General features: G+C 38.9%; 1 protein-coding gene across 1 annotated transcript; it reads right to left on the bottom strand.

Annotated features, from left to right (window-relative positions):
* Window positions 1-30,003: 30,003 nt before the first annotated feature.
* Window positions 30,004-65,545, bottom strand: LOC118800293 (carcinoembryonic antigen-related cell adhesion molecule 5-like). The gene is made up of 11 exons (XM_036560503.1): window positions 65,399-65,545; window positions 65,112-65,199; window positions 55,965-56,234; window positions 55,504-55,773; window positions 48,133-48,444; window positions 47,661-47,849; window positions 43,876-44,151; window positions 37,536-37,541; window positions 36,547-36,648; window positions 31,277-31,428; window positions 30,004-30,045 (listed from the first exon to the last, which is right to left on the bottom strand). The coding sequence occupies exons 1-11, from the start codon at window positions 65,543-65,545 to the stop codon at window positions 30,004-30,006; spliced, it is 1,854 nt and encodes a 617-aa protein (XP_036416396.1).
* Window positions 65,546-72,089: the final 6,544 nt, after the last annotated feature.

The raw sequence follows: 72,089 nt of genomic DNA, 5'->3' as shown, positions 1-72,089 counted from the left end.
ACTCACATCACAGTATGGAAACTGCTTTAGTAAAGGTCCTAAATGACATCAGTCTAAACTCTGCCTTTGACGCACTTCACCGTAGTATTCTTGAAGGTAGACTGGAAAACTGGGTAGGACCCTCCAGAATAGTCCTAAATTGGTTCAAATCGTATCTAGATGGAAGAGACTACCTTGCTGCACTCGACAGCAATACATCAGATCGACTTCTCCTGACTTGTGGAGTCCCACAAGGATCAATTCTTGCACCGCTTCTCTTTAACCTTTACATGCTACCACTTGGCCAAATTGTGCAGGACCATAAAACCGCCTACTCTAGCTATGCAGATGACACCCAGATTTACATCACCTATTCACCTGACGCCTACAGTCCTATAGACTGCTTGTGTAAATGCATCGAATAACATTGACAATTTCCTGCAACTAAACAAAGACAAAACAGAAGTAATACTATTTGGCCTGAATGAAGAAAAAAGGAACTTGATTGCTTATCTAAATTCGAAGGCTTCAAATGCTAAAACACAAGTCAAAAACTGAAATTGACTCAGAACTCAGTTTCAACAGCCTTATCAAATCCATCACTAAATCAGCTTTTTATCATCTAAGAAACATGGAAAATTTAGAGATTTTATGAATGTCGAAGAAAAAATAAAGTGAGATTATTGTAATGGCCTCCTTACTGGCCTCCCCAAAAATCAGTGAGACAGCTGCAGCTCATTCAGAATGCTGCTGCCAGAGCACCAACAAAGACAAAGAGACATGAACACTCACTCCAGTACTCAGAGCATTACACTGGCTCCCGGTCAGTTTCAGAATAAATTTCGAAATACTAAATCATTACATGGACATCATTACATACATCACTGGTAAAACACAGGCCGATAAGAAACCTCACATCAGTGGATTCTGACCACCTGACAGTGTCTAGAACCAGAACCAAACATGGTGAGGCAGAATTCAACCATTACTGAAGCTGTGAGATGTGCTTGGACTGTAAGTGTTTTTTTAAAAATAGACTGAAAACGTATCTGTTCAACTGTGCCTGTCACACAGATTAAGTTTCCGTCAGCACTTTACTGTTATTAATCTGCACTTTGTTGAGTTAGTCCTGCCGAAGGTAAAAAGAGCCCCAACACTAGACATTTTTATATCCAGGCTTAAAACGTGCCTATTTGAGCAGCTTTCATTAGATTTAAAATACTGTGAGCAGTTCTAGACCTTTTCCTCTGTAACAGCACTTTATTATCCTAATTTTATTTTTAATTTTTAAATAAGATTTTAATTATCCCATTTTAGTTTATTTGATTTAATTTAATGCCTCTCTTTCAAATCTATTATTTTATTCATGTTTTAATCATGTTTTTAATTTCTATTCTCCTTTACTTTTTAAATGACTTCATATTTTCTCATTTGTAAAGCACTTTAAATGACAGCAGTGCATGAACGGTGCTATATAAATAAACTCGCCTTGCCTCCACTTAGCTCTTAAGCAGAGTGTGATGGCTGTGTATGGCTAAGCCAATACCTGAAAGAATAATATCTGTACTTTATCAAATAAAAGACCACGAGAATCTTCTTGACTCCTTGCTGGCAACACAGACAATTACCACCGGGTTGAATGGCAGTATCCCCAAAGCGGCTGCTGCGGCAGACCAGGCTGATGATCCTTGGACTCTGCTAGGGGCTAAAAAAAAAACTAGGAAGATACACTGATAGATACACATACAAAAACCAAGTTTGGCGCAAGAAACACAATCATACACACACACACACACACACACACACACACACACACACACACACACACACACATCAGCAAATCCATCAATGTGTGAATCACTTCTAATCTTAACACACATAAAAATAAAATAAACCCCCCAGAAACACAGTAAAAAGGATGAAGCTAAAGTTGGCTTCCTTTTCGCCTGTTCGAGTTTTCCCCTTCCACCTTAAATGATGTAGCAGTCATTTTCTGATGCCTGAAGCTGCACCATTTAAGGTGGAATGGGAAAACTCGAACAGGCGAAACGCTTCGTGTAAGAAGTTGCTGACGTTAATCTATTGTGAACACATGGATTAAGGATTGCTATAACTTACATAGCTAAAAAGTATTAACCATCATTGTAAATAAATCACTGAGACATAAAGTTAAGATCCCCTGAATAGACTTTTAAATGAAATAAGCTTAATATAAAACCAGAGGAAAAACCATCACATCAACAGGTTCTCTGTGCATCACCAACCACAGTCATATCTACACATGAACATCACACAAACATGAGCGTGGATCCTATCCCACTTTTTGAGTGCAATATTCTTGAAACAGTATAATTTTAGATAGTATCTTTCTTAAACTGCCGCTCTGTAATGGTACTGAATGCAGTCCAGCAGCGATGTTGACCGCTCCAAAACGGTGGTGCAGTTGACGTGCCTGGCTGGAACCAACGCAGCATCTAGGTATGTATAATTATGGGCGTACTGCTCCATGCCATGCGTGGATGAGCCATGGTTCACTGCCGGTGGGGGTATGCGTGGTGGTAGGTGGTCCACGCGCCACCTGTTACCACAAAAACTCCAGCTGAGCAATAGGTTCTCCATGCTGGAAGAGCTGGAACACACCACTCTTTCCTCTCCCATAGACTTGATGGACAAGCATGTGCACCCAAGTGAGCTCTCTGGCCATTCACCTTCCCCTGTATCCATCCTGGAACCCCATCGGGCAGCGGACCCGCCACTCCACCTCTCAGCTGGAGGCTGCATCTGGGCCGCCCCACCAAGTCCTTCAGTTGGATTTGGCTGGGCAGCAGAAACGATGCTCCCCTCCACAGGCCTCCACTACAGGACTATCCCACCAAGCACCATCGCTGGTCCTTAACTGACAACCTGAGTGCCACACCCCCGTCTGTGAACAACACTATGCAGCTCTGACACCAGATCCTGCCACTGGACTCTGCGGCACAGTCCACTCGGCACCACCCACCACAGAACGGACAACGGACTTCCACCGACCCGCCACCCCCCACCAACTACTTTGATAGTAGATGGGTCTATTATCAGAAACATTAAACATCACACAGCTGTTGTTTACTCAGTTTCTGGTGCAAAGGTCTTGAACATTACACTGCAGCTTCCCAATCTTTAAAACTGTACGGAAGATAATCATACATGTTGGAAGCAGTGAGAGTTCAAAGCACAGAACTGCTAAAATGGAATTCATTCAAACAGCTTTCAACGTAAGTGCAAAAGAAGTGTCAATGAAGCAGACAAATCTAATGGTTTTATAAATAAAAAAAAAACATAACTTGTGTTGAGTCTTTGACTCCTTTGTATTCCAAGCCAAAACCTACCGTAAACTGCATAAAAGATTTTGAAGTTTTATGACCCAGATACAAAAATCAATATTTAAGATTAATCAATTAATCTTAACAGAGACATGGCTGAAGCACCTCACAAGTGATGCAGAAGTAGCTTTTAAATAACTTCAGTCTATTTAGAACTGACGGATCATCGAGAGGAGGCAGAGTAGCTATTTTTATAAGCTAGACTACTGGTGGCAGTGTTGAAAGAATGTTTTGCGTTTCTAACTTTTAAGGTGTTCCTAGGGAAAAATCTCTCTTTTGTATTAGTAGGGATCTACAGGCCTCCTTCTGCTCCATCTTCTGCAATGGACACAATAGCTGAGCTTCTATTGCACTGTACTGCTTCAGAAATGCTGGTCCTGGGGGATTTTTATCTCAGCTGGTTGTCTAATGCATTCGATCACTTAAAAGAAATATGTGGGAATCTTACCTTCACACAGTTAATCACTGAGTCAATTCGCCCAAACCTAAAGGCCCCCACCAAGTCTACCCTGACTGATTTTGTTTTGTTCGATAGAATGTACAAAATTACTGCCTCAGGAGTTTTTGATCTTGGTTTCAGTGACCATTGCTCGATTGGATGCATTAGAATTAATTTAATAGACTTTACATTAAAAATTCCAGTTGTTGATTTAGCACTAGACCATTTTAGTAAGTCATTCCTAGCAGTGGTAAACAAACATGCCCCCCACAAAAAGCTAAGAATAAGAGATAGATCGATTATGTGGTTTACCAGTGAAATTTCCTGATTGCTCAGAGCAAGAAATAAAGCTTGGACTGTTGCCAGACACACAGGGAAGAGAGGGAACTGGCTTACATTTAGGCAACTGAGAAAAAAAAAACAAAAAAAAAACGTACCTCTGCAATTAGAAATGCCAAATCAAATTACTGTCGATCAATTTGTAGTTTATCAGAAAGAACTTTACCAAGCTTTTAATTTACATTTTTCTGCACCCGGTCATAAATTCAGAAACATTGACAGAAATCTGCCTTTGAATCAGTCTGACTTCACTTCTACTGCTAACCAGAGCCACAGTCTCTTCATCCTCCAGAGTCTCTCTCTATGTATAGTGGCTAAAGCTCTTACTGCTATCGATCCACAAAAAACTATAGGTGAGGCCAGTTAAGACCCCTATTTCCTACATCAGGCACCCCAGGTTATTTTAGAACATATTACATACATTAGTAATCTTTCTATTTTATCTTGTAGAATTCCCAGGATCTGGAAAACAAATCTAAATAACTTTAGACCAATCTCAAAATTGCCATGTTTAGCTAAAATTTAAGAACCTAAAACTTAATTTTAGAACAACTCAAATAATTTATTTATATAAAATCTGTCCTGTAACTTTCAGTCTGGCTTTAGTGAAAAACACAGCACCATCTCTGCAACCACACTGGTTTTAAATGATCTCTATACAGCCTTAGACAGGAAGAATCACTGTGCTGTCATATTGATTGACTTACCAAAAGCTTTTGACACTGTCGACCAGTCTTACTTTGCGATGCTTACAAATGATCAGCTTTAACAACAATGTAATGCAATAGGCCCAAAATGACCTCTCAGACAGATAATAGTACATGGTACTGGATAACCATATATCAGATGTAACTCCCATAACCAAGGGAGTCCCACAAGGCTCAATCCTGGGTCTAGTTTTATTTATCTATATGTAAAATGATCTCACTGCCTCCGCACTCTGCAAAGTGCACTTCTGTACAGATGACACGATTTTACACTGTTCTGCCGAATCTGCTCATGCAGCAATAGAAAAACTCCAATACTAATTTAACTCCTACTTGCTCTACAAGCACAAATTAGTTTTACATGTGAATATTGCTACCCTGACAGGATCCAGCATTGTCACAGAGTATAAGTACCTTGGCATTTGGCTGAGAAGCTTCCGTTTAGATTTCATATTAATAAACTAGTCAGTAAGTGCAGATAGAGACTCGGATTCCTATATCAAAATAAATCTTGTCTGCCTATGTATGCCAGAAAAAGAGTCATGGGGGCAACCTTACTATCAGTACTGGACTACAGTGATGTAGCTTATAGACATGCATCGGCCAGTATCCTCAAACCACTGGACTCAATCTTTCACTCTGCCTTGCAATTCATTACTGGCAAGCCTTACAACACTCACCACTGCAGACTGTATGATAAAGTTGGTTGGTCCTCACTAGCAGCACGACAGGAAACACTGGATTATTTTTATTCATAAAACACTCTCCAGCCATATGCCAGTTTATATACCATCTGTGATCTCTATAAATAACAGTAATTATCAGACTCGCTCTAGTGACTGAATTAGGTGTCAGGAAAATTTGGTTTTGGCTACAGCGAACTAGTGAGCTGGAATTCACTACATGAGTCTCTAAAACTCAGCTCGCTGGTGTCACTTTTGAACTTTTGGTATCTAACCATCTTCAAACAGTCAAAAACTGGTTTAGTAACTTTTTCCTTTCTACATTTTATTTCATTTGATTTTTTTTATTTAATCTCACTATTGTATTGCAACTGTTTTATTTTATGTTAATTATTTCACTGTTCTATTTTAGTAAATAATTTGAATTTTTCTATTTTTTTTGTTTTTCTTATTGCTTATTATCTTTGCTGTTTTTTACTTATATTGTGTTTTCATTATATATTTTATTTCTGTTTTATGCCTGTTTCCTATTTGAGCTGTTATTTTTATAACTTTATAAATCTTCTCGCCTCGCTGATTATCATTTGTTTCAGTTGATAAATTTCATTTAAACTTTTTTTAAATAAAGTCAAAATAAAGGTTGGTTTGATTGCTTGCTTGCATGATTGCTTGATTGATTGATTGATTGATTGCTTGATTGATTGATTGACTGATCAATTCATTGATCGATTGATTGGTTGTGCCCAGAAGCCTATAACTTCATGATCTAGGCCTGCATCAAATATAAACATCATGCTGCAGCTTTTTTTTTAAAACTTGGAATCACTTCACAGGCATGAATATACATCATCTGAAAGATGAAGGACATTCAAATTCTTTACTTAATCAAGCATGCAGTTGGTTTCAGCTTTGCTCCAAATATGTTTTGTTGCCATTTTGTGGGTAGTGTGTTAAATCCTGCAAGCTGTTTTCAGATTAGCTCTGCCCTCTGTTTGCGTCCATGCTCAAAATAAATTAAAAAACAGATTACTGAGTGCCAGATGCAAGAAATCTGAGTGTGTTGTTTACACAACCACTTGAATAATCAGAAAATCACTGAAATCTGATAATGCTCAGATTACTGGTGCGCACATAATGCACTCAATGAAACACCTACACATGCTAACATAACTGTGCAAATATATTGTTATTGCAGCAATATAACAACCATCTGAACAATCTGAACACATGAAACACATTTCATAACCCTTCTAGATGTTGAAATGTTCACTTTGCATTTCACCTGATCTCACTTTATCAAAGTAACACCTCTTCAATTTTCATTGTTTCACATATTGTGTTCTGTGACTGAAAACCTCTTTCATTCGTTCACTGAGTGGCTTTATTTCCTGTCTGCTTGTCACAGACCAGTTCCTGTCCGACACTAAAGGCCACAGACTTTCACAGCACGTTTACACCGGCACAGATCACTATCACCACTAGCACTGTCACTAATGCACAACTGCAGTGCATAAAACATCACAGAACAACTGAAAAAACCTATAAACGTAAATAAACTCAATCAATGCACTGTCAGTCAGCAGTTAAAACACAAACTTTTACATTAAGCACAACAGCAAGTCATCAAAACACAGTTTCTGGTGTAGAATTAGTGCATATTGTACAGCATTACAGAATATTTAAGATGTTACTCATGATAAATCTGGTGGAATGAGGACACACCAGAGGGCAGATGCACTCTGTCTGTAGTTCATTCTTGTAGTTTGTAGTTCACAGCATTGTAGTTAACACTTCATAGCAAAGCAGAGTTTATGCTCACAACCCTCTTCACTCCGTACACTGACATCAGCATGAAAGGAAAGCTTGTTATCTAACTGAACTACATACAGTTACTTAAACACACAGAAGCTGATCACTCAGAACCCTCAGACTGAATATTAACACCTTCATACAGCAGCTCTGACTCTAATAAAGACATAGAGAACATTTACTCACAGAGTATTACAGAGAGAGACCTGAACTCCATACTGTCCCCGTAATGACTGACTGAACAATGCTCTGTGTTCAACATTCATCACTTCCTGAGAGAGAGAGAGAGAGAGAGAGAGAGAGAGAGAGAGAGAGAGACTGACTGACTAATTTACACTGTTCAGGACAAAAAGAGGAGCACCTGTGCACTGCATTGCATTTATATTAATAAATTATTAATTAATGAATTAGTAATTTAAATACATTAAAGCAGTAAATGATCACTACTTAACTACCACAGTACGACCACTGAAAGAAACTGGACCTGCATGTTAGAGTGTCATCGCATGCTGTACAATATATCATAGATCTTCATAATCTGCACTGATCCAGATATTTTACATTAAACAGCAGCTGTGTAATGAAGATCTTCATGTGCAGCACATCTAGAATCCTGAAACTGTCTGTCCATACATGGTGGTGAAGAGTCTTCATGTAGTAAGTTTGAAAGAGGAAGTGCACAGAGAGCTGCTGCAGTTTCTGCACGAGCTCTCAAAATGTTCTTGGTGTTGCTGATGCTGTTAGTGTTTACTGAAGTGTGAAGTGATTAGCATGCAAGCAGCCAGTAAACACGGTTTGCTACTTTGTGTGGAGTTAAAGTGCAAACAGATCATCAGTTTAACTCCTAGAACTGCTAGTGCATGAAGATACTATGAAATGAGACTGACCTATTCTGTCCTTTAGTTACTTCTGTCCTTTCAATGTCACTTCACCACAAGCTGATTGATGCATATGCATGATTTACTGTATGGTGTGTCTTCTTGAGGGCTGTATGTTTAACTGTCTGTTCCCCAGAGCTCTGTTGCTTTCTGTTGAGCGTGGAAGTGATTTTCCACTGGCCACAATAAGGGCTGCTTTCCTTTTTCTGGTTTACTTTATATAGCATCTATTTATAATAAAAAAAAAATTCCAGCTTAGTTCAGCAGTACTCTTTACATGAAGCTTTTTTTCCTTCTTTTTTTTTGGCATTACTAGGTTTCAGTTCCTAATGAGATGAGAGTTTCGCTGGTACGGTTGTACTAGAATAGAAGTCACACCATTAGACCACTAAACCACTACAACACCTATTCTCAGCTCTCAGATGTTGGGTACGTGTAAGGGTTTCGCTGATAATGTGTACAAAAACTCTACTTATGCCCAATCCCATTTCTTATTTTACCCCTACTCCTTGTTTTTGAGTGCCATCTTGCCCCATTGGAACTGAATTATAAGGTGTAGTGTTTGAAATCTTTCCCCTACAAAATAGGACAACCCTTAAAGAACCTGACACATCATCAGTAGTCACTGATGGCTTTTGGAGGAGTTTGGATGGGTTTTTAATGGAGTTTTGGCAGACATTTCCAATATGCCAGTAGTCATCCTTTTACTGTTGTCTGCAGGCCTGTCTAGGAATGCTGGTAGACTGTTTTGTGGTATGGTGGATAGACTGCAAACAAGTTTTGTTGTAGTTAGCCTAGCTACACAACATGCTAGCTAGCATGTACAACATAAGTGACTTTGGATTCTTTTAACCTGTGACGAACCTGTTTGTGATGCACACTTAATTTCTTTGATTTGTGTGTTTATTTCTCATAACACTCAGTTTGGAATGTACCTCTTCACCCTTCTATCCCAACAAGATTTTGGACATCCTACCCCTAGGGGTTAATGTGCAAAACAGAAGGGCAAAATGGTAGGGACAAGGGTGAAATGGAATTGGGCCTTAGAATGTACAGACAGGTGGATTGACCTGGCCATTCTACCCTGGACTAGACCTTTTTGTGGACCCCATGAGTCTAGCCCAGTGTAACTATTAATTCAAATACTTAATAATACAAATGAACTTTTCAACACACACACACAACACAACCATAAAATAAGGCATTTTACATGTTCCATGATTCTCATAGTGTGGACAAGCAAGACATTAAAGGAGAATTTCACTATTGTTCATAATTAAATGATTCAGATGTAAACAAACTTATTCAGAGTGGTTTGACTTGAAATATTTCATTCTATTGAAAGTTACAGAGTCAGTATTTTTCACAGTAGGGGTGATAGGAACCAGACACCTGACACTTTTAAGAAGTTTAACACCTTTAAAAAACTTATCACATGAAATGGTTATAACCAAGTTGCCTGATGTCTGAGATATTGTTTTATGATAGATTTTTTTTTTTTTGGCCTAATTATTTATTTTTTATATTTTTATATGTTCATGGTGCAGGGTGTGGTAAGGCAAAACAGTCCTACGAGAAAGCATTTATCACACTTTTACCACCATCAACATTACAGTGCACAGAAAACAGAAATGATGTGCAACAAAAGGTTGTCGAGCTGCACAAATCAGGAAATGGCTATAAGAAAATAACGAAACACTTGAAAATGCCCATTTCCAGTATTAGGACAATAATAAGAAGTTTAAAGAAACTGGAGACGTTAAGAATCTGCCATGAAGAGGATGTATGTCTATACTGAATCCACGCACAGTGAGGAGGATGGTTCGAGCAGACAAAGAATCTCTAAAGATCACAGATGGGGAATTGCAGACATTAGTTAGGTCACTTCGTCTCCCAAACCAAAATCAAACAATGCCTATATAACCACAAGTTGTTTGGGGGGGTTGCCAGAACGAGGCCTCTGCTGTCAAGGACCAACAACTCAAGCACCTACAGTTTGCCAGACCTGGAACTTTCAGTGTGATCCTATTCTATGATCAGGTGAGACCAAAATAGAGGTTTTTGGCAACAAACACCAGAGTTGAGTTTGGTGTGGAAACAAAGATTGCCATGCAGAAAAGTATCTAATCCCCAGTGTGAAGTACGGTAGTGGATCTGTGATACCGTGAGGCTTCTTCTCCACCCCTTGTTCTGATATATAGTATCACAGACTCCATCAAGTGCTGGCAGAAGTAAGATCAAAACCTGATTGCATCAGCCAGGAAGCTCAAACAGCACCATATTTTGTATATTTCAGCAGGTCACTGATCCAAAGCACGTCTCAACATTAACACAAAAATGGTTCACTGACCACAGTATTAAGGTTTTGCCACGGCCACCCCAGTCCCCCGACCTAAACCCATAGAAAACCTGTGGGATGAGTTGAAAAGGAGAGTCCACAGTGTGGAATCTGAAGGATCAGGAGAGGTTCTGTATGGAGGAATGGTCTTAGATCATTTGTCATGTGTTCTCTAGTCTCATTAAGCATTATAGGAGAAGACTCTGTTCTCTGTGAAAAGGGAGGCTGCCCAAAGTATTAAATGAAGGGGTGCCAACAATTGTGGCACACACAGATTTTAGAAAAATATTTATTTTCTAAAAATATTTATTTTTAATTATTGTACTCAAAAAAATCTGACTTTAATTTTTTAAACGAAAGATCAAAAGGATTAACAATAATGAATATTTTTTAAAGCCTGTTTTGTTCATGTTTACCAGGGCTGCCAATATTTGTGAAGGGCACTGTGTACAAACTCCAAAGACACATTTAGGTTCACCGGTCATTTTGGATAGCAAGGAAAATGGTTATATTTGTGTTGTAGGTATAGTGACCCTACAATCTACCTCCACACATCAAAATACTCTGAATGACTTTGTTTACATCTCATTGATTGAATCACAGAAATTTTTAAAAATCAGTGGAATTTCCCTTTAAGTTGGGCCTGCACTGGCCTGATTTGCCACTTTCTAACAAATATTGACAATCTGAAGTGATTTTCCAGGTCAGAAGAGACTGACGGAGCTGATGATCATGTAATGTGAGAAGAGACTCGAGTCAATCTTTAGCCTTCCAGCTGAGCTCCAGAGTGACCAGAGGCCTTCTGATGTTTTCAGACATGTTTGATTTTTACAACTCAAAACACTCACAAGTTCTGTAGTGTGAGATGGTCCAAGATGTAACTCAACGAGAGATTTAAGTAACAGCCATTGCACTGCAGGCTGTGGAGACAGACGAGCTGCTTGTAAAACACCATCAAATAAAGAGCCTTTATCATGTTTAGAATGTTTGGATCCAGATGTTAAGGTGCTCTCTTTACAATTTCAAATCAGCTTTTTTAGCTTTGTTTGAGTCACATGATAACGCCTGAGATCTGGAATTCTGATTTCCTTTTTGTAGCCAAAACTCATTTTGTGTGTATATATACCCGCCACAAGCTGAATGATGCATAGGTGTGATTTACTGTATGGTGTGACTTTGTGAATTCAGCTGTACTGTTTACATGAAGGTGTCAGTTCCTAATCACTGGTACTGTTGGACTAGAATAGAAGTCAGACCACTAAACCACTAAGAGAAACTATTCTCAGCTCTCAGACCTCAGATGTTGGGTATGTGTGAGGGTATAGCTGATAACGTACAACAACTCTTGTTAGAGAGCATTTACTCACCCTTTGTCTTATTGTCTAGTGCACACCTTCACAACAAAAAGACAAGAAATTCTGTGAAAGAATTCTGTGTACACCCAGCTTTAACTGATGTTCTTAAAACAGACAATTTAATGCTGATTCGAAATATAAGGCAGGTAAGTTTTTTTTGTTGCTTGTTCGTTTTTATTTTATTTAACTCGAGAGTCAACCATGCTTCCTGCACATAGACTCAAGCATTCAGCCTCTATAGGCCAAGCTTTCGGCCTTTTTCCTTTAAAAACTCTTCTTTGCGTTTTGGGATCATGGCTCTGCACTGCTGTGGACTCTCTCTGGTCTCCTTTACCTACTAAAACAACACACCAGTCAAAGCCATTGACTGATTATCCACTGATGCTTGAGCACGCCCCCACTGCCACAGTCTTTAACTTACCGTTGTAATAAGGCACAACATATTGTTGATCGTAGTGTCAAACATTATTATCATTGTGTGTGTCATTTTTCATCCCTCGTTCCTCACATAGACTCCCATTCATTTTGAACAACATGTAGCTATCACTTAGCAACTCCCTATGAATGACTTCACCTCATACACCATGGCAACTGCCTGGCAACATCTTAGCAACCACCTGGAATACCATAGCAACCACCTAGCAACACCTTAGCAACCGCCTTGGATACCATAACAACCACCTAGCAACACCTTAGCAACAGCCTTGGATACCATAACAACCACCTAGCAACACCTTAGCAACTACTAAAAGTCACCAGCACATTGCCATGGCCACTATAATCACAGCGGGTTTTTCATTTTAACCTGTTTAAATTTAAATCTGTTTTAAACTGTCACACAAACATTATGACCATATAAACTAACTACAGACACTATGTTTCCCACAGTGCCCCTTCAACTTTCCTTTGTACACTTACAGCCTCTTTGAAAGTAAACGGTAGGGTAGCTGTAAATCACATCTCAGTCTATAGTCTATATAAAACTAAAAGTACCTCTTTAAGTCAGGCTGTCATTTCAGCTATATACAAGTACACAGTGAAACGTAACCACATTCCTCCAAGACCATGGTGCAATACAGGAACACAAGTGCGAGACAATACAATAAACATAAACATACAATAAACATAAAAATAAGTGCAGACAATACAGCACAATAAATAAATATGAAAGACTTACAATAAATACAAAAAAGAACACAGGCAGTACACGGTACTGAGAGTACATGGAGTTGTGCAAAGGAGGATGTAATATACTATGACATATTATCAGCTTATCAGATAGCCTAGCATATATGAGCACAGCAGTCACTGAGGTAGCAACCAGAGCAGCAATATACAGTATTTGGTTGTTACAGTAACTCTGGCAGCTAACATTGTTAAAGTGAACTATAAAATTGCAAAAAATGCGAAGTCAGATAATTGTTGTGAAAATAAAATGTGCAAAAATGTGAAGTCAGATCTACAGTCATTGTCAAATTAAGTGTTCCAGTGAAACACAGTAACTATATTTTTACAGTGTTTCATAATTTGGAACTGCAAGAAGTGGGATGTGAGTTAGTCCCATATTGTTATGTATGTGTGTAGGGGTCCATGTGGGTGTCCTTCAATTTAGCCTGTGGCTTGAGGAAAGAAACTTGCACAGTCTGGCTGTGAGGGCCCGAATGCTGCAATCTTCTTCCAGATGGCAGAAGAGAGGACAGTTCATGTGAGGGGTGTGTGGGGTCAGTCACAATGCTAGTGACTTTTCAGATGAAGCGTGTGGTATAAATGTCTGTGATGGAGGGAAGAGAGACCCCGACGATCTTTTCAGCAGTCCTCACTATTCGCTGGAAGGTCTTGCTGTCTTATTGTGCTCTTATTGTGTAATCGGTGTGTGTGGGAAATAGTCAACGTAAACTTGATACCTTATTGGGTGAAATTCCCACTGTGATGTAGTCTGGTATTTATCTTTAACTGCTCACATCCGCTGTACTTACAGACACACTAACACTGAAAAGACTTTACACATTCACAGTGGTAAACCATGACCACTACAGCTAGGCCTTCACTCAGAAAACAGTCAGAAAGGAGGAAGAACACATCTCTATGAAAATTAATTTCTACTCGACACCCTATTCTAGTAGCATGTTAGCACTAAGCTAATGGAGGTGCATTAATGTTTTTGACCATTTCAGATTAAAAATGGACATTTGAAGCTTGGAAGAGACACTCCACTTTATTTGAAGTATGTAGTAGAAATATTATCATAAACTGCTACAAGTGTATAGTGACTGTCAAAAAAAAAAAAAAAACTTAAAAATAAAATAAAAAAAAACCAAGAGGGTTGTTTGACCTAAAAAATAAAAATGTCAACATAAAATAAATTGTTTGTTGCCTTTAAGTAAGTGTTTTATGTGAAATGTGGAAGAAATGAACAAACATACATTTTAATACATGAAAAGTGAATTCTGTTTTAATGAACCCCAAAGTGATCGCACTGAAATGTTCCAATTTTGTTCCATCAACAATTGAACTTTATGTTGAGGTGACAAAGTCTGTGTATAGTGAGTGTGCTCTATTTGTTTGAATGGAAATGTGTTGGCATAATTGAATTAAGTTCAAACAGTTGTCAAAAAACATTTATGCACCTCCATTAGCTTAGCATTAGTTATGTCCTCCTGAGCTGAGATGGATTTTTGCTCTTATCTGACAATCTAAAGTGACAAGCAGAGCATTAAGGCCTTATAGCACCTCATCCCCTCCCCCACTCGTTAAAGCCACAAAGCTGAAGACCAGAGGCAAAACCACAATGACCATGTTAACAGCCATTGTAGGAAGTTTCCACTGACACAGAAACAACTAACTGCTTGACCAAGAAGGAAAAACTAAAAGCGTCTGCTATAACGTAGACCAAATAATTTAAATACTTGGTTGTTAGAATTTATTTCTCTATTTCGTATTGAGAGACTGTCTTTTTTAAGCCACAAAAATTGTAGTCTAACCTGCAATGCATTTCAGCAGCAAATACCTTTAGATAGAACAGTGATATTGGAATATATGCGTTAAAAATGGAATAGAGCTGGTTTAGTGGAGTGCATCATAAATGTACCCATGTAACCTCACCTAAAAGTTCCACAAACTGCACCGATTAACACTTGGCTTTTCAAGTCAAAAAAGCAAAGACGCCTTTAAAACACATATGGGAGCTCTTTAAATTCAGATAGCAACAACAATGTTCGGTGCAAAATTTGCAATAAGAGATTGATCTGATAAATCATCTCAAATATGTAGGCGATTCCCAAATTCACGCAATACATCAGCATCTTGTAATTGTAGTGTAAGCACAATTCCTAAAGTCTACACTGCCTCCGACTCTCATGTAACAGCTCCAGATATCAGCTATTTTTATCTCTCTCTTTTGTAAATAAACAGGTTTAAACACTGACAGCTCAAACAGCAGATCAGAGGTTTTTACCCCTGTTGGTATCAGTGTCTCCACCACACACCATTAATACAGTGCAGGAGCTGCTCTGCAAGTACCACCCCATCAAGCTCATCACATTTTAGTAAATGATTAGCTTAAATATAGTTTAGAACAGTAGAAAAAGTGGGAGTGTGTGTTTGACTGGATCTCTTCAAATTTGCAGTAGAGGCCTTAAAATCTTAAGCATAACGCTGAGACATTTTCATTTGCTGTGTGATTCTGGCTGCATTCTGCTGTTTGCCGTTTATGTTCCTCCTTGTGGTCAATGGAACGGAAGCAGCCACCCATGACTATGTACACCAACAGCAACAACATATCTGGATGTTGACTTTAGTGCTAGGAGGTTTAAATCAGTATAAATTTGACAAGATGATTCCTGGGTTCCACCAATATGTTGGGGATCAGCCAAGAAAGGAGAAGGTGTTGAGCAAATGTTCTGTGAATATAGAAAGAGCTTCTTAGCCCAGAATTAGACCAGCTACAGCAAAGTCTGGTCATGTTGTGGTGTACTTAATTCCAACATACAAGTCAGAACTAAAAAGCAGTAAGGCTCAGGGAAAAAAGGTCAAGGTGTGGACCCCAGAGAGTATGGATGAGCTGAAAGCTTGCTTTGAATGTAGCGCACTCCAGCAGGATACATTAGATAAAATTACCACAGTTTCAAGTGATTACATACGTTTTTGTGTACAGACAATCATTCCTACAAAAAAGATAAAAAAATGGATCCAAACAGTAAGATGTACATTACTGAGAACATTAAACATATGATCAATGAAAAGAGGAAGGCCTTTAGAGACCAGAGTGCTGCTAAACTGCTGGGGAAAAATGAGAAGGAAGTCAAAAGAGGCAAAAATAGCATATAGGAAATGACTGTGGGATGCTTTCATAACTAAGAATTCAAAGAAACCTTGGGACACTGAAAAACGTGATGGGAAGCCAAGATGGCGCAAGTCAAACGTGATGCAAGCCAATTCCAGCAGAAAATGACTTTGAATTTTCAAATTCACTGAACAGTAATTTTACTAGGTTTGAAATGGTGGACACTTATGCTCTGAGATATTTTCAGTGCTATTATACTGACTAAATTTTATAGAATAATAATTTCTGTTGATGACCTGCTACGTATATTTAGACAAAATAATGCAAGAAAAGCTGCTGCTCCAGATAATATCAGTGCTTTTCTTAAAAGCATTTACAAGAGAACTGGCTCTGGGTTGGCAAGCAACATTTCAGCTTTCTATAAATACACACACTGTTCCTACAATATGGAAGACATCACTAATTACACAATTTCTTTGATTTTTACCCAGTAATTATTACAACAATTGTGATAAAATCCTGAGCAGATTCTAGTTCAGCATCTTACTAAGGCAATAAAATTAGATTCATATCCGTTCATGTATAAACGCAGCCGTAGCACCAAGGATGCAGTGGTCACACTGATCCATTCTATATCATCTGGACAGACCATGCAGATATGCCAAAGCACTTTTAGGGATTTTTCTTCTGCACCACACTATTGGACCTGACTTTTTACAGTCAAAAATGGTTTAATTCGATTTTAATCCTTAACTTATTCTAAGGATTTCCTTACTAACAGATCACAGCAAGTGAAAGTAAACACTATCATTGCCCATCATTACTAATGTTGGAGCACTACAAGAATGTGTCATTTCTCCACTTCTGTTTACACTGTAGATGAATAATTGTAAAGCACAGGAACTAAATGTGTTAAACGGCTGGTAGATTGGTGCTACCAAAATGCTCTTATCAATAAAAAGAAAACAGGAGATTTTTTTTCTGGACTCTCTCGTGATTCACGTCCAACTCCATTAGCAATTTACGAGGAAATTAAGCAGGTTATGTCCTATAAATACCTTGGTGTCAGTGACAATTCTATGATATTTTTTAGATGGAGCCATAACGGGGCCACAGTTCCTGTTCAAATAAGGCAAATAAATGCCTTCAAAGTCAAAGAGCTCCATAATTATTTCAAAATATCTCCAAGTACATGTATATATATAATATATATATATATATATATATATATATATTTCACACTATAGACATTATTCAGTGTGCTTTACATTCAGCAGCAGACATGGTAAAATCTCATTTCACAACTACCAAATTGAAAAGACATGCAAACTCAAAGCAGCGAAAAACGGGTCCAGAGTTCAGAAACGAACCCCTTCCAGAGGCTTGATCCTCCTTCAGATCCCAAAAGCAAACAATGACAGAACCTCTGAACCTTTTCATGATCAGTGAGGCACCAGTGAGGGTTAAAAAAAGATCTAAATTCTTTCAACTCAAATCTGCTTGTTAAGATGTCTGGGTCCAATCATCTGCATGCACTGGCTGAGGCTCTCCTTTTCAACATGCTGCCATGCTGTGTCCCTTGTAGTTTGAATAAAGTCCAAAAAAACTACTCAATAGTAATTCTACCGCTTTCCTTGCAATAAGAAGGAGGAAATGGCTGCAGCTGATAAGTTAAGTTAAAATTCTTAAACAAACGAAAAACAGAGTTTGCCGCCAGTGGGCAAGCTGGCCTAGCTAACGTAAGCACCCACTGGCAGAAGCCAAACTGGCCCTTTGTGGACACCTTATGGGTTGTACAGGCTGTTTCTTGTTATCAACCCACATCTTTGTGCTTCGGTTGATAGCCCTTTATCTGTGCCACCCAGCTAAGGCCTTAGCTTAGCTTATCTTTGCCTTAGCTAGCTAGCTAGCTAGCTATCTACATCAGGCCTTGTCTGACCAACAAGCCTATCAACCAAAACAAAAAAGATGTGGATTCACAGCAAAAAAAACACCCTATAAAACCTATAGCTTATATTAAAGGTGTCCACAAAGGGTCAGTTTGGCTTTTGCCAGTGGGTGCTGATGTTAGCTAGGTCAGCCAACGCAATAGAGGCTTGGACCCAGACATAAGGTCATTACGTCACATCTTACCAAGCGAATATGCTGCCATCAGTTGCGAAACACTATGAGGTACAGAACTATGACACTTTCACACCAACACAGGAACACAGCACAAGGCCCGAGCAGCCTTAATCTCAGAACATGATCTCGGTCAGCCGGTGACCTGGTGAAACTTTAGCAGCATATCTCTTGATCTTAATGTTGCTCCAGTGTGGTGTGATCTATTTTTTTTAGATCCTTCACACACTCCTGCAGTTTCTATACTTATAGCAGCATTCTATCGTCATAACCTGCAGGCAGAGTTGTACTAGAATGAACAACTGGACCTGGACTTTGTTGGTACAGTCAAGCCCAACACAATAAACTGGACCAACAATCCCTGTACTACACCTTCAGCGTACACTCAGTGGTCACTATATTAAAAACACCTAAATAAGTCCTTATATGACATTCCATATTGTTTGATATCAGTGTAGTGTTCTTTCTAACACATCAATCAGTTTAGACTGCAGTCTTAGTTAGCTCCACTCAACATGTGTCTGTAATAAAATAAAACACAAAACGTTTAGCTTTTTGGCTAAATACAGCAAGAAGACAAAAGAAAATAATTCTGTAAATGGCACCATTGCTTTTGTAACTCTTGGTTCTTTTAACCCCAGTTAACTGAGTTTTGTTAATCGCTTTTGAATTTTAGGACGAATGAAAGAAGTGCACCCAATCACAGAAAATACTCTTTTACTTTTAACTAAACTACTGACACCTAGTGGTACAAATCTGGTATGACTAGTCTGGATGCATAATTACATTAAAGAACACAGAAGTCCGCTGATTTGATTGAGCTACACAGCTTCTCACTTTCAAAGCTGTAACTGCACAGTTTTCTGTTCTAGAATGACGGATTAATGGTTATACATATAATTTACTGTTAATGTTCAAGGCCAAGAGCAGCATCACTGGTATTCCAGCTAAAACTTAAGCTAACAGTAAGTTTTATCAGGCAATTCAGTTGGAGACAACACATTCTGAGTTAGTTTTAACACAATGTGTTGAAATATTTTTGAGCTCACTTATGAATAACACATTGTGTTACTTTTAAAACAGAATGTGTTAAATCAAAAAATAATATGACATGCTGTTATTCAACATCACTTTTTAGAGTATACTAGCTTATTGGTGGATGCTTACTGTTTTTATAGGTGACACCAGTTTAATTAAGCATTTGGCCAAGTTTTCTGGTTTATCAGTCTGGTTGATAAAAACAAGGCTGATCTATTTGTGTCCAATTGACAAACAAAGACAAAATAAAGACAAAGATAAAGTAATCATCACATGTGGATATATTGCTCTGTTTCAATCAGTCTGTTTTCTAATGCAGTATTGACTGCCATGTTCCAAAGCCTTTTACCTGAGTGTGCTGTTGGCTCCTCCTGACAGGATGACTGACAGGTTGAAAAGTCTATGAAAATGACAATGCAATCTGGTCGAATGCATTTTTAAAGGCATTTTGCCACAGAATGAGCACAGTGCGCGAGAATGTGTAACTGTAAAGTGAAGAGGCGCTGTTCCCATTTTACTTTTGAATTTTGCACTCGTTTTACCTTGGTGTTCACTTTGATAATGCAGTTTAAATACGTTATTAGAGAAAGAAAATTTTGACACAATTAAATGCAGTTCTGGAAATTCATTTTAATTTAAATAGAAGCTTCTCATAAATCATCTAAAATCTTTGTGGAAATGTCACTGTTTTACCAAAAGGCAAATTAAAAATCACAGTAGTGAATTTGAACTTTCATTTTGAGCTCAACACTGCATAAATGAGTGGGAAACCTTGGAAATGAGAGGGAAACATTGAAATATATTGCCAATTTACAGATTACATTTTCATTTTAATGTTTTTACTGATACACTTCCATACTGCAGTCCCTCACTCTCTGAATGTTCATATAATGTGGTGATTTTCACTGTTTTCCTTCCTCTAGTTTGGGTTACTGTTTTTCCTTCGTCCTGTGTGTGTACTCTTCTCCAACCTTCGTCAGGTTAAGCTTTCATATGTTTAGTTTGGTTTTGGTGGTCATTTCCAGCTGTAGATGTACTGCACTACTTTTAGATATTGCATACAGTATATTTGCTGTATGTCAGAATATTAAATCTCAATCACTGCACACTTAAAAATGATGGTTCTCTAAGGGTTCTTTAGTAAAGAAAATGGTTCTATTTTGAACCATGAACACTCAAAGAGCCCTTTGCATGATTAAAATGTTCTTTGCATTGAGAGTGTTCTTCAAATTGATTGAGAATGTACTGTAGATGGTTCCTACATAGAACCTTTTTGAAAAAGGTTCTATATAGCAACAAAAAGGGTTCCTCTATTTTCACGATGCTACACTTGTTACAACAGAAAAACCCCTTTAGGTGCTATATAGAACCCTTTTCATGCTATATAGAGCCCCTTCACGATGCAAAGAACCATTATGCAAAGGAGTTCTTTGAGTGTTCATGGTTCTATATAGAACCATCATTGTGTGTTTACACAACTTTAACTGAACTTCACACATCCGTTATTTAGTCATGGCATATAATCATGATGTACACGTGGGATAAAGCTGATGTCAGTACTACATAATGACATACCTTAGAGATTTGCGCTCCAAGGTAAAAAATGATGGAGTTGAGTTTAACAGCTACAGGATTTCCAAAAACGTGGTACAGAAACAGGCCGATGTCGAAACCGAGAGAAAGAGAGAGAGAGAGAGAGAGAGAGAGAGAGAGAGAGAGAGAGAGAGAGAGATTACACAATAGATGGAGAGACGCAAATGAGCAGTAAAAAAAAAAAATAATAAAAAATAAAATCAAGTCCGGTTCAAACAGCCAAAGCAGTAAATCCAAAAATCAGCAAACTAAACCGAAAGTGTGAAAGACAAAATCCAGAGATGTCAAACACTGAGAACGCTGGGTAACAGAAATCCTGAGGAAGGAAACTTCACTGAAACTCAGCTGAGCTGTGAAGAAAACACTCTTAGCTGATGCGCGTTAACACGTTTACCACATAGGCGAACTCAAGGCTGACATTTGTATGTAGCTTTGTTAACGGAAAGTCACACGATCACATCTCTCGACCAAAATATTAACATACACAGTGAAAAGTAGCTAGCAGTGGTTGCTAAGCTGTGATTGTATGGCTGAGAAAATTGGGCGGGTCTTGAGATGGTCTGATTGTCTCAGTCCCGGATGCTGGCGGGCCTGTTGCACCTCTTTTCTTTAGTACGGCACACAGCTTGTGCTGTACACTGGATACTGAACTGTATAGTACTGATGAAGAGTAGCATGCAGTATTCAGTGTGATATACTGATGCAGTACACAGTGTACAGTGCACAGTCTGCTATTTCAAATACAGCCTTAATTTACAGTTCATTCACAATATTTTACAAATGGTAATTGTTTTTGCTGTTTGTTTTCCCTGCATCACTAAGCATGTATTTGATGGCAGACTGTTTTTAATTTTGAGTTGATGTCAGTCAGGAACATTACAGTGACTGTATTGGTAGTTTGTGTCATGTTCTCACCCCTTTGAGAGCTTCACCAACTGTCATATACAGAAGCTGAGCTTTCAGGCAGGACATTTGTAGGAGCCTTCAGTCCAATAAATGCTGAGATGATTTTTATAGGCAAAAGTACTCCCGATTCTCTCATAGACTCCCAGTGAAGCTCAGTGTCTGGGCAGGACTCAAAAGTTGTAAAAGTCTGTTGTCCAATAAACATCCATCTTTACTCCACTGAAGCAGCATGTATTTGAATCTGCCATTAACTGGCTTTGAAGCCTGGCCTCAGTATAGTTCTATGGGCTACGCTTCTACAAACACATTGGCTATAAAAGTGAAGGAGACGGTGATCAGTAAAAGCAACATTTGCAAAAAGCTAGTTAGCTATGCATAACTCGCAAAGTTGTCCTGGCTGGATTTGCTTTCTCTGAGTGTGACAGAATGGCTAGCTGTGGTTACTCTACTGATTCATCTGATTTACTTAACAGGGTCCAGTTTCGCAAAAGCATCTTAGTGTTAAGATCATCTTAACTGGTAGAGAGAATGTTCAGTGTGATGCTAGTCTCCTATTTTATTTTTCCCCCATTTAGTCCACCCACTTTTTAGGTCTTCCTGAATCACACAATACCACCAGCGCTAGGAGGTCAAAGGCAAACACAAGCTTCTTCATGCGAAGCCAGCCACACATCACTGGGCAGCTGAACATGCTTGCAGGAGAACACTAACTGGCAGTTCTGTCATGTCAGCTAACACACACAAGTGATGAGGGGAGAGGTAGGGTCATCCTACCCACCCAGACAGAGTGAGGTCAACTGTGCTGTCTTGGACTCCTGGCCACGGATGACTGTAGTATCACCCCTGATCTCTAACATCTAGACGGTTAGCTACTTGGGAGCTGCTCACTCTATTTCAGAAACATTATGCTATGTGTTTTTGGGAAACCCAGCTCTGATGAGAACTGAGAACATGTGGAGGAGGAGGAAAGACACACTGCTCAGGTACTCTGTGTGCAAATTCATAGTGTTAGAGAAGCGCTCTGCAGGCATTAAGCTAGCTTAAAGTTCACTGACGTGCACTCAGAATAAGCAGCTATATGTTAGAGAAATGCAGTTTGGTCGTCTCAGCAGTTGATAATTGAGTGAAAGATGTTATTCACATATAGCTTGCATCTTCATTTCCAACTAATATTTCACCCTATTTTGCCTTTGATTATGGTTTCTTTTGACAGTCATTAAACACTTATGTATATATCTCTAAAATGATGAGAAAATAACAGAAAAAGGGAAAAAATAAAATAAAATAAATAAATAAATAAATAAAAGCATATCTTACTTTTAAAGTAAGTCTGTGTAACCAGACTTTTTTTCCCCAAGTCATTTTAGGTCATTTATTTCGGTCCATTCATCATGAAACACCATGTAATGGCCAACAGGCATTTATACATTGTTAAAAACTGAAACACAACAAAAATATAATATAATATCTTCCTATATTAATAGCTTGGTTCTCTGCTGTGGACTCTCTCTCTGCCTCTGTTACATTTTCCATTTACATTGCTTTGTTCCATTATGGAGGGGAGCTGAATGGCACAGAGCAGGAACATTTCTATTCACACTAGAAACAACAGCAAAAAACAAGACCGAGACCAATTCTCTACCACCCCGTGACAGACTAGTGGGTAACACCTTATTCTGAGTGGTAACACCTTATTCAGAGTGGTCGGTTAGGTTTAGGGTTAGGGCCAGGATGAGGGTTAGGATTAGGTTTTGGGTTGAGGTTAAGGTTAGGGTTAGGGACCGGCACTGGGAATGATGGGGCGAGGTGTAACGGCCGGAGGAGCCAGGTGCAGCTTGTCGCAAAGCTGGCCCGTGGCTCCGCCTTGGCCCAAGGCCACTACCATATAAGGCAATGTTTCACATGCCTTAGCCCAGTCTCCAGGCAGCATGGTGGGTAAGCAGCACACAGACACATGCTACATGGTCTCTCTCTTTGCTGTTCGTTTTTCTGTGCTCCAAGTGAAGCTTTTTATGCCTTGCTTTTTGCAGAGGGAATGCCCGATCTGCGGACACACGTTCACGGTCATGACCCACCACCTCACCCGCCGGCACCAGGTGGAAAACAAGGAAGAGCTGACACTCCTCCTCGCTCTCGCTACCGGGAGGTTCAAGGGACGCTTGGGCTTCCCTGTATGTGACAAAGCGTGGCTGGCCAGGTTAGATCGGCACCTGTCCAAGACCCACAAGATTGCGGGGAAGGACCGGGAGCAGATGTTAAACGAGGCCAAGCGCAAGTGCATCATACAGGGGCTTGTGGAGCTCAGGTCCCGCGCACCAACACCGGCTCTGGTGAGTGAGTTGGATCTGGGCACGACCGTAAGAGCGTGTGCCGCCGACCTCGACACCACCTCTGCCGCCACCGGGCCTCCTACAGCGAGCCGTCACCACCACTGGCGCCGCCCCCATCGACCGACCGGGGTGAGTCAGAGGCCCGTCCTGGTACCTTGACATCCACCGCACGAAGGCCTTCACCGAAGAGCAGGTCACCCAAGGTTCCCCACAGATTCGCCACGTCTGTGGTCGGTAAAGTCCTGGAGGACTTCCGCGAGTTTTATCTTGGGGCCCAGCCCACCAGGAAGGACCGGGAGAATTCCAGTCTCTGCAAGAGCCATGCCACACACTTCATCCTCCACATGCACCACCACAGCAAGAGGTACCGCTACACGAATCTGAAGTGCCTGAATGACTTGCAACAGATCCATGAGTAAGTCCAGCCAAGTTCCAACTTTGCCCAGATTTTTGTTTAAGCCATGCACCACCAAGATCACGAGGCCCGCTTCCCTTCTCTTACAGGTGGCCCACCGTCCTCGTACAGCAAGGTTACACCGCCACCTCCATCAAAAACATGCTGCTGAACGTGAGCGCCTTGGTAAGGCACGTAAGGACCTTCCACCCGGAGAAGTCCGGCCTGAGCAGCGAGCAATTCGAGCGCGTCCTGCTCCAGCTCAAAAAACTCCAGAAGGACATCCCGGAGGATTAAGGCCCACCAGCAGACGATCAAGTGGAAGAAGTCGAGTGAGTATACTGCAGCATGTATTAGGCTTTATGTTGGGCCCCTTTCTGTGCAAGTCGCCCTCATCCTTGCATTTTTTTCCGCCTTTCAGAACTGCTGAGGCCCAGCTGATTTGGGGACCTTCATGCACATCGCCTCGTATAAGGTCCCCAAGCTGACCAGTAAGTAAACGCCCAGTAACAAGAGCTTGAGCTCGGCTCTTTTTAAAGCACCACCCGCGGGTGACTTTTTTTTTTTTCCGACTCTCCACAGCTATGATCCGGAGAAAGCCCCGCGCCAAGTTGTTCAAGCTTCTGCAGGGCTATCTTGCTGGGTATCTGGCCGTACTGACCGGGCATTGGCCGGTGGTTTTGGCCAACCTCCAGAAAGACAAGGTGCGGGAGGCGGAGATGGACGCCCAGGAACGGGCCATGATATAGGTAAGAAGGGGCCCCTGTTCCGGGTTCCGTGTCTCCTTTTTCCCGGGGGTGGGGGGGGGGTTCTCGGTTTGAGCATAGACTGGAACCTCACCCGCCCCACCTCGTTTTTTTTTGTTGTTTCAGGTGGATCAGCACAAAACCGACCGGGCGTATGGGAACACCTTCCTGGCTCTCCTCCCGCGGGAGGTGGCCTGGCTCAAAGGCCTCATGGAAGTGTCGGTGCACTTCGGCAGGGAGGACTGCCCCTACGTGTTCCAGTTCAACAGGAAGCAGCTGTCCAAGTTGAACACGGAACTGAGAGCCTGATACGGACCGCCATCGCCAACCAGGTAAGGGAGTCTTCATCCGTCAAATGCGGGTCTGTGGCTGGGCTTCCACCGGCGTACCCCCCGAGACCCAGAGCTCAATCCAGCAAAAAACCCCGCGTCTCTGCCCGGCTCCGATCCGTCGCTTATTAGGGTTAGGATTAAGACCAGGGTGAGGGTTAGGATTAGGTTTTGGGTAAGTCTGAGTAAAGTTAAGCTTCACTTAATGGAAGTGCCATATTAAGTCTACTTCATGTAACATCTCAACAATACGTCTACTTAATTTAAGTAATGTATAAACAGAACATCTTCAAGATATTTATCTCAGTGTATAACAGAGTTTATTAATCATCTACAAAGGACCACTCAAAATAAAGTGTTGCCAACCAAGTGTTGCACTGGTTATTTAAGAACAATAAAAGCAGAACTTCACCATTTCGTGGGTAAAGCAGAGTAAAAAAAAAAACAACTTTTTATCTGAATTCTTATATAGGTGTTCGTTGTCTTTCAAACTTAATGTTTTAAGCACCACCTCCTAAAATTTCGATTTTGTGGCTTTCAGGGCATCCAAATGGTTAATTAGGGAATCCTGGACCTCCCAGGTCCCCCTGTATTTTGCTGCTTGTGTGTACAGCTCAGTAGGCATTTCTCCAAGTTCATGCCAGACACAAAACATCAGTACCTTGTAAGTATAGCTTAAGTGCCACTCCTTCAAGAAGCTGCTCTGCAAGTACCAGCCCACAAGCTCACTAGTGGGAGTGCATGATGTGACTGGATCTCTTTGGAGTTTATGCTTCATTTGCATTCATATGAAAAAAAAAATAGATTCAGTGCATAAAAACATGACAGGTGAGAAAAGCTCATGTTTTGACATATGTAAAATATGTGTCTAGTACAGGCAGTGTGGACTGAGACATTGATTAACACAGAAAGCTGAGAACTAAAAATAACTTTGAATGTTATTGTTTTTGAGAATCCAGGTTTTTTTGTTCTGAAATACCAAAGAGTATACAAATCCAGTAAAACGTTATTTATCATATAGCCCTACTAAAATGTTAACAATAGTTAATTATGATCTGTTTTTTCAAGGCACTGTTAGTCTAATTTATAGCCTGACGCTGTGCACAACTCCCACTTATTTTAACAGTCCAATCGTATAGTTTTATGTAAATAAACACATTTTGGAAATCATTGGACATGACTGCCATTACCCGATTTTTGTCAGTAATTGGGGTTCTGGCAACTATGTAGTTTAAACACACTAAATGTGTACATGCTTGAATCTGTCACGGAAAACTCATGGAATGATGGCATCTCTAACTGGAGAAATTCTAGCAGCATAACTGTTGGTCTTAATGCTGCCGCAGGGTGATGTGATGGAAACTATTCAATATATTTGTTTGTTGAATAGACGTGAAAAATGTCTCCTTCAGAAAAAATCCTTTGAGGCGTTCGATTCAAAGATCTCTTCTGTTATGATTTTTTAACTACTCAGTCTTTCATGCACTGCTGCAGTTCCATACTTATAGCAGCATTCTGTCGCCATAACCTGCAGTCATGGTTGGCCTTGGATGGCTTGGCACATGTTTAGACAGACAGACCAGCCCAGCACAGTAGACTGGACCAACTATCCTTGTACCACAAATTCAGTGTGCACTGTCTGGTCACTTTATTAAAAACACCTAAATAAGTTCTATATAACTTTCCTTATATGTAGGTAAATATCAATGGACAGTATTCTCTGTATCACATCAGTCAAATTAGACTGCACTCTTAATTAGCTCCACTCTACATGTGTCTAATCTCACACTGTTAAAAAATCAAGCACAACACATTTAGCTTTTTGGCTACATTCAGCTAGAAGACATAAAATCAGAGTATTCTGTATTCTGTATACTCACTCAGCCACTGAACCTAAACATGCTTCTCAAATAATCCCCGCTTCTGCACTAGGAGCTCCTCCTTAAACTGAACTACTGACTCCTAGTGGTATTAATCTGTAATGAACGGTGTGTATACACAATTACAATGAAGAACACAAAAGTTAGCTTATTTGACTTTGAGCTCCACAGCTTCTCACTTTCAAAGCTGTAAGATCATGAACAGGTTCTGGATCTGGAATGCTGGATTAACACCTTGGTTAATAGAATGACTGACCTAAATGCTCTCTGTGTTGCTGCTAATGTTTGCCAGCTTTCAAGATTAGGTGCAACCTCCGTCTAACATTCTAGATAAAAAATATGCTAACAGTAAGTTACACTGTTAGACTGGAATAAATAAATCAATATCACTAGCTTGTTAGTAGGTTGTTTTAGCTGTGAAGCAAATATTGACCAACCTCACCAAAGTCAGCAGGTATTTAGCTTTTTCCTGGTTAGACAAATAGACAAGTATGTATTTATTATCCATTTCAAGTATTAGCCATTGTAAACCAGATGCTGTGCTTTTACCATTTCTGCTGCTGCAGTCTTTCACTCTCCTAATGTTTAATTATGGTGGGAATTTTGGCTGTTCTCCTGTCTCTAGTTTTTTTTTTGTTTTTTTTTCTACATGTACTACATGCTACTTTCTGTAGCATATGTTATTTATTGTAGGCTGTAGCTGTGGTTTCCTAAGGAAGTTTGGCATCAGGTGTGTAGGAGACCAGGCAGGAGTCTCTTTGCTTCTTGTACGGCCCAATTCAAGGCCATGTATCCACATTAAACCTTGACACTTTCCACAAAATCCTACACACATTTTATTTTATTTTATTTTATTTTGCAGTAAAAAAATCATATGAACACCCCCTTCAGCTTACAAGAAAAGTAAAAAGACGCATCAAAAAAATAAATTATGAAAAAAAGCTGAATTATTCACATTTCTATTTCATGCTGATAAATGCTGACAACTGTAAATGCTGAAGTAGTAAAATCACCTTCTGTTCATTACAAAGATTTAAATGTGGCCAAGAAGAGAAAAAGTCACAAAAACAGAGACTGCCAACATAAAACGATCATATATATGTATGTATACATACAAACATATTTTACACAAACATTTCTTCTCTGATAATAAAATAAGGCAGTTGTTCTGTTTCATTACAGCAGTATCAAAACAATAAGTAGCCTACATAGTAAATAATTGAAAATAACAAATTAAACAGATTCAAACATCAAAATCTGAGTTGTTTCCAAATTGTATGAACAGATGTTGAGATGTCACCATGCTTTATTTTGATTGTTTATTTTCTGCCACACAGTTTCTGGGCCTACTAACCACAAAGTATCTCTGAGAAACATCTTACAAAGTTGTATGTGTCATGAATTTATATTATTCAAAATATAAAAACAGCTTAAAAATTAGGATAATGCTAAAGGCTAGTTTTTCCATGTGTGGGTGAAACAGCCCACTCTGGCAACTCTGTTAGAGAGTGTATGGTGCTGAAAAGCCCCTACAGGTTCTGAATAGTAGCTCAATAATCAGGACAATAAAGATATTTACAGTAAATCAAACATACATTCAAATTAGACACATAAAAGAGAAACCTTTACATTTATTTATCTCAACATTTATGGAAAACAATATCAGACAGAACAGAATAACACCAGTAAATTTTAACAAAATCTGCATGTGTCTAAATAAAAGAGTAAAACTGGGAATGAGAAAAATACAGTAATGGAGGCATAGATCTTTAAAAAACAAACAAACAAACAAAAACAAACATTCATTTTCACTTAATCAAATATTACAAGTTGCCCCCGTTTTAATCTATAAATACATTTCATTGCACCAAAATATCTTTTCAAAATGACACTTTTCACTGTGGAATAAAAAATAAATAATATACAATTAAGCAAAATGGATGTCAACTAAAATCAAGACAGAAAGGAATCAGATTATATATATGAATCATTCTACCGAATTGGTTCAAAGTTGAAAACACATCTTGGACTAACTGACCTGGACTTTAGACTAAAATCCTTTTGCTTTGAGAAAATTTATACTTTAATTGGATTTATTTTATTAAAATAAATGATTGCACATTCCAGTTTGTCACTACCAAAACAATCATAACACTACCAAAAAATTACCAAATATAGTTTATTATATAAACAATGGCTAAAATTGTCACTACTAAAAGACTATAAATATTATTGAAACAGTGTAAGTACTGTTTCAGTAGTGACAATTTTAGCTAAGCATACTTTAAAAATGTTAGCCAGTCCTTGACTAATAAACAAAGCTTTGAGTAGTTGTACACATCATAATATCATAATAACATTATAATATTTTTCATTAAAACACAAAAGAGTTTAGTTAATTGCAGAAAATATGTGTTTTGGTAGTGACAATTCTTAATGTTCCATAGAGATTTTCAGACGGACATATTTACTTCAAAATAATGGGATTTCACTGCTCACCATGTGGACATGAGGGACAGCAGTGCAGTCTTTCCGCTCTAAAATGCAGGGGTTTGGTTACAACAAGACTCTGCCTATGGACTAAAACTCAGTGTTTCGAAAGTGATACGTAAATGTGGGACAAAAATGTACAAATGTAAAAAGTTATTTAATTTTGAAATATTAAACTCATGATAATAAATAAGATAAATCTTTTAACTTTAAAATAAATTAAAAAGATTGTTAAAAAAACAACATTGAAAAAACAACTGAAGACAATAAAAAAACATTGAAAAAAACTTTGAAAAAAACTGGTGTATTATTTTAACAAGTGTATATTTAGCAGTTAGGCTTTAGGACAGACACCTCCCAATACCCTATTCAGCTTATACTCAGCTTAGTTAATGAGTTTAAATAGATCATAACATAAGCCAGGTAAGTAGTTAAGATTTGAATAATTAATTAATTAATTAGGTTTATTTAATTATTAATTCATTTATTTTTTACTGTGGGACAGTACATTCATTCGTTCATTTACAATCTAAGCCAATTATCCTCCTGGTTCGTGGGGGTGTTGGAGCCTATTCCAGCGGTCATTGGGCAGAAGGCAGGAAACACCCCAGACAGGTTGCCAGTCCATCACAGGGCAGACACAAAGACACATACAATCTCATACACACTCACACCTAGGGGCAATTTATTATCTCCAACTGGCCTGGACTACAGGAGGAAACTGGTGTAACCAGAGGAAAGTCGCAGAGACAGGAGACAGGAGAACACAGAATCAATCCCAGGCTCGGACAGTACACTTTGAACTAATTCAGTAGAACATTCTGTAACGGGTTTTGCAATTTTTAATGTTATTATTGCTAGAACCTTATATAAGGGTGTGGGGTAACCCGGATTTATTTGAAGTCTACAGACCAGGGCAAGAGAGAGAAACGCTTGTACCAAGGATGCTTCAGTAGAAGGGAATTTATTGGCTAAATGTCAAACTACTTTTGGACTACTTTCAATGATAAACAACAGAAAATAAAACAAAAAAACCCAAAACAAAACAAAAATGATAATGAAAGTCAAAAGGACAAAATAGCTTGAGTGACGTGATTCACAGCTAAATGGTATGAGGCAGTGTGATTCTTGGGAAGTCGCTCGACTTGAAAGAGCCTCTAGAGAATTAACCTAAGTATGGACAGGAATAACTATATGGCTGGATGTACCTATTAAAAGTTCTCTTATTAAATAAAATGGCATCAGGGCCCTGACTGCAAATTGATGGAACCAGCTTACGTGGGAGTTGGGGGCTGACTTCAGGAGGGGTCGTCTCAGGACTGGCTCGATCAAAGGCTGGAGCTCACGCGTTGATTCATCTCCTCGTTGTTCGTGGACGTTGCGTCTCCGTGCGGGCACGCGCCCTTCCGTCAGTGATTGGGCGGAGGCGTCTCGTGGCCGAGAAAGCAAGAAGTTTCTTGGGTTTCTTATAAGCACATGTCCCTACGGTGGTAATGTGGTAATTCTCGTTTTCACCCGTTTTCTCGTTTTCTTGGGGGTGCTGTGGGTCCATGCTTGAGATCCCTAGGGAATTTAGAAAGTTGAAATTTGCAGTCCAGGTTGTCATATCAGTTCCGTTCTTGGTATGTCTAGTTTAGTTAAAAAGAGTTCTAACAGTTTGTTGCAGTTTGGAGTGGACATATACCTTAGAAATGTACTTTCTGTTACTTAAAGATAAAGTTGCCCAAAGGACTTTGGAGGGCCATGTGGCCAGTATTCCAGGGAGGTGTTCTGTTGCCCCCTGGGTCAAGGGAGAGGGGTGCTGGTTCTTGATTCAGCCATAAATTTGACTGAGTTTGGGGTTGGGAGTGTTAAGTTGACAGATTTACACTTTCCTTTCCAGACTCACTGGAGCCAAAAGGCCCTTAACTTTTGGGTTGTTGATAAGTTAGGTAAACAACTCAGCTTGGGGGTAAAGTTTCAGCCAGTGTTCGCTACAATTCCATATATATTTATGTTACACACAGTACGTACAATAAATATGTATGAGAAGGAAATTGAATTTATTCAAATAAAAGACAGCATTTTGATAATTATTTGCGATTGAAGGTTCAGTCTTGAACTGAAAAAGCATCACAGCTGACTTATTATTAACACCACACCTACTGACAGCAAACACAATTGACCCTATTTCCAGGTAAAAAAAACACACATACAAATTGCTCTTCAGCTCACAGCTACATGCTCCAGCTTCTGTGACTGCTTATGTTTAATTCAGCTCATCAGATTCAGCTGTAAAAAACACAATAAAGAACATTTCAAATTAGCCTTTAACCAAATATAAGGATTCAATTTCAGACAGAAATTGAAATGTCTCACTGAGACTAACAGTTGACTTGAGCTTTAAGCGCACTGTATTCTACATAAGCGCTCCTGAAATAGTGCACATTGAGCTCTATATTAATATTTCTGAAATCATGTTCACTATATAGATTTTCCTGAAGTGATCCACAGTGTGTTCTACACAGGAGCTCCTGAAATCACCCACAATGTGTTCAAAGCTCCTGAAAATGTGTTTTGTTGTATACCTGCCATCCTGTCCAGTTAAACTATTTTGCAGTGAAAAAAAATCTGAAAATCTGTTGGCTTCATGTATTTGTGGACAGTGGTTCCACATGAATGGTTTGCATTAACTGAATTCAATGCATTTGCATTCGTCCAGTAAAAGTGAAAAATACACACTCAAATTAAGTTACTCCAACATCATTTAGTCTGTTATTTCAATCTTAATTTTTCAGCTACATGTTTTATTCATGTTTGTTGTACACAATCAGGTATTGTCAGAACTGTGTCATTGTCTTTATTCAACTGTATTTAATTTGTGTTTGTTAAAAAAACAGTGTAGTTCAAATCAATTTATTCAAGGTTTCAAGTGAAAACGTGAAACAATTTCCCAGGCCCAGTCTGCAAGAGTTATAGGGAAAAACTAAAAGCTTTCATAAAAGTGACAGAACTGAACTCATCTCACTCATGAAATTCAGCTTTAGAGCTTTGAGCTGTGTTAGTTCACATCAATTTTGATAGATCAAACTATGTATTTCATACATCAGCAGCCTAACACACAGTACAACTACATTAAGTAGCTGAATTACTGAAAAGACACATCAGTAAGACTTTTACACCAGGGGATTTCTCTCACTGAAGTCTTCAACCTGTACCCGTTCTCCAACAGTCCATATACATTCAGATCTGTGGAAAGAATATTAGCTTTTGTTCAACTAAACACCTTTCACTACTCCTTATCCTTTGTTATGAATCCAAATACAAGTGTTCACTTGAGACACATTCAATTCAACCCAATAGTTCCATATAGTTCTGTGCAATGTGCAGCTTACATTGTTAACCTCTAGTAACCTCTGTCTGAGTGGCAAACTACAGTTGGCTAATTAAACCCATAGCCTAGGTTGAGTGAATAATTCCACAGCTACGCCTGATACACCACCAACACCTTGATTGAAATTTAAGATAAAAGCACCAAAACGTGTCAAAAAACATTTAAAAGATGAATTAGCCAAGCCACACAATACAAGCCTCACACATTTAAATTAGGCTTACAGCAACTATACGTCTAATATCTGTCTGCAGAGCTGCAGAGCCGCAGGTTCACTCCAGCAGTTTCACTCCAGCAGGTTCACTCCAGCAGGTTCACTCCAGCAGGTTCAAGCCAGTGGCATTCGGCGCATGCACTGACACTTGTTTTGGTGTTTCTTAGCAAATTTTAGGCTAATCATTTTATGTGGGTTCCCAATAAATTTGTGATAAATTTGCGTTGGGCTAACATTATAATTTAAGCTTTAGGCTAAAACAAACTTTGGGTTGAACACATATAGAGATTCACTTTGTAACTACAGCTGATGTGGCCTGGGTAAACTAATGGGTTTTCTAGACATATAGTTCAATTAACTTACCCATAATACCAGGGCTATATGTGTAAACTTAATTCACATGTGCAGAAATGAAACTTTACTTTAAGCAGCTGAAACTGAGTGTAATATTAATCTTTGAACTAAAACAAACTAGTTTTTAATGTATCCTTGTTGAAAACGATAGAAACCATTGAGTGTTACTTTTGGTTTCTGATGGTTTTGTAATGTGTTTTGGCTTATGGTTTAACCGGTTTACAGTGTGTGGCATGCTTTTTAAAAAGAGCTGAGAAGGAAAAGAGCGAGAAAGGGACGAGCAGCAGCAACAAGAGACTGAGGACGAAACTGAAAAGCTTATTTTGAAAAGGACTGAAAAGTCTGTCTGAAGGCGTAGGTTTTGTTTTTATTGGTTCTGTTTGCTTTGCTTTATTTGGTGAGCAGATCAGCCACTGGTTGAAATATGAATGGGAACATTTATAATGCTCTACTTTTCTATCAGGACTTTGTGTACATGGCACAATCATGCTGTCCTGCTGCATAACCGTTCCACTGGCCTGAAACTGTTGGACTGAAACTGAGGTGTAAATCTGCGGCTCTGCAGTCAGACTCTTCTCACTATGTGAAAAATGTTGAGTAATTCAGATAATACGACAAACATATTGAATTATTATGTGCTAAAAAAGATTTAAATGTATTATTTGGAAAAATAATTTGGATTTATTATCATTTGATGGATGCATTCAGATTTTCCTCACAATGCTGTGCTTCTCTGAAGGAGCAAGTCCCCCTCTATATATTTCTCTTCCTCCCCTAAAGTTTCCAGGTTGACGTTAAACTCCATTGGACAGTCTATACTAAACCTGAATAAATCATTGTTACTACAGGTTTATTGATAGGGGTCCTGTACTTTGGGGGCTCTAGGGGCATTGTCCCTTGGGACAGTTTTTGGTCTCAAAATGTCTGTTCATTATAAACTTTTAAAGTAGGAAGAGCCAGAAAATGTATCAAAGATGGCTGATTTGGTCAAATTAGTTCTGAGCTAGTATGACAAAACCATATCCATCTACTTAGAACAGGCACAGATCAAGCAAAGATAATGAAGTCAGGCAATGCTCTCTCCTCTCTCTTAGATAAGCTGCAAGGTCCTAAATATATCATTTAAACTCACAGGTTATAGATCAGTTCAGTCTCAGTTTACAATCAGAAAGAGTGTAATTTTGCTTTTTAGGCATGTTTAACAAACTAGACAGAATTTCATGGCCATAGTGACAATCATATTTTCTCAGTTAAGTTCAATTAAATATAACATAAATTTTAATGGAAAGCTTAAACAACTCTCACTCACTTTCTTCTTAATCAATAACCTCCATCTGATGTGCTACTTCAGTTTCGTCTGTCTCCTTCAGCTTCTTTCTCTTCCTCTCCTCACCTGTGTGTGTAAAATATTTTATTCAAATTACCAACAGGTTTTGTGTAACATTATAATTTAGTCTTCTCAGCAGGGATAAAGTATCTTCAAAATCTTAAACTCGTTGGCTTGTCAGCTGACTAATGAATAAAAATCTGATAGCCGACTATACTGACCATAATTTGCCACAAATCCATATTGTAGCTGGGTATCTTCACTCTGTAACTATGTACTGTAACACTCTGTACATTCTAGATTTCCAGTAAGCTCTAATGTTTATCTTAGTGAGCTTTTAACCAAAATTCTGCCTTCAACTTCAGCAGTTGTTGACGTATGTTACTTTGCAGAGCAAGTAAAACCAGAGACCCTCCCCTAGATCTAATATTATTGGCTTATAACTTAATGAGGTCTGATACGATTGGCCGAGCCAGGGCTTCCACTTTTTGTTATGTTAGTAAATCTCTGGTAGGTAGACTTTATGATACTTTTACAGAGCTATTGTGGAAAGTGTGTTGATCTTCTACATGTGTGTCTGGTATGGTAGTATGATAGAGTATGAGAGAGAGTAACTAGAGAAAGTGGTGTGTACTGCCTCTAAAATCACTGGTTTAGAACTTCCATCTCTCTTATGCAGACAGCTCACACCCAGTGCAGTGTATTTTTAAACAGCTCCCTCCTGGTAAAAGGTTTCAAAGCATCTTATTTAGAACATCTCAGTTTAGTAATAGTACCTACCCTTCTGCTACTTTTGAACTCCACAATATTAACCTTGTTTATTTAATGCCAATGTTTGTTATTTTATTGACATTGTGTATGTTTTGTGTATGAGTGTATAAATTACTCTTAGTCAGGTACCGGGTAATGTGGCAATAAAGTATTGAAACTTGAAATGTGTAGCGCAGCACTGCAGCAAAACAGCAGCAGCAGTGCCTCCCCTAGGTTGCACCCTGCTATAACAGTATGATACTAAAAAAAACTGGCCTAGCAAGCCCCTTAGTAGAATGCCGTATATGCAATTAGGTAATGCTAATTTGATGACTGACCGTATGCATGAAGCAAAATAAATAAACAAATAAATACAAAAATAACTAACATAAAATAAATGACTACATTTAAATGAAAATGTAAAAATGACTACTGGAGTGATAGTAATTGGAATTTTGCTGAGAGTGAAAAATAATCAGGGCTAATATTGCTTAGAGGTGATTTACAGACAGACTCTGTCAAAGAGTTCTTACCTTGAGCCCTGTAGAATTTGACCACCAGCACGATGGTCACCAGCACATATGGAGACGCTGCCATTAAACAGCTGAGCAGACAGAGCACTGAGAATGAAGCTCCTGAACTAGCCACACCTGAAACACACACACACACAGACACACACACACACACAGACACACATACCCATAAATAGTTTTTAAGTATAAGAAAGTACTCTAGGATTCCTCTGAGATTCCTCACAGTAGGATGCATACAGATTGTTCCTAAATTTCACATGAATAATGAAAGGTTTCAATAAGACAACAAAACAGCATACAGCACTAATAATAATGCTATATTAATGTAATAATCATATATTATAATACATAATGTTAATATGTTGCTTTTGTATCTTTTGTATAACATAGTGGATTTACAAAAACCTCTACCTTCATATATTACTAATATAAATTATGGAGACTCAGTGTGTACTGGACCTGGTCTCTTGACTTAGAGATCAAAAGTGAGCACATTTCAAAGGATGCTTTTTAAAAGAGTGTTTTGTAAATGAGATGTGTGAGCACGAAGAACCTTTTTTCAAGTTTAACCTCCACATAACATAAAGGTTCCATATCAACAGAGAGTAAGAGGAGAAGGACGAGCAGCAGCAGTAAGGACTGGTGAGCTGAGGAGCTCGCAAGAGAGAGAGAAAAAATACTGAAAAATCTAGGCAGCTGCCAGCTTTGAGTTTTGGTTTTGCGCTATAACCAAAGTTTATTATTCCCAGGGTGGGTTGCACCTGTAGCCAGAGTTACCCCCTCTGCTACTTCCCCGTCATCTGCGTTGTGTGTGGGATTGTAATAAAACTCAGGACACCGGATATCAGCTTCAGTCTGTGTGTATTTCTGTGTACAAATCATTTAGAGCAAAGCAGAATGATAAATTGGCGTCAATAGCTTCTCAGACAATGCAAAAACTCCATCTTAAAACACTACAATGAGTTATTAGAACAGAGCACTTCACAAACGCACCTCTCTCAGTCAGGTTCACTGCAGACTGAAAAAAAAAACAGCGCCAACACGACAAAGGGAGAAAAACTACGGGTGCTGAGAAAGGACAAAACACATACGTACTCCCATAAGCCATGAAGAACAGTTAAGAACTTGCAAGGTAGAACTTAGGGAAGGGATTTCAAGTGAAACTAATAACAAAAAAATGTACATAAATATATGTAAATGAAATAATTAAAGTCAATTATTACACCTGCTACACACCAACAGAGATTAAGCTTAAGCTTGGATTAAATCAAGGTTTATCTGTGATTTCAGTTGCACCAAACTTTGAACCTAGTTGAAGATAATAAGTTAAATCTGCTGTTTCATTATTATAAATGTTGTTTGGAGATCAAATTTAAGTTCTCTTGCTCGGTATCACACACATTTGCCCAAAAGGGGGGCAAATAGCACTCAAGTAGCCTTAGTGTATAATTGAAATAGGAGAAAAATAGACACCACACAGGATCTCATGTACATTTGCCAATATAAATTGTGTGCATATGGTGGAAACAGCTGAAGACAGACTGAATATTCTTCAAGATAGCCAAACTAGATGATCAGGGATGAACAGCTTGGCAGAGAGCTAACAGGCCAACAGGCTGCTCTAATAATATTTTGAGTTATTCTTTAGATTTGAGTTATATTGGAGCATTAACTGTATTCTGTATTCCCTCTCTGATTGTGAGAGCTGGTTTTAATGTAGTTCTATGCTGGTTTTCACTCAAAAGGGAAGAAACAAGTAATGATCAGTGTGGAGACAAATGTTGTTGCTGTTTATTTATACTGCTGAATCCATCATGGCAGACAAACAGAATGAATGGCAGGTCACAGCATTAATCACAGATTAAGACTTTAATCCAGATTTGTTAATCCATGTTTAATATTTCACAACTTGATTTAAAATAAAATCTAGATTAACAAATTAGATTAGCTCTAAACTCTGTTTAATTTAATCTTTGTTGGTACAACTCACTCTTACTGTACTTACTTTAAAACAGGATATGAACACAAATATCTGAAGAGTTTAATTCACAGCTGCTATGTATCCATTTGTAACAACATTTTAGGATATAGCGAGTTTTTAAAAAGAACAACAGCAAATGTTAATGGAAACCATTTTTATTCCTAATAAAAGTACTATTAATCATAATATATCTTTGATATTTTTTATAGGTGTAAAGTCCACTCCCAACAACATGTATCATGAAAAAAAGTAATTTTCAAAAGTGGAGCGAGAAACTGGTCTGCAGAGGAGACTAAGTTTAAGCTTCAATCTTTAGAAGACTGCATCCAGAGGTTTCCGGTTCTCGGCGGTGGTACTGGCATCCAGTTCATGTGTCTCAGAATGTTGCAGGACATGACGTCTTCATGTGATGTTATGTGACGTTAATTTTGCTGAGTCTGCCACAATTTTAAAGCAATTCAAAACAAAAGCACGCCAACTGAAGACTCAGGTAACATAATGCTGTGTATCACTCTGACTGGAGTCACGGGATGCTCGTTGTCATGGTAAAGATTAGTGAGATAATAGTTAACATCCATTACTTCAGTTCAGTCCATATCTATCATCCACAGCTCCAGTTCAATGAGATCATAACTAACATCCACAGCTCCAGTTCAGTGAGATCATAACTAACATCCACAGCTCCAGTTCAGTGAGACCATGACTAACATCCACAGCTCCAGTTCAGTGAGACCACAACTAACATCCACAGCTCCAGTTCAGTGAAGCCATAACTAACATCCACAGCTCCAGTTCAATGAGATCATAACTAACATCCACAGCTCCAGTTCAGTGAGACCATAAGTAACATCCACAGCTCCAGTTCAGTGAGATCATAACTAACATCCACAGCTCAGACTGTCACTTGGCAAATGCTAATAGCAATACTGCTAGATTGATGCTGCTGTTCTGTCAGTTTGACAAAAACTGTTGTTTGAAAAGCTGCACATTCGGGTGTGTAGAGGAAATAAATAACAAAGAAATAATCTAGCTATACTTATGCAATTTTTTAAGTTCATAAAACATATTCACAGACCCTTCTACAGTGCATATTCTTTTCTATGGAATGCAAAAAAAAGCCAGCATAATCTGTTTCTTTGGCAGTGTGTTTATTGACTGGTTCTGAGCTTGTTGTCAGCAGTGTTTAGCGTTTGGTACCGTGTACACATTAGCTAGATGTAACTAGTTAATACATGACTTACTGATTGGTGGTGCAACCGAATTTAGTAAAAGGACAGAAATGTAGGTACAAACTCATGCAATCCAGGACTAGAATAATATAGACTCACTGTGCACTGTGATGTTGACAGGATTGCTGCTCTCTCCAGATTCAGACTCACACCAGTACACTCCAGTGTGGGATGTGTTGAGGGAGCTGATGCTGCATGTAGATCCTGTAACTGATCCCCAGCCTGATGAACAATCTGACACCTTCTCACTGTGTGTGTATCGTCTCACTCTCCATCCAGTAGAGTCACTCTGTCCCTCACAGCTCAGTGAGAGAGAGTCAGTAATAAAGTGTTGAGTTCTGCTGGGACTGACCCTCAGAGAGACTGGAGGAGTCTCGCCTGAAAAATACAGAGAGGACACACAGTGTTCTGTAGTATGCTGCTTAAGACTGGCATAAGCAATGCTACATAAAATAACCTTTAACTCATATTAGAATAGGTTTTTTAACACGGTACACACAAACACTGATGAGCAACTTCATTCAAACCACATTCTTTAAACATCTCAGTGTCACTGCTGGACTGAGAATAGTCCACCAACCAAAAATATCCAGCCATCATTGTCCTGTGGGCAGCACCGTGTGACCACTGATGAAGGACTAGAAGATGAACAACACAAACTGTACAGATAAAGATGAGCTACTGTCTCTGACTTTACATCTACAAGGTGGACCAACAAGGTAGGAGTGTCTAATAGAATGGACAGTGAGTGGACACAGTGTTTAAAAACTCCAGCAGCACTGCTGTATCTGATTGTACCAACACAACACACACTAACACACTAACACCACATCAGTGTCACTGCAGTGCTAAGAATGATCCACCACCCACATAATACTGCTCTATGGTGGTTCTGTGGGGGTCATTAGCATTTAAAGAACATAAACTTAACTTAAAGCCACTGAGAAGTGGCCAGCTTTAGTTTTGATTTTGTGAGGTTTTTGTTCTTGTTTTGTGTGAAAATAAAAGAAAATGCTTGCTGCAACACTCTCTTCTGCCTCCTGTGCCCTTCCTCCTCCCAAGGTAGCACAGGCTGTGCTACAACTGTATTTTATTAATAAGTCTTTTTTTATTCTGTTTTTAATCTCCATGTAAACTTGAGAACTTGTGTTAAACAGATGTATTTTAATCAGAATTTACTATTCCCAGGGTAAGTTGCACCAGCAAAGATTAAGCTTAAACCTGGATTAAAGCACCAAAATTTGAACCTGGTTGAAAATAATCAGAGTTAGACTTAAACCTTTAATTTAATCCTGGAATAGTTTTACAGTAAACATATTCCATTATTTTAAACTTTGTTCAGAGATCAAATTTAAGTTCCCTCGCTCTGTATCCCATAAAACTGTATCCCACACATTTGCCCAATATAGGAGAAAAAAACCCTCCACACAGGATCTCATGTACATTTGCAGTTAAAAATTGTATGTATATGACAGAAACAGCTGAAGACAGACTGAATATACTCCAGGTAAGCATTTTGGCACCTTGTATGCATTAGGTGGTTGTTACTAGTTAAGACATGACTTACTGATTGGTGGTGCAGCCGAGTTTAGTAATCGAAAAGAATAGTCTGAAACGAACTAAGGACCTAGTAAAGACTTTACTCATAAATGTAAGTATAAACTTATGCAAAATTGGTGCAACTCAGTCCAGGAGTAGAACAATATAGACTCACAGTGCACTTTAATGTTGACAGAATTGCTGTTCTCTCCAGATTCAGACTCACACCAGTACACTCCAGTGTGGGATGTGTAGAGGGAGCTGATGCTGCATGTAGATCCTGTAACTGATCCCCAGCCTGATGAACAATCTGACACCTTCTCACTGTGTGTGAATCGTCTCACTCTCCATCCAGTAGAGTCACTCTGTCCCTCACAGCTCAGTGAGAGAGAGTCATTAATAAAGTGTTGAGTTCTGCTGGGACTGACCATCAGAGAAACTGGAGGAGACACACCTGAAAAATACAGAGAAAACACACTGTTCTGTAGTATACTGCTTAAGACCGGCATAAGCAATGCTACACAAAGTAACATTTCATTCAAATTAAAATAGTTTTTTTTTTTTTCTTTAACACGGTACACACACAGACCAGCCACTTCATTAAAACCACATCCTTTAAACCTCACTGTTGGACTGAGAATAGTCCACCAAACAAAAATATCCAACCATCAGCATCCTGTGACCTAATGAAGGACTAGAGCAGAGGTCACTAATAGGCGGACCGCGGTCCGAGTCCAGACCCTGACGCTGTCCTATGTGGACCTGGACCTATAACCGATAAACTATGGAGAACTATTTAATTTCGATGGGGTGGTCCTATTTTAATCCGCGTAGCTTTTCTAGCCTTTACAGTACTTGTAGCCCGGGAAACTCACAGACCAATCACTTGTGTCGCAAATATCACGCGTGACGCTACTCAGCCAATCAGATCTGTGCATTACGATGAGCACTGAGACTCGAATGAATGACGCACACACAGGGGGACGAGGTGAGAAACAGCAGTCAGAGAAGAAAGTGAGTCAGAGGGAGGTTATTTCACATGGCGTGCTCCAAAACTGACAATAAATGTTGTTGAAATATGACTGAATTGTACTTTATTTGATTTGACATTCAGTTGTTGACTACATAAAATGTTGATATACCTACTAGGCTACTTCAGTAAACAGTATATGGCACTGAATCATGATGCAAGTTAGACACTATGATGTTCCGGACCTTTGCTTGAGAAAATTTTCTCTAACTGGACCTTTTAATTTTAATTAAAGACCCCTGGACTAGAGGATACAGCACAGCTACAAACTGTACATCTACAGTGTAGACCAACAATGTAGGAGTGTCTAATACAGTGGACAGTGAGTGGACACAGTGTTTAAAAACTGCACCAGCACTGCTGTGTCTGATCCACTTATACTAGTGCAACACACACTAACACACAACCACCACGTCAGTGTCACTGCAGTGCTGAGGATGATCCACCACCCACATAATACCTGCTCTGTGGTGGTCCTGTGGGGATCTTGACCATTGAAGAACAGGGCAAAAGGGGGGCTAACAAAGTACACAGAAAAACAGATGGACTGCAGTCTGTAATTGTAGGAGCAGAGAGTGCACCTATGGTCAGTGAAGCTAATAAAAAGGGGAAAGACAGTAGAAACAAAGAGGTGGGTTTAATGAAGTGTACTTCGAACTGTACCAAGAGTACAGCTCGACTTGACCCGACCATCCTTCAAGGCGCGTGGAAGGCAAGCATCAAGACTGTTCTCTGTGCTGGCACCCAGGTGGTGGAACAAACTCCCACTGGCTGTCCGTACAGCAGAGTCTCTCGCTGTCTTCAAGCGCAGACTGAAGACACATCTCTTTATACAGCACTTAAATGAGCATTGAATTAAGTATTGATTGTAATGTATTGTACTGCACTTATGTACTGTATTGTATTGCACTGCTCTGTGTTTAACTCTGTTCCTTTTTCTCTAGGTGTCAATAATGACTTTTTGTTTCTAGCAGTATCTGAGCTCAGGACTGGCTTTCTCTCTAACCTATTGGTAACTAGCAAAGATACTTTCTCTGGATAGACAAAGCACTTTTTGTAAGTCGCTCTGGATAAGAGCGTCTGCTAAATGCTGTAAATGTAAATGTAAATGTAAGTGGCTGGTCAGTGTATATATTCAAACATGTGTATATATTTCTTCACAAGCCATCCATAGTGCACTGTTAGAAGAAAGATGCTAAAAACTATTTAAAATTCAAAACACCAAAAATGGTGCAGTGAATTAGTGAAATGGTCTTTTTCACTATATGGTAAATAAAGTCTTTTGTATGGCAAGGTGGAAACACCTTGGTTATGAGTCAGGGCTTGATTTGAGGGGGAGTCTAAAGGGTCTTTCTTGCCTGATTGGTTAAACGCAATGCGGCAGCTGTATTAATTTGCATGAAGTTGAAATCTGCTTAATGTTTTGTGGCGAGGCAGATTTTGCCACATTGCAAACCATTATACACCACGGAGTGCAGCAGAGCTCTCCAATGAAATGAATAGGATGTGTCGAGGCAAAGTTTCAAGTGAATGTGTGCTGTTTTACTCACCAGTCGTGTTCATCCAGAGAGCATCACTGTAGTGAGTGTAGTAGACTGGGTCTCCTCTCCCAGCTCTGCACCAGTACTGTCCTCCATCAGAGACACTAACTGAGCTGATGGTGTAGGAGTGTGTTTCAGTCTTGATCTCATTCTCAGGGTTCTGTGAGTGTTTGAACCAGTAAAACTTCCATCCAGCAGACTGATCCAGCCTACAGTACAGAACCACTGGATTTCCTATCAGTGCAGCTCCTTTATGGCTTGATGTGAGTTCAGGTTTAGGTTTTTCTGCTGTTGGAGATGAAGCACACAGTTCAGACCATGAAGAGTTCATACAATGATCTCAGAGTCTTTACCACAGTAATTACTCACCTTCAACAGAGGGATCCACTATATACTGTGATGACAGTGGCCCCAGCTAAACATTCAGCTAAACTCACACTGACCTACATGTGCGTGTAACCTCTCCTACAAGACTGAAATCTTAATTTCACATTTAGCTCACTAACACACTACACCTTCACACCCTTGTTTTAGCCATTGGTATAAGGAATCAGAGTACAGCAGACCAAAAGGAAAGTTCTACAAAAGCCCCAGAAATTAAAAAAAAAACATAGGCTCATTATGAGATATCATTTACTGCAAATGCAACTGCTGCGTCTCCTAGTCACTGTCTGTTCTCTCAGCTGCCGAGTGGTAGGAGGCTCAGAAGCTTAAAAGCCAGAACCAGTCGGCTCAAAGACAGCTTCTTCCCCCATGCAACCAGGCTATTGAACAGCCAGTAATCACTGCTCTGCCCAGCCCAACCCTTCCCATTACACGTACGTGCACCCACTGTACTCCCGCACTTTACTTGCATAGCTGGACTTTGAATACCTATCCAAAGACAATACTCTCCCCCCTGCGCTTCCACTTAACTTCCTGTACCTTGCACTTTACTAAATACTCTGCCACCTACTGTACCATCTTCTACCTCCACACCTAGTGTGATTATTTGCACATCTACATAGCATTGTAATATCCATTACTATATATAGTATATAGTTGATTACACCCACCCTACATTCCCAGTGCAATATTATATGTCTCGGTGCAATATTATTATTTTTAAGTTATTGTGTAAGATTATATGTATATATTTTAGTTAAATTGGTTTTATCTATTCTTCTATCCTATCTATAGTTTTGTTTATCTATGTTGTAAATACTGTTCTCTGCATAATTTGTGGAACTCGCACTCAAGTTTTTCACTCACCTGTGTCCCTGTACTCTTGTGATGTGACAATAAATCTGATTTGATTTGATTTGATTTGATAAAGAAATCTCAGTTACTTGAAATAATCTCAAACTGTAAAAACTTGATGAAAATGTATGAAAGCTTAAAAATGTCTTCCCTAATATTGAATTACTACATAATTTCATATTGTCCCAGATGAGAAAGAGAACTGACTGTTTGCAAAATTCTGAGAAATTCCCACCCCCCTCAGTTATTATTACTATATCCATCAAACTTTCAGTACAGGCCACCTGCTGGAATCCACAGCCAGTGTTACAGGACAGTAATGTGATTGCTTTTTCCTGTAACAAAGTAGTGTAACACACTGCAGTTTAAATCCTTACAATCACATTATAGTTACTGACTTAGACTGTACGTCACTCATACATCTTTATATGTATATGCTGTGCATGAAGCTTTTAAATCATACATTGTCTCTGTATTCATTATCTGTCCCTATCCTTGTGTGCAGTTTGCATGCATGCTAGATGTATCAGCTGACTGGTTGACTTTGATTGTAAATATGAGCAGTGCAGTGTGAGTGCAGGAAATGTCATAACCTCAACAAATAATCTGTTGATGCACCTAATCACACTGATGTGAAACTTGTGGATTAAATCACAATGCTGAACAACAGAGAGCCCAAACCTCCCTGAAACAGACCATTTTCATTCAGAAACAGCTCTGTAAGCTTTATATTTTACTGATAAAGATTTTATTTGGAGGCAGCTGGTTTTGAACCAATTCTGTTGGGTAATTTCTGTTTTTAAACAGCATCAACTGTTCAGCATTTTAACCAAGTCTAACCGTCTGTGTCCTGTTAATATAAAGGGACAGTGACGGGCATTTAATAAGACGTTTACTGTGACGCATGTAGTTTCTGGAAACTATGTTTACATGAATCAAACCAGGGAAATCATTTAACACTAGGATAAAGCGGGAGGTTTTTCATGTCTAATATGGAGGAGGTTTTAGAGCTGGGCGCTACCCCTTGAGATGAGCTAATGCTAAAGCTTACACTGGAGCTAGTTAGAGCAACATCAGATGTCAAGGAGGATTTGTTGTCTTTTGCATGAGGCCTTTCAGCACTCTTTAATGAAACAGCATAAAGAATGGTACAAATACAAGTACATTAATATTTGTCATTACACACACTGGCCCTTATTCATCAGAGCTGTACAGTCAAATCTGAGTGTAAAATGAGCGTGCACAAATTTCAACAACAGTTTTGTTAGTCATTAATGTCATCTTTGGCGTACTGTATGTTCAAACTCGTGTCATGGTAGGGTTTGTGTAAATTGGAGTGTAATAGTTTAACCACCTGAAAATGCTTTATTTGTGGTTAACTAACCAGAACTATTAGCAATATCATCTATAATATCAATAACAAGAATAAAAATAGAAAATAACAATAATACTAAAAAACTTTTGCACATGGCAACCCAGGACAGAAGTGGATGTATTTATTTTACATGCATATTGGTGTTATCAAATACTGCCATTATTACATGCTCCATTTAAGACAAATTACACTGTGCTTTTGTTTTATACTACTGACTCCAACCAAACAATTATAACAGAAGCAATAGTACAGCATTTAAATAATTTATTTTAGTAAAATAATCACACAACACAATCGGTATTCTAGCTTTAAAAGAGACCGTTTTATTCTTTCCAGTCGTTGTAATTTTAACACTGTAAAGTTTGGTCAGTAGGGGGAGCAGTGCACTGACTACTCAACCTCAAACTCCACCTACAAAAATAGCCATTGGCTCATGAGACACTGAATGCTGTTTTTTTTATTGGCGTCCTACCAAAACAACTGCATGAACTTCATGTAATGAAGGTACTGGTATGCTGACACTAGACACAAGATTTCATGAATCAGACTCAGAGTAGTTCATACATCGGTCACATCTGCACACTTTTTACACAACTTTAATGAATAAGGGCCAGAGTTTTAATTACAAATGTGAGTCCTGTTTAATCTGATTGATTTGTCAAGCTAAGTTTCAGCAGCTAAGTTAAGAAAAAACTATTTAGCTTAATATTTGAACATTTTTCTATAATGTCATTTATCATTAGATATCACATTACATGTATTTTTAGGAAATACAGTAACCCAGATTAAGCATAGTTTACTTAGAGCCAGGATAAGCCTGTCAGTAGTTTTGACACTGAGCTGAGTGTGAATTTCCACACAGTTTAATACAAAACTTTTTCAGCTTCAGGAATGAAAAAAGCACCATCCTCCAGATAATCAGGATAGCATTTCTTATCCTAACAATTGTGACTAATTTATTGTCAGAACTGTTTTCATTGCAGGTTTCTTTTAAGGAGTTTTATCAGTTTTTCCCTTTGCTTGATGGAGAAGGAAGGTTTAGTGAGGACTGCAATTTTCTGAGAGGTGTATTAATCACAATCTTGCAAATGGTCAGTTAAAGTTGGAATTCTCCAATTTCTGTATTTAGACCCATTATAACCAGATGGTACAAATAAAGTGAAATAGATGCCACACTCACCTGATACAGTCAGTGTAACAGCATCACTGGTCTGTGAGTAACGCGGGTCTGTTGACTGTGTTCCATTACAGGTATAAACTCCATTATGAGACTGAGCAACACTAGAAATATTGTATTTATTTGTTCCTGGAGCAGCTTTGATAGGTGTATTATTCTTAAACCACTCATACTGCCAGCCACCTCCACTTTCTATATCACATGTGAGAGTGACTGTCTCTCCGATGAACACATGATCAGCTGGTTCTATCTTCACTGTAGCTTTTGGTCTCTCTGTACAAACATGACAAATAATTGCTAACAGTTTCTAACAAATACTTTAGAAATGTTTGAGACTTAAAAAAAAACATTGTCAAAAATGCAAGTTTAGAATATTATTAATATAGAATATTGAGTGATTACCACAAATGCTGTCCTCCTTCAATTCATTCTAAAGTCAAAACAGTAGTGATAAGAAAACAGAAAAAAGACATACCTCCAATTGTAATGATGGCTGGACCACTGAACTTTGTGTGATAGCCGTAGACGTACTTCTTGTAGTAGTCGTCGTAGTATTGGTAGTTTCCTCTGCGCGCTCTACATCTAAACTCTGCTGTTCCTTCATCAGACACTGTTACTCTGATTGTGTTGGTGTCTTTATCTGCAGGATTCTGAGGCCGTAATGGCTGAGAGTTTTTATACCAGAGAAACTCCCATCCAGTAGACTCCACCTCACAGATCAGAGTAACTGTGGCTCCAGTGTAGACAGAGCTCTGAGGATCCACCCTCACAGTCGGTTTGGGTTTTTCTGTTGATATGAAATAATGAAGCTCTCAGAGCTGCTCTTCATTTTACAACACAAGCAGTAGTTCAATCATCTTATATACTGTATTTCATTAATAAATTTTTCTATTTTCATTTTAATCTCCCTATAAAGCCCTTTATGAACTTGTGTTACAAAGGTGTATTATAAATAGAGTTATTATTTCCATGGTTGGATACACACAGATTAAACTTAAGCTTAGATTAAATCAAGGTTTATTGGTAACACTGTACAATAAGGATACATGAAATAACAATGAATGCATTATTTCACGTGTGAGTAATTTATTCATTTATACATGTAATACATCATGAGTGATCATGAATATTCATAAAGTAACCATGTCTCATTAATGCTTGGTCAGCTAATGGCAAAGCTGGTGGCCCACTGGCTTTTTGGTGGCCCACTATTAGGCAAATATTACAAATATTAGACATTAGAATATTAGATAAAATGTCACTTTTTATATCTCATTTTTCCTTTCATTATCCTTTGTACAGTAGTTTAGTAAATTATTTTAAGAGCAATATCATAAAAAGCTGTTTACACAGCTGTAATCAATCTAGCACAGTCAATGTCAGCAACATTTTTAGCTAAATCAATTTCTACTAGTTTCTAGTTCAAAACCATGTAAACTATAACAGCAGTGTTAAAAGTTCAGCGCTGTGCTGTTTTCATTAAATGAATGTACTCTTTTATATTAAAATGTTTAATATAAAATGTAGCATTTACATACTGTGATTTTGCTCCAATGCTCCATATTAACTTGTGTATTTTGAACGCACTTGGGAGCGCCCTCTAACGTTTGACAGACCTGGATAACATTACACAGTGGTGATTCACCTCTCTACACATTCTCTGGTTATGTCAATAGCTAGCAATTAACAGGTTAGCCTGGGGCTGCAGTGTCAAGAGGATTCTTACTATAGACTGCTGGAGGGCGAAGCTGGACGTCCAAGTCCAGTGTGTCACTTTGTTCGACACACTCCCTCCTCCAACTCACAGGAACCACGAGGTAAGTGTAAGTGTAGATTATAATTTAACAATCTTTGTTTATATTCATTGATCAGTCAGACAGTTTTGACTGCTATAAAATATTCTATTTTTTATTATTTTAACTAAACTAGGTTAACTAAATCTTTACCGTGAGCTGTCAGTAGTATCACTGCTGTCTACTAATGTTACCCAGCATTATATTCCACATGACTGGTAAAAGTAAATTACAGGCAACTAATGTTGCAATAAAGCATCAGAGCAGCTCAGATAAATGGTGGAGTCTCTGCACTTGACTGATTTTATTCATATTTTAACATAAAGTGTTCTGTATATTTGTTTATGATGTGCTTCACAGCTGCCAGACTCAGTCCTGGAGCATACAGTTACTTGGTAAAGTTGTGTTTGCAAAGAGCAATCCAGATAGTTCAGTCAGTGTGAATAAAAGTTGATATGTACACTCTGAGAAATACAGGCACAAAACTGTCCCCCTCTTGTCACTGGGGTGGTACCGTCAAGAGTACATCTCAGTACCTTTAGTAAGGGAACATAATTGTTCCCTAATCCACTGAAATTATGTTTTTCTAAATTGTACTGGCTACACACACCCCGTGTCGTCTCTAGGCTTTTTATTTTATTGCTCTGTTTTAAAACATTAGGTTATAAAAAGGTGCAAATATGTACAACCCCGCTGTGCAAAATGTAAATAAAAAAGAACGCAATGATGTGCACATCATTTAAACACTATATTTATTTGAAAATAGTACAAAGACAATATATCAAATGCAAAAACTGAGGAACTATATTGTTTTGAAAAATATATGCCCATTCTGAATTTGAAGTTGAATTTCAAAAAAGTTAGGACGGGCACATGTTCACCACTCTGCTGCATCACCTATTCTTTTAACAACACTCTGTAAGCATTTGGGAACTGATGAGACACTGCTGTAGCTTTTAAAGTGAAATGTTTTCCCATTCTTACTTGACATAGGATTCCAGCTGCTCAACAGTTCGGGGTCTCCTTTGTCATATTTTTTTAATTTCATAATGTGTCAAATGTTTTCAGTGGTGACAGTTCTGATCTGCAGGCAGGTCAGTTTAGCACCTGGACTCTTTTACTGTAGAGACATGCTGTTGTAATATGTGCAGAATGTGGTTTTACACTTGCTGAAATAATCAAGGCCTTTCCTGAAAAAGACGTCTGGATGGCAACATATATGTTGCCAAAACATGTATATATCATTCAGTATTAATGGTGCCTTCACAGATGTGCCAGTCACCCACGCCATGTGCACTAATGTACCCCTATACCATCACAGCTGCTGGCATTTCTGCATGCTGATAACAAGCTCAGTGGTCTTTAGCCTGGAGGACACAGTGTCCATGATTTCCAAAAAGAATTTCCAACAGTGATGGGCAAATATTTTTCAGAAAACAATAATATTTCATTGTCTTTGTACTATTTCCAATGAAATAAAGAGTTTTAATGATTTGCACATCATTGCACTTTGTTTTCATTTACACTTTGCACAGTGTCCCAACTTTTTGGGAAATGAGGTTGTACTTTTCACCTTAGAAAACTTATCTAAGGTGCACAACTGGACCTTAAAACCACTATTGTACCATTGAAGGCACATTTACAGTGTTTGCACCTTGATTAACAAAAAAATGTACCTGCAAAGAACCTTTATTTCCAGCAGTGTTATTGAGTTTAATTTCGATTGTTTATTCAGCTGAAGTTTGTTTTAAATTGTTTGGAGATTTATTTCTTAAATAATAATATTAATAATTAATAATTAATATTAATAATAATAATAATAAAAACTAATTATGGATCTTGGTTTTTTTTAAGATGACTGAAAATGTTAAATGTTACTTAAATGTGTAGAGTTAAAGGCCTTTGTGACAGTCTCTTATGATAATCATATACAGTTCTCTCATGTTTTAACAACCAAGGAATTATGTTTAATTAAATAAAAACAGTATTTCTGTTTAGTCAGAACATCTGGTCTTTCTCTGTCCGTCAGTGGAACTAGGAGAAAAACAAATAAACCATCTGGTTTTGTGTCTGTTAAGCCGAGCTTAAATTTCCTATTTTTATTTGTTTGTCTGTTTGTTTTTAATTACATTACAAAGCTTTCTCTCAGTGTTTATTTGCTGCTAAGAAACCAGCCTGAATGGATCAAGTTAAACCATTCAAAAATCTCAAATATTGGTTTAATCAAACTGAGCATAAGGCACATTTTTTGAGGCACTGCTCATTTCTGTTGTATCATAAATGTCTGTGTTCTAACTTGCATATTTGCAACTTTGCTGTTGTGTGTTTACTAAGCAGTATGTCTATTTATTCTGAAAAGCTGGCATTTACAAGACTGTATAAAGACACTTCACATTCAAAATAAAAAAGATTGCTTAATTAATGGCTTTCAGCAATTATTCCATCATTAACACAACAGTAATAAAGAAAGAATATTTCACCACTTTACTTTCCACAAACATCATGAACCCATGAAGAAGTAATGCTTTAGTAAAGCTGAATAAAACTTAACACTCCTGTTCTATGAGGTGGTGACTCACCATTCAGTCTTTCTACAATTTAGATTGTAGAAAGACTATCTGATTATCATGAAGACCCGGATGAACATTATGAATAACTGATTTTAACTGATGATATTGGTAACTTAATTACTACATGACTTAATATATTGCTCCTGTATTAAAGCATCAGTGGGACATGGTTACTTTATGAATATTCATGATGACGTATTACATGCATGAATTAATGATTACTCACACATGAAATAATGCATTAATTAATGCTATTTCATGGACGCTTATTGTAAAGTGTTACCAGTTTCTGTTATTTCAGTTGCACCAAACTTTAAACCTGGTTGTAAATAATCAGTTTACATTTTATTTTGTTGGTCTATTATTTTAAACTCTGATTTAAATTTCATGTAGGGATTAAATTTAAACTCTCTCTCTATATATAGGTAAAACTATATCGCTCTTACGCACTGGTGACATAAGGAAGTTTTTGTTTTCTTAGATGAGAAGCACCTCCAGGAACTGGCTTGTAAGTAACTCACACTCACTCGTTGATGCTTATTAGGCTGAAGATTTTTTTTTCCCACAAGAAGGGGAGCTAATAGCACTCAAATAGTTTTTGTGTGTCACTGAAATATAGTAAAAAAAAACACACCAGCAAGATCTCACATGTATCTACAGTTACAATTTGCGTATACATAATAGGACAGCTGAAGACAAACTGAATATGCTCCAGGTAAGATAGTTGAACTAGCTGATCTAGAATGAACAGCTTGGCAGAGAGCTAACAGGCTGCTCTAATAATATTCAGTGTTAAGCTTTATATTACTAACAGGATTTCTGTAATGTTATAATTGAGACAGTCTTCTCAGCAGGTCTGACTAAACGGCTCCTCCTGACACTGAGGCTGTGGGTCTAATAATGGACTGTTTATTAAATGCCTACATTTCCTCTCTGATTGTGAGAGCTGGTTTTAATGTAGCTCTATGCTAGTTTTCACTCAGAAGGGAAGAAATAAGTAGAAATAATGATTAGTAATGATCAGTGTGGAGAGAAATGTTGTTGCTGTTTATTTATACTGCTGAATCCATCATAGCAGACAATCAGAATAAATGGCAGGTCAAGGTTTTAATTAATGATTAAGACTTTAATCACAGATTAATCTATGGTTAAAATTAAGTAGTGCAACACAACTAAAAAAAATAAAATCTAGATCAACAAATTCTAGATAAGCTCTAAACAGTTTAATTTAATCCTTGTTGATGCAGCTCACACTAAGATGTACATTTGTAAAATATTAGGTCCACATCGCATGACCAATCAGGCTCTCTTCATAGACACATCATGTACACAGATTCTTGTTATTACAAGTATAGACCTGTGCATTATGTAACAATATATAATTTTATAATATATATAACAGCAGCTTTCTTCAGTCACTCTTCAGTCATTCTTGGATTATTCAGTGTAGAGTTTTACTCTGTCTGCTCTTCATCCATTCTTTATTAAAGTCAGTCACTTTGATATTTTTGGCGTGTTTGTGTGTGAAGTGATCTGAGGTTCTTTGTGGGTTTTTCTATATGATACACTTCCACTCAGTCGATTGCTTTACATCACAGTAGAGATCTTTGTGGTACTGGAATTCTTTGTCCTGCTCCCACAAGAATTCAGTACTGAAAATGACTGCCACATGCCTTTAGTCATCTTTACTGTTGTGTATTCACCTTTCTTATGAGCTGTGGCCACGTAAGAGCTTGTTTACATCTTGCATTAATGTGTGTTTCATGTCCAGATTGTACCTGGATAAACTTTGCCCAGATTCTATTCACACTTTTTACTAAAATGCATCTCCATTTTGACCAGATGAGATCTGATTGTACTTTTCCCTCATAAAAAGCACATGTTGTTTGCGTGTCCTCCATCTTGTGTTTCACTGTTTATTCTCTCATCTGCCAGTCAGCACTCAGCAGATACATTTCTGCTCATGTCATTGTATATGGAAAAAGAAAACACATTCCAAATGTGTTTCCTTTAAATGTTGTTTGAGTGATCTGATCTTAATCTGCTTACAGTGCATCCTTGACAGTTTTACACCTGGCTTTTGAAATCCGAACATGATCCGATCATCACAAGCACATATTAATGCAAAGTGTAAACAGGCCTTAACTGTCTAAAGGCTCCACTGTTTCTAGCACACAAGAAGGAAATTCACATTTTGTTCATGCATTGCTTGCTTCTATTTAGAACACGTTTAGAACTTCTATTAAGTATTAGTGCATTCATTTTTCATATTTTGCTGTTAGATATTATTGTTATATGCTCGTTATTTAGTGATTATAATTTTATTTTGGATATTGATTATTTTGCGTTATTCCTCTACACTTATCTATTGTTCTGCCTCTGCCCACACAAGGCTGGTCAACCTGTGTGTGACACTGAAAATTTGCCCCAACACGAAGCATTTCCACTCTGCCCCACTGGGAGGCGCGGGTGGTTTGTGGATTTACATCCACCCCCGAGATTTGGGGGGTGGCAAATTAAGGAGACTCGGAAATGGCGTACTCAAACAAAAGGAGCTCTTCAAAAATTCAGCAAATAATAATCAGGAAACAACAACAATTCCTCTTTAATTATCAGAGGAAGATCAGCTTTGAGTATCTTTGTTCTCCTTTTCTCTTTTTTGCTGTTTGGAGTAAGAGTTTCTTTTCAAATCTGGAATTTTTTAAGCCCTCTTTTCTTTTTCTCTTTGATTTGGAGCTGATTGTATTTTTTCTTTTTCTCTTTGTTTTGGAGCTGCTTGTCTCTTTTCTTTTCTTTCACAACTCTCTTTTCTTTTTCTCTTTGTTTTCTGTTATTTTGTGAAGAATACCATGCTGGTCATACCTCTACAAAGGTGCGATGCCGCAGTGCCGTATGCTATGGGCTTAAGTGCAGCATCACAGGTGTGCCTGGTTGGGCTAATCAGCCCATGGGCTTTTGGGAACTGAAGTCGTCCAAATTGACGGCACATCACTGCCATCGTTCTCTGCTGGCAGGTGGCAGCTCGAGCTGATCCCTTACAAAAACTACTCTCATCTTCACTTTTTACAAAGAAACAAAGGCTTCATACATTACTGTCACTCACAATGCAGTTCCTTTTGGTCTTACATACAAAGCTCTCATTTGGTACTAATCTTACACCCCATTACCCCCCATACTTTCATCATAACTATGTATTCGTCCTTTCTGATGCTGGAAACAATCTACAGTGAGAATTCAGTTTAGGATTTGTGTTAAAATCTTCACACTGTCATAAATGTCTTTAGCTTATGTGCTCAGTGTTTATGGAATGATGCACTGTTGCCATCAGGACTTGTAAAATATTGTGTGTTTTAAAAGTTTAAAGACCTTCACTGCTTCCTATATATATGACAGTGTGGATATTCAGAAGTGGAGCATTAAAACACACTTTAGTATTTCAAAGCAATAACGGCAGAAACAGTTTGTGACTGAGATGTTACTCACCTGATACAGTCAGTGTAACAGCATCACTGGTCTGTGAGTAACGCGGGTTTGCTGACTGTGTTCCTTCACAGGTATAAACTCCACTATGAGACTGAGCAACTTTAGAAATAGTGTATTTCTTCCTCCTTTGAGAATAACTGAAAACGTTTTCACCTTTATACCAATGGTACCACCAGTAACCTCCACTGTCTATATCACATGTGAGAGTGACTGTCTCTCCAATGAACACATGATCAGCTGGTTGTATTTTCACTGTAGCTTTTGGTCTCTCTGTACAAACATGACACATAATTTAGAAACTTTTGGCACTTAAATATCCAATCAGAAGATGCATGTGAGTTCGGAAAATAATTATAGAATAATAAAAATTTCAAATAATTTGGGGAATTGCCACATCAACCACCACCCCATTCAATCTAAAGTCAAATCTGTAATAACAAGAAAACAGAAAACAGACGTACCTCTAACTGTAATCTTGACTGGATCACTGTCCTGTGTGCTGTAGTCTCCTCTGTGTGCTCTACATCTAAACTCTGCTGTTCCTGCATCAGACACTGTTACACTGATTGTGTTGGTGTTTTTATCTGCAGGATTCTGAGGCTGTAATAGCTGAGAGTTTTTGTACCAGAGAAACTCCCATCCAGTAGACTCCACCTCACAGATCAGAGTAACTGTGTCTCCAGTGTAGACAGAGCTCTGAGGATCCACCCTCACAGTCGGTTTGGGTTTTTCTGTACATATGAAATAATGAAGATATCAGAGCTGCTTTTCATTTAACAAAACATGCAGTAGTTCAATCAACTTAGACAATGTATTTTATTAATAAATCTTTGTGTTCTGTTTTTAATGTTCCTGTAAAGCACTTTGTGAACTTGTGTTAAAAAGGTAGATTATAAATAAAGTTTTTAATTCCCAGTGAGAGAAAATATTCTCAACGTTTTTTTTTCCTTTATATGTTATTTTCTTAAGGATCTTAGCCATGTTTATTGTAGAGTTTTATCAAATGGCCTTTTGTTGTAGAAAAGTAATACTTGTCACCCGCCCTCTGCAGAAAGGCATAAGGTGAAAGGTGATAACACTCTAACCTTGTCAGCTCAATCTTAGTTAAAAGTGTCAAAGTGTCAGTGTCGACCTCCACTTGTACCCCCTCCACCGGGTCAGCCATGCTACACAGAGGATGAAGATCCTCCACTGTTGGCTAGGCTGTATCTAGAATTGGATGCAATCCATTCAGATGGATCATAAACCTCCTCCTCCGATGAGGATTCTGTACCTACTAGCGATAAGGCAGCTCAGATGAGAGCAGTCACTATTAGATCTTTTGAGGTCCTTAATAAGGGAGGTGAAGTTGAAGAAAACCAGAGTAGAATTTAGTCATGTTCCTTTAGTTGCAGCCACCAATTTAAACCTCCTAGAGAAATCCGGCTCAACTTCATTGATCTCATGCAAAAGAAAATATTGGGGCAAATACTGCAAACCAAATGCAGGCAGAAAAAGGCAGAAAATGCAGGTGTTTTCAAAGAGCCTTTCTGTCTCACTCTGGTATTGATAAATATAATGGTGATAACACTGAATGCACAAATGATGGTCCACATTTTGGACAACTTGTTGAGTCACTACAATCAGACCTTAGGCAAGCAGTAGTGACTGCTGCTCCAAACTGGCGTAAAACTAAATGGGGGAACCTTAAAGATGAGCTTGATCACCTAGACTGCGATTTTGAGTTCTGTAGTGTTTCTGCATCTATACATGTACTCACAGAGAATAACTCTAACCCAGACTCCAGGCAGAACTTTACTTCCAACAGGAATTATAAGTTATCTGAATGTCACTACTGTCGTAAATGTGGTCATTGGGACAGAGACTGTCATAAACAGCAGGCAGAAAAACACAAAATGGGTGCGATGGTGAAGGGAATCTCAGCAAGAAATCCCTTTGACAGAATTTCACTGTGGAGCCCAGCAGGAAACCTTTTTCAGGGAATTTCACAGGAGCAGTTATCTTTGATAATCAGGACCATGCAAGGAGTCACAGAGCAGCTGTCTTTGGTAATGAAGGCCATTGAAGGAGTCATAGTTTCATCTGCCCCTGCTTTCAACTACAATGCTCAGATACCGAAGCTTCTCTGTATGCTAAGTTTTTTTAACTATCTTTCTGTTATTTAGGTAAAATGTAAAACACTTTTTGATTTTGTTTGCAAGCAATGGACAAAGGGAAATTGATTACCAAACAGTTGTAGAGGAATTTTGCCCGATAGAATCTCTGATATTAATGCAAACTTCATTACCAACAACAAATTTGGGCCTTGTTTCTCTATGTCTATGTAACTACAGTAGGCCTTGAATAGATTGTTATGCTACCATTTTAAAAACCACTATACGATTTGCTGGTAACTCAGCTACAGTCCAATCTGGGAACTGGACATGGCTGAATTCAGATGCAAAAGTTGCTGGAGATGGTGTTTAGGTCAAAGGGGGAAAACTACTTACATTTAGAGCATTACTTTCTCAGCCTTTGGGTCACACAGGGGTATAAAAATGTAAATTATTTTTTCTTATTAGTTTTTGGTTAGTTTTATTAGATTTTGGATGGAATTCTAAGTTTGAGGAGCAAGTAAAAGCAGTTGAGTTGTTCCAAACATACACAGTATATATATATATATAGAGAGAGAGAGAGAGAGAGAGAGAGATAGAGAGAGAGAGATGAAAAGCTCCACATCAGGTTCTTCTGATTTCAGAAAGAACGTGTAAAGAAAAGAAAACACATATCAATGTTCTCACTGTAAGGTTGTATCTGCACAACACGGATAGCTGGAGAGTGGGTGGGTGAAGCACAGAGCCACAGGAAAGAACTGTGGTTTTTAGGCCATTGGGGGCCACCCCTGTAGGTGTGGAACTGTGTGGAACCATACCAGCCCCCAGAGGGAAAAACAGCAAGCTAAAGCTTTACTAAAGCATTACTTTTTCATGAGTTCATGATGTTTGTGGGCCTTAAAGTGGTGAAATATTCTTTCTTTATCGGTTGTGTTAATGATGAAATAATTAGAGAATGCCATTAAATTATATATATATATATATTTAGAAAAGTGTCTTTACATAGAATATACATTCACTGAATATACAGTCACCCCTGGGAGTGGCACAACATAACACATTTTGTTTTTTTTTTCAAAATAATTTAAAAATATTTAAGTTGGAATAATCATATTTTAATACAAGGAACATCTCTGCTACAAACAAACACTTGAACTTTATTTCTAGCACCTACTGTTCAGACAGTGCCTTAGTTGTAACACTTGCTAGAAAAGTCTGATGAATTAGTGCAAAGTTAATTCAATATAAATATATGTTGTAAGAAGCAAATATATTTTCCAGCCATACTGCAATATATATTATCGTATATCACAAACAGCACACCCTTGTCACACCTTTGTAGAGGGGTAACCTTTATGGTACTTAATTGTTCAAACCACGAGAACAGAAAAGGAGGTGGCTTCTTAAAGCCTTCAGCATTCATACTGTTTAACAATGAATAACAATTAAAGCAAATGGAAGTAAACAGAAAACTAGAAAATACATCAAAATAAAACAATTTCTAACAGTACTCAGTGGTTTGTATCTACACAAATAAAAAATAAAGAGAGAAAAGAAAAGGGTAAAAAGAGAAAACAAACAATGAGGAGAAAACAGAGCACAGCTCTAAGCTAGTAGACAGAGAAGAAAAGAGAAAGAGGAGAAAGAAACATTGTGCTAATTTAAGACAAGTACTTTTCTATTTCTTTGTCTTTTATTTTATTCTTTTTCTGTCTTCCTTTTTTATGTGTTATATGAGAAAAACCTGAATTGTCAGTGGACAAGATAGTACCAGTACTGAAGAATTTTTTTTTGTTATGTCAGTCTGGTTAGAGCACTGCTGGAGAGAGAGAGGCTAATGCAAGCAGACACGAGGCTGGGAGCCATTTCTCACTATTTTTCTGTCTTATACATTCAGAACTCTCTTCAAATAAATGATCCACAGAGTTGGTACCAGCATCCAAACCTCCCGAGTATTCTTCTTCAACACAACACAATGCAAAGTAAGAGTGGCTGTGTCCTCCTCACACAACCTTTAAGGGAGAGAGGACTGGATACATGTGATCTATCATAAACAACTTGCTGTGTAAAGTAAACAGAGAAAGAGCTGATTTACTTTACTGTGTCAGACAGCTGTGGAGAGGTGATGTGATCTGACAGCTAGTTCTATTAACACTGGTTAAGGCTTGTCTGACTGTGTATTTCATGTTTGTGTTGTGTAACATACTATTTGTTCATTTGTTATTTACTTGTTTCCTGATGAAGTTTTATGTGACCTTGTGGCATGTGCCTGTCCACAGGGCCCCACCTTCCTGCCGGCTCTGGCGGCCACCATCGGGGCCAGGTGGACGGGCACACGCCACAGACCTATATAGTTTTTTGTTTTGTTTTGTTTTCCCAAAAGATCCTCCATGTATTAAACATGAACTTTGTATGATAGTGTATCACTTCACTACAGGGGGCACAAATACTGTTAACTAATGATATTAATAACACATTATTACTGTTAATCACTAATGAAGATACTCTGGCTAGTCAGTGATTTTTCTTTCTCCAGTTGATGATTTTACTGTCTTGGGCGAGCGGATTTAGATCAAAGAAAGCTAAGACTAAAAGCACAGCAGACAGAAATCAACCAAGAAACAATTTCCACACTGGTTAATGGAAACAAGGAACAAGATAAAACTGTATAATTCACTGTTCATAGGCTGTTCATTCCTGTATGTAACATGTACAGGACAGTGTGCTGCTTCACACGTCTGTATCTTTATTTTTCATAAAGATGTAGGCTAATGCCTTTGTGTAATTGCTGAATGCACCTATTCTGCTGTAGGTCTACTTATAAAGGTTCAATACTTGAGAGATTAATGTGGTTTTTCATTATCCTATTAGTTAATAATCCACTAGTCTATTCTGTACTGATTTCATTACATTTTGGTATATTATGCCACGCATGAAACATAGTGTTACTAATATTTGTTTATTTATTTAGTTAATCTTACATTTTGTTCCTTAAACTTATTAGACACTAACTAAGAACACAGCCAAAGGGCTCATTTCCAAATCATTACAGCGCTGAATAAAGCAGAGTCAGTTAAATGGCTCCTCATCAGACAGCAGAACAGCAGAGTCTCTGCTATAGATATACATACTTATATGCCGTGATGTACCAGACTGCTCTCGGTAACTTTTAGTTCTTTAATAACTGATCGCGCTAATTAGCCATCTGGGCCAACAGAGAAGTATTCAGAGAAGTATTGAACCTGACGTTAAAAACCGAGTTTAGCGTGAACTCCAGTAGAACGTAATCTCACACACATCAGCAAATCCATCAATGTGTGAGTAACTTCTAATCGTAATACACAAAAATATAAAATAACCCTCCCAAAACACAGTAAGAAGGACGAAGCTCAAGTTGTCTTCCTATTCGCCAGCTTCTTAAATGGTGCAGCAGTCACTTTCTGGAGCCTGAAGCTGCATCATTTAAGGTGGAACAAGAAAACTCGAACAAGAAGCTGGCTGATGCACCATTTAAGGTGGAACAGGAAAATGTGAACAGGAAGTCGGCAAATAAGAAGCTGACTTAGTGTAAGAAGTTGCTGACGTTAATCTATTATGAAGATCTACACGGATTAAGGAATGCTATAACTTGCCTAGCTACAAAGCATTAACCATCATTGTAAATAAATAATTACTACATAAAGCTAAGATCCCCCGAATAGACTATTAAATGAAACAAGCTTAAGATAAAACCAGAGGAAAAACACATCAACAGGTTCTCTGTGCCTCACCAACCACACGGCCATATCTACACATAAAAATCACACAAACATGAGTGTGGATCGCTGCGTTTCCTCCGTTATATAATCCTATCCCACTTTCTGAGAGCAACATTCTTGAAGTTGTATAATTTTGGACAGTATCTCTCTTAAACTGCTGCTCTGTAATGGTACTGAATGCTGTCCAGCAGCGATGTTGACTGCCCCCATCGCGGCATCTAGGTATGTATATCTATGGTCTCTGCTGACAGGAATCAATGAGTAAACGTCCATAAAATATAGACTTTTACTCTAAAGTGAAACCAATAATAGACACTTTATTTCAAGAGAACTCTGTATTATAGACGCTATATTTCTAATTGTCATGGAAGACTGATTAACCTAGCTAATGTTAGCATGCTACAATGTTAATTTCCACTGTTTTACTCGAGTCTCTCTGGTAGCTTTAGCCCTTTACAGTACATTTAACAATATTTGTAGCTGAATATTAGGTCATTTTAAAGTAACATTATCATTATCTATGTAATAATTGTACTTAATGTGGCTAATTTTACATTGCTAACCTGGCTAACATAGCTAATCTAGCTAATGTTGGTTAACCAAACAAAAGTTAGACTAGACTGTATATCACCATTTTTCTCTCAATCTACGGTACATTACTTTGGATAAAACAAAGTGTTTGTCATGTTTGTGTCTTTTATTGTAAATTTTGTCTTTTCTTTATTACAGTTTGTAAAAACAACAGGTTGTACAACTCTAATGACCCAGTCTGTTTGTGTGGTTCACATGACCCAGCAATGCTGGTCAGATTAATCCAGTGTGTGTTCTGTTATACAGTGACCCAGTGCAGGGTTAAGAATATGACCCAAATTTGGTTGTTTTTAACTCAGCATTTTTTAATTGCGAATGAATTAGTTTTCATAATTCATTCATTGAGTAGCATAACACATAATTGTTCTTTATAAGGTGGTTATGATTGCTTATGTTTTGTACCATGAATGTTTCATATGTTTCTTCATGATCTCTTCCCAGTTACTTCTATATTAATTAATCTTAATGTATTATGCCCTATATTAATTATTATTATTATTATTATTATTACTAAGAATGACATCAATGATATTACCACAAGGGGTGTCATATTTAAAAAAAAATATATACATATGTTTTTAGATTTATTTTGAGATTTACTTTGATTGTTACAAAATTGGTTAATCTTTCACTTTTCTCATTAAAATTGTTCATTAGTTTTCCTTCAGCTCATTTTCATTATTCCTTCAGGTATCATAAAACATTTTGTTGTTAATGAATCTTATTCCTTAATGATTTATTTAATACTAGTTACTAGTTAATGTTATTATATTAGGTAAAATTATATAATGAATTAATTTTAGATCCTTTATTAATTAATCTTAGTTATTATATTAGTTTATATGATGCAACATATTTCTTTCTATATTGTTTCTCAGTTACTGCATCTCACATCAAGTGAGAACATCAGTTGGCATTAGACTAAATTACTGCATTATAATCAGCTTTGGTTGTTCTATTACTTTGATATGTTGGCCCACCTACAGAGAAGTGTAGTTACTCAGGAACAAATGAGGTAAAAATACTGAGATTACACAGAATCAACAAGCTCATAAAGGAAAAATACTCATATTACACCACTTAACTTTATACAACATGTTTATCTTAATTTATCATAACTTTATTAAGCATAGTATTATCAATTCATTTGTGATCTTTAACGTAAAATGTTACATTGTTATGTCACTGGTTTCAGATATACATTACATGTGTTAATTGTAGGGAAATTTTATTTCCTGTTTTCTGTGCTACTAATCATATTGGACACTTTCCTCTCACTAAACAAACAAACAAATAAAAATAACTAGCAAGCTTACCTTTCACTGTGAGAGTAACAGCAATGCTGTGTTGTGACGATGTAGGTCTGTTATTTCTCTGTCCTCTACACCAGTACAGACCCTGATGTTGAACGGCAGCTGATCTGATGGTGAAAGTGTTTGTCTGAGACTGATAGACTGCAGTTCTACTGCTGCCTTTATACCACTGATATCTCCAGTTACTGTAAGACTCTATCTCACACTTCAGAGTGACTGACTCTCCAGTGAACACAGAGAAAACAGCATAGAGTGAAAATATTTTTTTTTTCAATTAAAGTTTGAAATTGAGTTGTCTGACACTCCAGAAACCACCTAACTTCAAAATATAAATGCTGAAAATGTATATTCTATGAATACAACATTGACTATTGCAATATTCAGAGTATTGAGAGTGTGGAACACAGTGTTTAGGCTTTGCTCGTCACTTTCCTTCACCTCCACATATTCAGCTGCCTCACCGTCCTCAGAGCTGTGTTTATATTTTCACCATGAATTACTTTTTACTTCATATTACTAACCATTTATTGTTACTTTATGTGTCTCTCAAAGTAATGTAACAAAATTATCTTCAATTTTAAAGTGCCAAACCTCCCTCTTGGATCCCTGTGATTGGATGAGACGTTTATTTTATTATGTGTATAAGTGCTGTCAAGTGCCGTTTCCGACTTCTGACAATCAAATGGATAGTGTTTCTCCAGAATATCATGTCTTCTGTTTGGGCCTTCCAGCTTCTGAATGGCTGGTTCATGATTCCTCTGATTATATCCATCAGTCTTGCTGCAGATCATCCTCTTCATCTTTCATCTTCAATTCTACCAAACACAATGGTCTTTTCCAATGAATCAGTTCTTCTCAGCGTTATGTGTAAGCATGTATTTTGTTGTTTTGTTTGTGTGTCTCTTTCTCTCTCTGTCTCTCCCTCCGCAGGTGCACCAGCTTGCTACCATCAGTCATGCGAGTTAGACTTCTGAGAAATCAGATGCCTGGCTGGTGTAATCAGGAGAGGAGCCTGAGCCTTTAAAGGAGGCACTCGAAATGACTAAGGTAGAGAGGACTGTTACCACGTGTGCTGTGTTTTAACTTGTTTTAAATCTCTTGTGTTTAATTTTATCAGGAGATTTATCAGTACGCTCTCTATCTGTTTACAGGGGACTTTATCTCTTGTGTTAGGGGTGTACATGTCAGATAAATAACACCAGCACACTCCCAACTCCGTTTACTAGAACTGTTTGATTATTTGTTCCACCTGGGGTTTCAAACAGGTAAGAGAAGTGCGCCTGGACATTTGCACCACGTAGATTTCTACTCTGTCTAGTTCTGCAATAATATCTCTTGTTACTCTGCCTCTAGTCTTTACTGAATGATCTTGAGCATAATTTTACTGGCGTGCGATATGAGGGGAAACTGTTTGATTGTTTGAACACTCTGTTCTTAGTGACAGTATTACTGCACAGCGTAACAGGAAATGTAAACTTTACACTGGTCAATACTGATAAAGTGCTCAACTGATGAAAACAGTGAAAATATTGCACAAAAAAGGTGCATTTTGAGAGTTCTACTAGAGGTGTTCAGACGGTCTGTATGTATGTTCAGGAGTTCAACAGTCCTGATAGGCCAGCATGTTGTGTATTGATACAGGAAGTTGAGTAGACTGATGGCTGAAGCTCCTGCTGAGATAGGCAGCACTGCATGCTGCGGTAGTGTTTACCAGAGGGCAGGAGGCTAAACAGTCCATGGGCAGGGTGGGTGAGGTCTCTCAATATCTTGGTGGCTCTGCTGAGGCAGTGTGACAGGTAGAGATCTTGTATGGACGGAAGTGGGGTTCTGATTACTCTCTCTGCTGTCCTCACCACTCTCTGGAGGGACTACTGGTCTGCGGCGGTGCAGCTGCCATACCACACTGGGAGGCTGCTGGTCAGGATGTTCTCTATAGAGCCTCTGTAGGAGTTGTGAGGATAGGAGGGGGGAGGTTCGCTCTTCTCATCCGTCATAGGAAGTGAAGGCGCTGCTGTGCCCTCTTGACAAGGGAGGTGGTGTGTGTAGTCCATGTCAGGTCGTCCATGATGTGCACTCCCATAAACTTGGTGCTTCTCACTGACTCCACAGCGTTACCATGGTTTGTAAGTGGAGTATGTACCATGTGCTTCCTCCTGAAGTCAACAGTAATTTCCTTTGTCTTGTTAACATTCAGTGACAGGTTGTTCTTGTCACACCAGACGACGAGTTGGTTCACTTCCTCTCTGTAGGCTGAGTCGTCGTTATTGCTGATGAGGCCCACTACCATTGTATCATCTGCAAACGTAATAATGTGGTTAGGGTTGTTCTTGGCACAACAGTCATGAGTATTCAGGGTGAACAACAGAGGGCTCAGCACACAGCCCTGGGGAACGATGATGGTTTTAAAGGTGTTTATTCCAGCTCGTACTGTCTGTCACCTGTCTGTGAGAAAGTCCAGTAACCAGTTGCCCAGTGGGGTGTCGATGCCAAATGAGCTGAGTTTCCTCACCAAGTGCATGGAGATGACTGTATTGAAGGTGGAGCTGAAATCAATGAGGAGCATCCACACATGGCTGTTCTTGCTCTCCAGATGGGCCAGACTCAGGTGAAGTGCTGCTGATATGGCATCCTCAGTGGAGCGGTTAGGGAGGTATGCAAATTGGAGTGGGTTGAGCTTTGTGAGGAGTCTGGATGCTATGGAATATGTGAGCAGTTTTTCAAACGACTTCATCATGATGGGAGTGAGTGCTATAGGGCGGTAGTTGAGTGGTAGAGAGTGTTGATGCTGGTGACTTCTTTGGCAGTGGTGTGATAGTAGTGGCCTTGAAGCACGAGGGAACGATGACTTGGCTCAGGGAGGTGTTATAGATGTCTGTGAGGACGTGTGTCAGTTGTTCAGCACATTCCCTGAGTACACACCCTGGTATGTTGTCAGGACCTGCAGCCTTCCATGGGTTGACCCTGTGTAAGGTCCTCTGGACGTCAGCTGGGTTGAGGCAGAGTACTTATTATCCAGAGTGAGAGGGGCTTTTGTTTCTGTGGTAGTGTTCTTTTCCTCAAACTAGCTGAAGTAGGTATTAAGTAGGAGTGGGAATCTCTAGGCACCTCACGATTCGATTACGATGCAATTATAAAACGATTATTGATGCATCTTGATGCATTTTTTTCTATACAGAATTTCTATTTTCTCAATGTGTGACGACTTGGTACTTTCAAAGCAAAGTATTTGTAATGATCCATAATGAATTTACTTCCAATATCTTTTATTAATAAAACAAATGGAAGTGATGAGGCAAGTGAACTGGAAGGCTCTCGTTCACTGCTCTTGTTTGGAACACATCAGACACTGGCTGCCACTCATCTGCAATAAAATGCAGTTACAGTGAAGTCAGCTTCTCATTCTTCAGGTTCTCTTTTGAATTTTCCCGGTCCACCTTAAATGATGCCACATTTACATTCATCGCCTCAGGCAGAATTTAAGGTGGAACGGGAAAATTCAAACGAGAAGCTGGCGAATAAGAAGCAACTTCAGCCTCATAAAACAGTCAAACGTTGAGAGACATTTTACAATAAGCTGCTGTACTTTGAGCAAAGTTTTTCTGGTGGAGATGGAAGGAAAGCAGCTACAGCTAAAGCTTAAAGCAGAGCAAAGTGAGTCCGCGTTTTCGTTTATATTTTTTAGCCTATACTAGGACATTAGCACATACTGAGACATACTGGACGTTAAATATTGTGACTCTCATGGTGGTCTGATTTTTGCTGAAAGGACAAAATGGTTCTTCTTAACATTTAGGTTGTGACTCCTGACTTAACCTAGCGTTTAATGCAGAGGGTGCCGGTTGGATTTCTTGCTAATCCACTTGTGTTTTTGTTATGTGCTGCCATAGACTGTCCAGGCGCTGCACCTCCGCATTTCCAAGTTCCGCCTTTTGCGTTCTGTCAACATTACATTATAAATTAAATATTTCGAAAATCGATTTTTGACATTTGTGAATCAATTCAGAATCGTCCATGTCCGCATCGCGATGCATCTAAGAATCGATTTTTTCCCCCACCCCTAGTATTGAATGTGTTGAAGTCAGTGTTGTCCAGGATGGTGGTGGGGGACCTGTAGTCTGTGATGGACTGAATACCTTGCCACAAGCATCTGAGATCTTTAGAGAATGTAAAGTGACTCTGAACAAAGGTTCTTCGGTGTAGCCAACATGAACAGAAGTATGTTGATGATTGACTTTTTTTTTTGTAGAGATCTTCTGTGTATTTCTTCAGTCTATTTTGATTTTTTATTTATTCTGTTATGATTTGTCCATTGACATCTGTTAGAGCACCAACTGCTGAAATCTGAAATTTATTTTAGATCTCCTGTATTTTCTGAAAAACAATTCTGTTTTTCTATGTTTGTTCCCATTTTCAATATGTGTTGTATTATTGGTCCTTGTCCTTCCTGGCACTTTTAGCTTGAGGTTGATCCTAAAATTCAATTTCTTCTTCACTTGCATCTGTTGTTGGGGCATAAACCTGGATGAATAATGTTGAATGGTTGTTCACAAAATCAGACTACATCACTCGATCATTCCCAGCATTATATCTGTAACAGTATTGCTAAAATCCTTGTTGGCAGTGAAAGTGATTCCATTTCTCCTTTGTTGTTCATGACCTTAGTAGCAGGTGGTGTGTCCCCCTTACTGAAAGTGTCCAAAACTGATTCATTTTAGCTTACAGATTCCAAGGATGTTGATGTGTGGGTGAGCCATTTCTATCATCACTACTTCCAGCTTGCCAAGACTCTGTAGCGTACTTGGCCATTTTTAATTCTTAAACTGATCAGAACTTGGTGGACAAAGTGAAAACTTTGACTTGGCAAACAAAGGTCCATCTGCAGGCGTGAGGGTGTTTGGAGGAAATCCACTAATACAGTTTATAGACCTGTTCCTAAACACTATCTCAACCCCCACCTACACTCACAGTCTTACTTTTGACCCATATGTCTGGATTGATTGATTGATTGATTCATTCATTCATTCATTGATTCATTGATTCATTGATTGATTCATTCATTCATTCATTCATGACAAAACCTACAGGCAGCCTGGATGAATATACGGATACTGTGACATCCTACATAAGTTTCTGTGGAGACACCTGTGTACCCAGCAGGACTCGCATCAAATATAACAAGAACAATCCCTGGTTTAATGGCAGAGTGAAACAGTTGCGCCGGTCTAAGGAAGCAGTGTATAGGAGTGGAGATTGGGCTCTGTACAATCAGGCAAGAAACACACTCAGCAAAGAAATCAGAGCTGCAAAAAGCTGCTAAGCTCAACTTTTACTGCAAGTTTGAAAAGCCCAGCTCCACACACCCATTCAGCACAGATTCACACACTTCTGTCATCCAGCCTGCCCTGAAGGCTGTGTGTCATATCTTCCTGTCTAAAAGCTCCCCTATAATACCAGTTCCCAAGAAAGCAATGATCACAGGATTAAACGACTACAGACACGTTGCTTTGACCTTTGTAGTCATGAAATCCTTTGAGAGACTGAGAACATCACAGATCCTCTGCTAGACCCCTTGCAGTTTGCATACCAGTCAAACAGGTCAGTAGACGACACAGTGAACATGGGACTCCATCTTATTCTCCAACATCTTGAACACCCAGGAACGTATGCAAGAATTCTGTTCTTGGACTTCAGCTCAGCCTTTAATACAATCATCCCAGGACAGCTACACAACAATAGCTGTGTTTGGTTTCAAATTCTGTCGGTTCATTATGAAAGTGTAATTGGCAGTGACAGGTCACTGCGAACAGAACCGAAACAGAAGTAAGCACAGTGCTGACTGAAATACATCAAAAGAGTCTGCTCCAGCGTCCTCACCAACTTCCTCACTGGCAGAGAGCAGCAGGTGAGGTTGGGAAAGTTACACCCAGATCATAAGTACAGGCGCTCCACAGGGTTGTGTACTCTCACCATTGCTCTTCTCACTGTACACCAACGACTGTACCTCACAGACCTCTCAGTCAAAATCCTGAAGTATGCAGATGACACTACAGTCATTTGTCTCATCCGAGACGGTGACAAGTCTGCTTACAGACAGGTGGTTGATCAGGTGGTCCTTTGGAGCAGCCACAACAACCTGGTGCTGAATACAGAAAAAACAGTGGAGATGACAGTGGACTTCAGGAGGAGCCCTCCAACCCTGCCAGCACTCACCATCCTGGACAGAACTGTGGTGGCAGTAGAGTCCTGCAAGTTCCTGGGCAAAACAATCACCAGGGACCTGAAGTGGGACAGCAACATCAGCTCTATCATCAAGAGAGCCCAGCTGTACTTCATGCGTCACCTGCCCCAGGAGCCGATGGTGCGGTTCTACACAGCCATCATAGAGTCTGTCATCACCATGTCCATCACAGTGTGGGGCAGCTCAGCCACCAAGCATGACCTCCACAGACTGCAGCACATCATCAGGTCTGCAGAGAAGACAATTGGGGTTAAGTTGCCCACACTGCTGGAACTGCATGCCTCCAGAACCAGGAAGCGTGCAGAGAAGATCTCCACTGACTCGTCACATCCTGGACACCACCTGCTCCAGCTCCTTCCCTCAGGCCAGCGCTTCAGCCAGATGAGGATCAGGACATCCAGGCTACAGAGGAGCTTCTTCCCACAAGCTATTACTCTCTTACACAGTTAATTATTATACATAAACAATATTCCAGCTTCTAAAACTGCACTTCTAAATATACTGGTATATAGTATCACATTCAACTCCATCCTCTGGAACTACCATCTCAAACCAGTTTTTATTCTAGCATCATACTTACCTGCCATATTACCCCACTTATCTGACTGTCACCTCATTGGTCCCTTTCTTTGCCACCTCATTGGTCCCTTTCTTTCTTTCAGTGGCTTCAGTCAGCTAACTAGACTTTTCAGTCTTTTTACTCAAGCTTTTCAGCTCTTCACTCAGTCGCTCTTGTGGCTGCTGCTCGTTCCTCACTCGAACAGAGTGAGAGAGGGAACGAGAGCTCGCTGCTCCGACCTCCCCATCACCACCCCAGCTTGCAGTTCGGCAGCCCGGATGGAACGTGAGGTATCGTGCAGCGGCCTCGCTGCAGAACAGGGGGCGGGGCCCGGGTGGCGGAGCTCGGGACTCGCTCCACGGCCTGGTGCCTCTCGTGGCCGGCACCATCGTCCTCGTCCTCCTCCTCCCGCCGTCACTCACGTGACTCACGTCCCTCGGCGGAGCTCGGGCTTTGCGCTCCGCCCCCTCCCCACTCGCGGCTCTCTCCTGTCGTCCTGGCCGAGGTTCGTCGCCGCTGGGTGTTCGGCCCCGCTTTCCTGCCGGCTCTCGCGGCCGTCATCGTCGGGGCCCAGGGGGGCGTGCGCATGCCACAACACCCTTTAACTGCTGCTGCACTCAGCACTTTAACTTTAGACTCATACTTTGCACAATGTAAAGGTTACAGGTATGACTGTGTGTGTATGTGTGTGTGAGTGAGTGATGGTAGGTATGCATGTTTTATTTTATTTTTTATGTTTATTTTTATTTTATTCACCAGGTTTTAAATTTAAGTTGTTTTGTTTCGTGTCTCAGTTCATTTTGTTTTTGTTCAGTTTGTTTACATTTACTCAGTAATCTTGAAGTATTGGTACCTGTTAGACTGTTGAATAGCCACATCTAGCTGTGTTTATATTCAAGTTCTGTCGGTTCATTTTGAAAGTCTAATTGGCAACGACAGGTCACTGCGAACATAGTTTCAGAATAGAAACAGAAGTAAGCACAGTGCTGGCTGAAATACATCAAAAGAGTCTGCTCCAGCGTCCCCGCATAAAACTGTGGCCGACTTCACCAGCTCAAAACCACTGCATGCCAGCTCAAGAGCTCCTTCCTCACCAGAGACTGACACAAGCCAGCTGGAAGCCCACCTCGCCATTTTGGTCCGGTCAGAGGACTCTTCATCGGCCTCACCTTTGATTCATGGACCCTTCTCCAGCACACGCGGACAGGTGGCTTCTCTTCCTCAACGCTGCATACACCTCACATTGGCTCTGTCTGAAGCGTCCAGGTCGTAGACACACCCACACTGCTATTTCATGTGATTATAGTCTCACTGTGACTCTGTTTCCCCTTTTATCCAAACTTAGGCCAGTTCTACGCAAGTGTTAGTATACTGTTCTGCTTGCTACTCAAAAGCCATTTGATACTTTAGAGTCAGCTATTTATAGTATGTTTGTTTGGTGAATTTAACACCTCTTTCTCTTTATGACTGGTAATCTAATATTTAGTGCCTATATACCTTTTGTAATCCCTCATTTAGTGCTTATATACTTCTATCAATAAACAAACCTTTATTAAAGCTATTACTTGTGGCTCTGTGGGTGTAATTGGTTAACACAATTGTTCTTTTGATCCCTAACCATGAGTCAACCCTAATCTGAGATTAATTAAAAATATCTGTGTTTCATGGTAAGTGAGAAATCACGTGGTTACAGTGGCCTTGTCCTGCTACAATTCATACTTTGTAAATTCAAAGTTCCAACAGTTTTTGCAGCTTTGAATTCTTTCTTGCTTGTCAACCTCAGCAACTAGACTTCCAGAAGGCTTTGATCTAACTGTCTCATGAACTGTCTCATATATACAAGTTGTACTCAGAGGAATCCTCAGCTCTTCATCAGTAACAAGCTAAGTGCCTTTCGAAAAGCATTCTGTTGTGTCTACCCATGTGGTTTTCTTGGTAAAGTATAGAGAGTGTGCTCTTAGTCACATGCTAAGAGAGTCCAAAAGAGTCCAATATAGCATAGAGTTCCTTGGCATCATTTTCATGATGTGACAA

Source organism: Colossoma macropomum, unplaced genomic scaffold (assembly GCF_904425465.1).
Source record: "Colossoma macropomum unplaced genomic scaffold, Colossoma_macropomum, whole genome shotgun sequence".
Lineage (NCBI taxonomy): Eukaryota > Metazoa > Chordata > Actinopteri > Characiformes > Serrasalmidae > Colossoma > Colossoma macropomum.
The sequence above is the reverse complement of the archived record's forward strand: the minus strand, read 5'-3'. Positions and strand labels throughout refer to the sequence as shown.

Excerpts from the sequence above, each read along its gene's own strand:
- LOC118800293 (XM_036560503.1), bottom strand. The coding sequence starts at position 65,545 with ATGGTAGTGGGCCTCATCAGCAATAACGACGACTCAGCCTACAGAGAG. Across the intron at positions 44,152-47,660 it reads TGTTACACTGACTGTATCAG|AAAAACCTAAACCTGAACTC; the intron begins GTGAGTGTGGCA and ends CTCCAACAGCAG. Across the intron at positions 31,429-36,546 it reads CAAATTCTACAGGGCTCAAG|ACGCCTCCGCCCAATCACTG; the intron begins GTAAGAACTCTT and ends CTCGGCCACGAG.